We start from the raw sequence: 72,089 nt of genomic DNA, 5'->3' as shown, positions 1-72,089 counted from the left end.
ATTATTGCCTGTCAGTGTAAAACTGACAGGCAACCTGTTAGGTCATGCCTCCGGCATGGCCTAACAGGCAGATGCTGAAGGCAGACCTGGGGGTCTTTGTTAGACCCCCGGCTGTCATGGAAACCCGACGGCGACCCGCGATTTGTTTGCGGGGGCGCCGATCGGGTGACAGAGGGAGCTCCCCCCTATGTCAAACACATTAAATGCCGCTGTCACTATTGACAGCGGCATTTAATGGGTTAAACTGCCGGAATCGGCGCGCGCTTCGATTACGGCAGTTGCAGCAGGAGCCAGGCTGTGTATAACAGCCGTGCTCCTGCCGCTGATCGCGTGGGTACAGTCTCAGTACCCGCACGATTACAGGACGGATATATCCGTCCTCCTGCGCGAACTAGCAGCTGCTGAGGACGGATATATCCGTCCTTCGGCGTTAAGGAGTTAACCTTCTAATTGGGCCTAGCATGTGTGATGTCTGCTAAGCCGTTGTATCTAAGCATATTATATGTGATACTGTCTCCTGAGCCGCTGTCTCCTATCAAGTAGCAGAGCTATCAGGTGTCATAGTGTAATGAAACGGGGTAGGGAGACGGACAGGTGAGCCCTAATCTACCCGAAACTCAGTCCCTGCAAACTTGCACGGCCCGCCCTAAGTGACGGCGTACAACTGGGCGACGGTCCCTACGCTCAATAAGTGCAAGACAGACAAACACAAGACAAGGGCACACAGAAGAAAAAGGGGGAGGTAGGGGCAGTACAGTGAGGACAGTATACAAGGCATATAGGACATACAGTGAGGACGTATACTGGGAATATAGTACATATAGTGAGGACAATATACAGGGAATAAAGGACATACAGTGAGGACAGTATACAGGGAATAAAGGACATACAGTGAGGACAATATACAGGGAATAAAGGACATACAGTGAGGACAGTATACAAGGCATATAGGACATACAGTGAGGACGTATACTGGGAATATAGTACATATAGTGAGGACAATATACAGGGAATAAAGGACATACAGTGAGGACAGTATTGTGTTTTATTTTGTTTCAGCTAATTGCCAGGGGAAAAAACAGTAATTAGAAACTCCTTTATCGGAGATGAAGACGGCCTGCAGGGGACTAGATCACGAGAAGTCACAGTTTACTGTGTTTCCAACGAATATCAGTCTAGAAAAGTCTATAAGGCTCCATCACATCACGTTTTTAGCCTCCACTTGATGTATATGCCAGGAACAACTAAACCGTGGCATCTGTCAAGCATAGACTACAATGGCGTACGTTAAATGTTATATGTCATTAACTCTCATGACCCATTTCAAGACATATATACGTTAAACGGATGCCATAATAGCCTATAGGTGAGGGATGCCACTGTTAGGGGGAGTTCACACAGTTTTTTGGTAAGTTTTTTTACGCGGAAACCACGCCGCAAAAAGCGTCAAAAAACGGCCCAAAATGCCTCCCATTGATTTTAATGGGAGGCGGAGGCGTTTTTTTTTCCAGCGAGCAGAAAAACTGGCTCACGGGAAAAAGGAGGGACATGCTCTATCTTTGGGCATTTAAATCGGCGTGCATGCAGAGGAAAATCTGCCTTAAAATTCCAAACGGAATTTTGAGGCAGATTTTTCTCCTGCAAAAAACTAAGTGTGAACCCAGCCTTAGGCATCTGTCACAGGCATCCGTCACCCATCGACAGATCAATGTAACATATACATGTCATGAAAAGCTATTGTAAATCCTATGGCGTATACATGAAACGGAGGCCTGTGACATATGCTATATAGTGGTATACGTCACCCATAGTCTCCCATGCTTAAAAACATATACCACACATTGTACATTTCTTGAGGGATCCCATTGTATGGAATAGCGTATACCAGCCTGACTTTGGCCAAAAAGACACTAATTTTTTTTTTACATCTGTCGGGCTAGTGGAGACCTAGGAACACTTTACTATGTAGGTTGGGAAAGCTCAACTAAACGTAGGGCTAATATTGATCATATCAAGTCAAAATCTATCAAATACAATATATATATAAAAGGGGTAAAAGTGATCTTTGGAAAAAACAACAACAAAATGAATATATTTTGAATTATGTTATAGAGCCCCTGTCACTAAAATAATCCTTTTCTATGTCTTTGGAGAAATCACTGTAGAATCATATGATAAATATCTCCTGTACTATGTGACTGTGATTTATTTCCAGTAACTTACACCACAGCTGTCCTGAATTTTATCTATGTATCTTAACAAAATGGCTCATAATGAACATTTATAAGGGGGTTCCACCCATGTTCAGACCTCTTTTTAAGCAGCTGATTAGATGATCATGTCATCTGATATACCATGCTGAATCCGATTGGTCAAAGCCCTCACTGAAGCTCCAGCGTTTAGACTCATTCAGACACAAGCCAATACTTCAGACTCATTCGCCTCTAAATGAAAGTTACTGAACAAGAGACTAAAAGAAGTAAAAGATATAATTTACTTGAATGTCCAGAAAAGGATATATCATAAGCTAATACTGATTACACCCAAAAAATTGATGGCAGCTACACTTTAAAATGAGGCACGATAGAAGTGTTGTGCACAGCTGATAGCGTACGGGATATTCATCTGAAATGTCGGTTCCCGTTTGGGTAAAGGAACAAAGAGCTGTAATTAATATTGAGTTTGTGCTTGGCACCCTTGGGTAGGTGTGGGCGGCTGAGGGTAATGGTGGTTGAGACCAGTTGAACTGAAGAAGTACGTTTAACAGAGGTGAATGAAAAGGTTTACAACTTTTTTTTTTTTTTTTTCCTTTGACTACATTTGAATAATAAAGAATATGCTTGATATCTACTTGGCAACTTTTGGAAATGACTTTTAGTGAGATTTTGTACTTTGGTGGGCAATGTTACAACAGTTCAGCTGCCAGAAAGACATTTGTGATATCACAGCATCTTACCCAACTAAAACATTTTTGGTGATGTCACAGCAGCTTAGATGACAGAAACACATGTGTTACGTTATAGATGCTTACCTGGCAGGAAGATATTTGTGATGTCACAGTAGCTTACCTAACTGAAACCCACTTGTGATGTCATAGCAGCTTATGTAATTCAAAGTTGTATCTGATGTCACTACAACTTGCCTGACAGGAAGATATTTGTGAAGTGACAGGAGCTTACCTGACTGAAACTCACTTGTGAAGTTATAGCAGCTACCTAACAAAAAAACATTGCTGAAGTCACAATAGTTTATGTGACTGAAACCCTCTTGTGATGTCACAGCAGCTTCCCTGATGGAAACACTGACAAATGACACCGTCATAGCAGCTATTTGCACACGCCACTAAGGGACGATCACTACATAAAGATGTACAATTACACCCCTTGAGTTAAACACTAGCTATATAAATAAATATGTAGTGAGCTCCCCCTAGTGGCTGCTGTATACACCCAGAGATATACTGTATATCACAAGTCAGAAAACAGAGCTCCCCAGATATATTATGAAATTTATTGGCACAGAATTTTGGATCCAAAAACATAATAAAGGATGTTACCTTTAATAAAGGTGTAGTACACTTGCTGGAGCTCTCAGTTGGACGTGGGACCCATTCTGAGTTTTGCTTTAGGGCCTTAGGATTTTTGCACATGATCCTGGTCACAAGTGTATAACAACCAAGGTAGAAGGCTAGGGGCAGACATATTATTGGTATTGGGCCCATATACTGTTCAGCTGTCTGTGTCTGCCGCTGTATCAGACATAGCAGCTTTTATAGAATCCAGCATCTAAGGGGTCATCTCCATATTATTAAAGGGGAGGAATAGTTGGGATTCACTGTGCCTGATGGAGGGGTGCCAGAATTATTTTTTTGCGCACCTACAGGGACTGAAAACCATACAAACCATAACTCTCAATTTCCTGGACACACTTGCTGCTGGTGATGATCATCTTTGCAGTGAGGCCCATTCTGTTTTTCTCCTGCGCCCCATGGCTCCTTGTTACACCCCTGCTTAGGGAGCCACATTTTATACAGTTAGGTCCAGAATTATTTGGACAGTGACACAGTCTTCATGATTTGGGCTCTATTTGAAATGAAACAACTGAGATGCAATTGAAGTGTAGACTTTCAGGTTTAATTCCAGGGGTTCAACAAAAATAACCTGTGAAACGTTTAGGAATTGTAACCATTTTTCTACACAACCTCCTCATTTCAAGGGCTCAAAAGTAATTGGACAAATTAACATTACCATAAATAAAATGTGTTTTTTTTTTAATACTTTGTAGCGAATCCTTTGAAGGCAATGACTGCCTGAAGTTTGGAACCCATGGACATCACCACACGCTGGGTTTCCTCCTTTGTGATGCTTTGCCCGGCCTTTACTGCAGTGTCTTCAGTTGTTGCTTGTTTGTGGGTCTTTCTGCCTTAAGTTTTGTCTTAAGCAAGTGAAATGCAGCTCGATCGGGTTGAGATCTGGTGATTGACTTGGCCATTGCAGAATATTCCACTTCTTTGCCTTAAAGAACTCCTGGGTTTCTTTCGCAATATGTTTTGGGTCATTGTCCATCTGTACTGTGAAGCGACGTCCTTGCTGCATTTGGTTGAATCTGAGCAGAAAGTAAATCCCTGAATACTTCAGAATTCATCCGGCTGCTTTAGTCTTCAGTCACATCATCAATAAACACTAGTGACCCAGTGCCTTTGGCAGCCATGCATGCCCATGCCATTACACTGTCTCCACCATGTTTTACAGAGGATGTTTTGTGCTTTGGATCATAAGCCGTTCCAAGCCTTCTCCATACTTTCTTCCTCCCATCATTCTGGTACAGGTTGATCTTAGTTTCATGCTGTTCCAGAACTGGGCGGCTTCTTTACATGTTGTTTGGCAAAGTCTAATCTGGCCTTTCTATTTTTGAGGCTGATTAATGGTTTGCACCTTGTAGTGAACCCTCTGTATTTGCTCTCATGAAGTCTTCTCTTTATGGTAGACTTAGATACTGTTACTCCTACTTCCAGGAGAGTGTTCTTCACTTGGGTAGATATTGTTAAATTGTTTTTCTTCACCATGGAAAGAATTCTGTGATCATCCACCACTGTTTTCATTTGTGGACGTCCAGGCCTTTTGGAGTTCACGAGATCACCAGTGCGCTCTTTCTTTTCAAGAATGTATCAAACAGTTTATTTGGCCACTCCTAACATTTGTGCTATCTCTCTGATGGATTTCTTCATTTTTTTCAGCCTAACGATGGTCTGTTTCACTTATATTGAGAGCTCCTTTGACCTCATGTTGTGGGTTCACAGCAACAGCTTCCAAATGCAAATGCCACATCTGGAATCAACACCAGACCTTTTACATGCTTAATTGATGATGGATTAACGAGGGGAATAGCCCATGCAGCCCATTAAATAGCCATTGAGATAATTGTTCAATAACCTTTGGTCCCTTGAAAAAGAGGCAGCTACATATTAAAGAGCTATAATTCCTAAGACATTCCTCAAATTAGGATGTGAATACCCTCAAATTAAAGATGAGAGTCTGCACTTTAAGCCCATGTTGATTATATAATTGTATATTCAATATGTTTTAAAAAAAAACGCTAAAATGCCAAAACTTGTGTCACTGTCCAAATAATTCGGGACCTAACTGTAACGTTAGACTTGTTAATGAATTGGAGCTCCCGTAAAGCTTGGTTCTTTATCCGAGTGCAGTATTCTGTAAATCCAATATTAGTGGGATCTGACAGATCCCAGATTATCAGACATTCTGTACGATTAGATGAAAAATAAACAAGTTTATAAAATGTCCTTGTAGAAGTAGAAATCCGGGAGTCTCATCATAGCTTCTCCCTCCTAAGTCTTCTGCTTCTTGTTTTCTCAGATTCCAGATTATCTTACAATTTGGGGTCGGTTAATCAGAATTTTGCGGAATATTGAATTCCAGATTAAAAGAACTTTACTCTTTTTTTGTATTACACACATAAACCAACACTCAATCACCGGTATAAAAAAAGACAGAGACGACAAGAATAAGTAGTAAACAGCGGAACCATTTATTATAACAAATATCCACAAAAGCAGCAGAAACAGATTCAAAGATTTTACAAATATTTTATAAAGGTCCAAACATGTAGAGAGTTTGTTATATTTCATACATTACAGGGGTTCTCTGGCCCTACTACAGCATTGTTATATGGGGGCACTCATACAGGGACCCTTATTAGTCAGCGGGACCCCAGAGCAGCTACAAAAGACGTCTCTATAGATAGATTATAGTAACTCACATCAGTCCCTGTCCCCAGAGGGGCTCACAATCTAATTTCCTCATCGCACTCACACAGGGCCGGCCTTAGGGTAGATGGCGCCCCGTGCGAAAGTATCTTTCGGCGCCCCACGCCATTATAAAAAATGCCCCATAAAAAAGCATAATTCCTCCCCACAGTATAATGCCCTATATAGTGCCCCCACACAGTGTAATGCCCCTTTAGTGCCCCACACACAGTATAATAATATTTAATAATGTAATATATTATAACGCCTTCAAGGACACAGTATTTTGTCCTCTAATTGTGCCCACACAGTGTTATGACCCCTAAGTGCCACACACATTATATTGCCCCCTGTAGTGCCCCTACACAGTATGATGTCCTCCAGAGTATAATGCCCCCACAGCCCCCCTAGTAGAAAGTGCCCCCTGTAGATTGTGCCGTACAGCCTCCCTGTAGACAGTGCCATAATCCCCCACCTCCTCCTTGTAGACAGTGCCATACAGCCCCCATCTGCCCCTTGTAGTGCCATACAGCCCATCTGCCCCTTGTAGTGTCATACAGCCCCACCTCCCTCTTGTACACAGTGCCCCCCACCGCCCCCTTGTAGACAATGTCATACAGCACCCACCTCCCCATTGTAGAAAGTGACATACAGCCCCCCCACCTCCACCTTGTAGAAAATGCCATACTGCCCCCCACCTCCACCTGACAGGATCCTTGCATAGGCCGGCTTGATCCAGAGATGTCATCACGCCGACTGCGCAGGGATCCTGTCCCCGCGCCTCATAGGCTGCAGGAGCCGCTGTAGCCTGCTACAGAGTTTCCCAACCTTTTCGGACTTGAGCCACCCCTGGAAAAAAATAATTCCTCAGGGCCCCCCTACCAAAAATTGTTTCGAGAAAGACAGAAAATAGCTAAAAAAAGCACTACATTCTTAGGGTATGTTCACACTGCGTTTTTTGTAAGGCAGAAAAAAATCTGCTTTTGAATTGACAGCGTTATTTGATGTTTTTTTTTTTTGCGTTTTTTTAAGCCGTTGAAGCGAATGCAAAAGACACAGCAAAAAAATCTCCAAACGAGCGCCACAGCTATTTTCTTCCTACTATTAATTTCAATTGGAGGACAGAGGTGGAAACCACTTGAAGACCATCAGCCCCCCACTCACAGTAAAATAACCATCAGTCCCCCCACTCACAGTAAGGCTGGGTTCACACACACTATTTACGGACGTAATTCGGGCGTTTTAGCCCCGAATTACGTCCAAAAATGCGGCTCAAAAGAGTCGGCACACATCTGCCCATTCATTTGAATGGGTCTTACGATATTCTGTGCCGACGGTCATTTTTTTTACGCGCCGCTGTCAAAAGACGGCGTGTAAAAGAGACGCCAAAGAAAAGCCTGTCACTTCTTGAGACGTAATTGGAGCCGTTTTCCCTTGACTCCATGGAAAAACAGCTCCAATTACGTCCGTAATGGACGCAGCGAAAAGCGCCTGCACATGCCATTACGGCTGAAATTCCGGAGCCGTTTTCTCCTGAAAACAGCTCTGTAATTTCAGCCGTAACGGAGGCTGCCGTGTGAACATACCCTAAAATGACCATCAGCCCGTCCACTCACAGTAAAATGACCATTAGCCCCCCACTCACAGTAAAACTACCATCAGCCCCCCACTCACAGTAAAACGACCATCAGCCCCCACTCACAGTAAAATGACCATCAGCCCGTCCACTCACAGTAAAACTACCATCAGCCCCCCACTCACAGTAAAATTACCATCAGCCCCCCACTCACAGTAAAATTACCATCAGCCCCCCACTCACAGATGCCCCCTGTAGATAGTACCACACAGCCCCCTGTAGATAGTGTCAGACAGCCCCCTTGTAGGTCGTGCCACACAGCCCCCTTGTAGGTCGTGCCACACAGCCCCCTTGCTGCACAGCCCCCTTGTAGGTCGTGCCACACAGCCCCCTTGTAGGTCATGCCACACAGCCCCCTTGCTGCACAGCCCCCTTGTAGGTCGTGCCACACAGCCCTCTTGTAGGTCGTGCCACACAACCCCCTTGTAGGTCGTGCCACACAGCCCCCTTGCTGCACAGCCCCCTTGTAGGTCGTGCCACACAGCCCTCTTGTAGGTCGTGCCACACAGCCCCCTTGTAGGTCGTACCACACAGTCCCCTGTAGATAGTGTCACACAGCCCCCTGTAGGTAGTGCCACAAGGCCCCCTTGTAGGTCGTGCCACACAGCCCTCTTGTAGGTCGTGCCACACAGCCCCCTGTAGGTCGTGCCACACAGCCCCCTGTAGGTCATGCCACACAGCACCCTATAGGTCGTGCAACACAGCCCCTTTGTAGGTAGTAGGGATGTCACGATACCTGAATTTGGACTTCGATACCGATACTTCGTGTAGTATTGCAATTTCGATACCAAAACGATACTTTGCCAACAGTAATAAAAAAAAGTTCTTCCATTTTCTGATGTGAGGCACGTGGTGTGATGCTGAATTTAACCTCCATGTGCCTCAAATTAATAGTAATTAACCCCATCATGTTTCTCAGTCATAATGGGTTAATGTGTGAGGTACATGAGGGGGTTAATTACTATTAATTTGAGGCACATGAAGGTTAAATTCATCGCACCTCGCGCCTCACATTAATAAGTGAAAGAAGTTTTTTTTGGTTTTTTTTACAGCGTACACATCATAAATGACGCAAAAAATTGTTGTGCAGGTTATTACGGCCGCGCCAATACCGAATGTGTGTATATTTTATGTATTGAGACATATTTTAAGGTTTATTGTAAAAAAAATGGCTTATGTGTATTTTTGAAAATTTAACATTACTTTATGTTTTTGCTTTATTTTGAAACTTTAATATACTGGCATATATCAGATATATGCCAGTACATTAGCCTGTGTATGTATAGTACACAGGCAGTTGTTAGGACATACCTAAGTATGCCCTAACAACAGGAAATATGGTAAGACGGCCCTGGGGTCCTTCAATGGACCCTGAGCTGTCTGCCCATATATGGTATGGCCCTCAATCCCCCCTCGTCACTTTACCCTGTATGCTGCAGTCAGCTTTGATCGCAGCATTCAGGAGAATAGCGGCGGAGATGAGTCATTGCCCCGCTCTTGACAGAAGTGCGTGCGCGGTCAGCATGAGGTAATGCGGCCGGCGCTGCACTAATGAGACAGACACCGAAGACAGAACACTGGGGTGTTTTGCAGTATGTCCGCCATGTTCTGTTTTCAGTGCCGCCGCTCATTAGTGCAGCGCTGGCCGCATCGCATCATCCTCGCGGCGCGCTCTTGTCAGGACTCAGGAGCGAGGCAATGGCTGTATTACACAGCCGCAGCCCCGCTCTCATTCATCATGTATTACTATACTTACCGGTGTGGCTCGAACCATTTGGGGATGCACAGTATCGAAGTTTCGATGCATTGTGCATCCCTAGTAAGTGCCAAAAATCCCCCCTTGCCGCACAGCCCCCTTGTAGGTAGTGCCACACAGATCCCTTGTAGTGCCACACACACCCTTGTAGGTAGTGCCACACAGCCCAAGTGTAGGTAGCACTCCCTTCCTGTAGATAGCGCCACTGTAGCTCCCTGTGGCTGGGGATTCCGCTCTTTGACGGAGTGCTTGATGTCTCTCTACATATTTGAACAGTGACATCGGGCAACTAACTCCTGAAGCGGAATCCCTGTCCTCAGCATTGCCGACGCTGTGACCGGGGATTCCACTCCAGGAGAAGCCCCTGACGTCTGTCCATTTAGTCGGGGGGTGCTATCTACAGGGGTTCTGCAAAAAAATCTCCTCCTCCTCCTCACATCCACTTCGCGCTATGAGGATGAGGAGAGAAAGCACGTCCGTGGCAGTTGTCCAGTTGCGGCACCCCTGGAGGGTTCTCATGGGAACCTCATGTTGGGAACCACCAACCTAGTAGATCGCAGAGCAGGGAGATACCTCCCTGCTCTGCTATAGTGTTGAATAGTATCTGCGTCCTTAGCAGGGCCGTATTTACAGCTCACGCTGCCCTAGGCACTAAGCCTGACTATACCCCCATTACAGGCCTATTTAGTTTAGCCAATTATCATCATGATTCGCCAGTTTCTGACCAATTATAATGGTATTTGGTCAGTGTTAACAAAGGAGAAGATCAATGAAAAAAAGGTAATACACCCGGCCGTAGTCATAGCGATGCGTATTCTGTTCTGAGCGTAGCCCGGCCTCCAGGGATGACGATGCATCCCATGTGACAGCTGCAGCCAATCAAAGGCCAATCAAAGGCTGCAGCGGTCACATGGACGACAGCGTCATCGCAGGAGGCGGGGCTACGCTCAGAGAGAGAGAGGGACTACGGCCGGGAGTATTAGCTTTTTTTTAAATTTATTTCTGCAGTCTTTCCGCCCCAAAAAACTGCACCAAAATTTGGTGCTGTTTTTCAGGTGAAATTCCCTGCGGTTCTCAGGACGTATACACTGTGTAGTTTTACGTATCCGCCCTGTGTGTTCCTACCCTTATAATCAAGTTGCTCTCCCCACAAATATTATCTCTAAGGGCTTATTCAGACGAATGGGATATACGTCCGTGCAACGCGCGTGATTTTCACACGCGTCGCACGGACCTATATTAGTGTATGGGGCCGTGCAGACATGTGTGTGATTTTCACGCAGCGTTGGTCCTCTGCGTAAAAGTCACGACATGTCCGTTCTTTGAGCGTTTTTCGCGCATCACGCACCCATTGAAGTCAATGGGTGCGTGAAAACCACGCATGCCACTCGGAAGCATTTCCATGCGAACAGCGTGATTCGCGCAACAGCTGTGAAAAGGATGAATGAAAACAGAAAAGCACCACGTGCTACAAACATCCAAATGGAGTGTCATAATGATGGCGGCTGCGCGAAAATCACGCAGCTGCGCATCATACGGGCTGACACACGCAGCTGTCAAATGCATTTTGCGCAGGCAAAACGCAGCGTTTTTTGCGTGCGCAAAAGGCACACGCTCATGTGAATCCAGCCTAAGGGTAAGGCCACACAGAGCGGCCCTGACACGGTCGCAACGCAGCTAACAACCGCGCTGGCACCATGTAGGAGCGGCTGTCCAATACCTCGTTAAGGGGTATTCCGGTTACATTCGCATGCGCACTGCCGCTCCATTCATTCTCTATGGGAGCGCCGGAGACAGCCGAGTGCAGTGTTCTGCTTTTTCCGGCGCTCCCATAGAGAATGAATGGAGCGGCAGTGCACGTGCAAATGTAACCGGAATACCCCTTAACGAGGTATTGGACAGCCGCTCCTACATAGTGTCAGCGCGGTTGTTGGCCGCGTTGCGACAGTGCGAGGGCCGCTCCGTGTGGCCGGACCCTAAAGAATCCTTTCTCCCCATACATAACACTAAGTTCCCCTCCCCCATGATTCATAATAAGCTCCTACACCACTAAATAAACTATACAGAAGTCCCCCTCCTCACAAAATACATTTATAAAGAATCCCCCCCACTCCTATAGCATTTAGAGCAATGTCCCCTCCCCCACAAAATCGATCTGTAAAAAATACACACAAAGTACCTCTAACCTAGTCTCCCCTCCCCCACAAAATCGATCTTTTAAAAAAAAAAACCATCCTGTTACACATCACATAAAGCCCCCTCTCTCCCCCTCCCTCACACTGCACATAAATAGACATAGATTAAGCTAAAGCTGCTGCACTTACCTGACTCTGGAGCTCCGTGGAGGAGACTTCTCTGTGGCAGCAGCACAGCAGGAAGGAGCTGCGGGAGGTGCTGAGTGTGTGTGAGTACAGGCTGTGCCGATTGGTGGAGCAGACAGAAGCACCTGCTGCTGCTGCTCCTCCAATCAGCGCTCACTTCACGCAGCAGTGCAGAGGGAGGAACATTTCTCCTCTCTTCTGCTCGTACCCACTGGCGCCCCCCTTACAGCATGGCGGCCGGCGCCCTGTGCGACCGCACGTGTCGCACATAGCTAAGGCCGGCCATGTGTGTGTGTGTGTGTGTATATATATATACATATATATATGTATAATGCAAGCCTGTAGCAATGTCGGGCGCACACATGGGGAGACCAGGGCGGTAGTAGTGCGGTGGATCAATTTTTTTATATACTTTTTGTATGAATTCATCACGTATTTTGAACTTTCAGCTTGCTGTCAGTGAATGAGAACCTTCAATATATACTTCCAGATGTTGGAAACATGAGGATACTTGCATGAGGATATGTGTCCTGCACACAGGAACTACTGAGGGTTAACACCAGGAAGTAAGGAGGTGATCAGTGACTGATTGCTCCCCGCTGCCCAGTCTTATGCATGCCCAGTGTAGGGCATGTTAGGAATGGTATTTCTATGCCACCTGAACTGTAGTTAACTTTTTTCAAGTGGGGGTTTCCAGAACAGTTGCACCAGGAGAGAGGGGGTCCCATAACATAGATGAAACTGGGCTCCCCATTATGGTGTTTGAATTTGCCACCCAGGACAAAAAGGCCTGATGTTTTTTCCCCTTCCACCCACTTTCCATGACCCTCGGGACAACTCTACCCCCTCATTTGCTAATAATGGAGTTCCTCTGTAGAGGGGAGTCCTGCAGAGGTTCATGCAATCCCAATAGCAAAAGGGATCGGGCCAACTAAGGCTGGTCCCCCTTTCTTCAAAAGCTTCTGTAGGCTGCCTCTATGGTACGTACACCGTACAGGTGAACCAAATGGTCCAGCACTCATGCAGTGACCCAAAGTCTGAGCCCAGTGCAGGAGCAAGACCAGAATTTAAAGGGCCCGAGAATAAAGTAAGGAATGGCCCCCCGCTTTGTTGACCGTAAACTGTACTGTTATACTGCAAACATCAGGATAACTACTTTTATTTCACCAGCAATCAAGGGGTGGAGTAGCGGCATATCAGATCTTATTCACTAAGGAGAACCCATATATTGCACTCGGTGGTAGCAAGACACCTCTCTATTTTTTGCCCCTACACAATGGAACAATATTCTTGCACCTCAGTGGGCCCCTGAGCCTGCGGAGCCCCATAGCAGCCTCTATGGCCTTTACGGCTACAGTTAGGCCCATGGCCCCTACCTGAAGTTGTCAGTGCATTGCTTTCTGCTGCACTAGCTTTTAATGCTAAGCTAATTGATCTGCTCATTAAAGGGGTTCTCCAAGGTTATCAAAATGACTTTCCTTTTTTTGGCCAAAAACAGCGTCACTCTTGTCCATTTTTTTTTGTCTGGTATTGCAGGTCATTAAAGTGAATGGAGCTAACATGCAATACCAGGCACAGCCTATGGACAAGAGTGGCGCTGTTTCTTTGATTTATTTTTTCTTACTCAATAAGCCTCAGGAACTGCTCATAATTTGTCAAAAGGCTTCTACTAACAAGGCATTTACAGCAATTAATCCACACAGCATCCATTATTGTCAGAAGGAAATTTGATGAATCATTATAAAACATAAAGGTCATTTGTTGACAGAAACTTTTTTCATGATGAATTAGATTATGTGGAACAGAAGTACAGGAGAGAGGAGTTTCAGGCCGGTGTGCGGCTCTGAACTCGCAGCGGGGATCCTGGTAGGAAAACATAGGAAGGTAGATGTGATAATTGCACAATGCTTTCAATGTGACCTTTCACTGAATACCGTAATTAACAACTGCACCCTACCTATGTGATTTCTTGTTCTCCTTTATTCTACTGTTCTTTTTTTCTCACTTTTATAACAAATGTCTGGCAGATAATATTGTATGTTGTACTGAAATGTACGAGATTAACCCTTTTTATTGCAGCATGGTAAGTATATAACTACCCATATACGTTTTAGCTAAAGATTATATCCCTTGCGTTGGGCAATCATCAAGACCTACGACAGAACGATATTTGACCCGGCCAGTATTTTGCTGGTTTTAATACATTACAGGTGGTGGCCACTTGCCCAAAATCTATAAGGCCATCTGGGCCCAGCTTGGCTTGGAGGCAGATGATTGTCCAAAATACAAGATATATGGAAAGTGTGTTCCCCGATTTGTATACAGTTTATGGCCGTAGACAAGGTAATCATGCTGGGAGCTATCGGGAGGAGTTCTGCGCAAGAGCATTGTACAGCAGCCAATGAAATCAGTTGGTGTCTATTCATTTCAGTGGACGTCTAGGGTATACGTACCATAGAGTCATCCCATGCCGCAGCTATGGTGCCCCTGGAGGGAACGGGCCCATTTTAGGTTGGTCTTGTCTCCATTTTTATTGGTGTTGAGAAAGGAATATGGCAATGTTGGCCAACCAGAATGTTGAAAGTGTTAAAAAAAAGTAATGAAGATGGGACGGTGTATCGAATCCTTCTATGGTTACGAGTGTGGTGGTGTCAAGCAGCATCTGAAAGGGGCCTCATTTTTATATTTGCTATGGGGCTCACCATTCTTTTGTATTTCACTCCAGTAGAGGTTCTACAGAATTGAAGGCTTTGGCTGATAAAAGGGGGTTCCTAAGCAAAGGGTTGCCTTCTTTTACATAACCACACCCCATCAGGCCATGTAGTAAGGATTTGTCTGGATCGGACAACCCCTTTACACCCCTTACACACGACCGAGTTCGGGCCATGAAAAACGGTCCGAGTGTCGGCCGCATGTCCCGGGAAATGGGAAAGTGTCTCTCGCTCAGGGGACTTGTCCTGTATTACCAGACAACCTGTTGATTTGACTGGACACTGTGTAATGCTTAATTTCTCCTGTGGTGGCGCTTCAGGAAAATGGAACACTTACGGCTTATTCACACAAACGTTGCATACGTCTGTGTGACATCCGTTAAAACAACGGCCATCACACGGACGCATGTATTTCAATGGGGCCGTTCACACGGCCGTTGTTTTAATGGACTGTGTGAAGGGTCCATTGTAAAATAGGACATGTCCTATTTTCTTCTGTTGTCACAGATCCCTTGATAGACTCAAGTCTATGAGGGATCCGTGAAAACGGGTCCCACACGGGTGCAACTCTGACGTGAAAAACTGCAGTTTTTTACGTCTGAGTTCGCACTCGGTCGCGTGAATCTAGCCTTTATGCCAGCTTTTTCCACAGCTGATCACTGGGGATCCCAGCAAAGGGACACTTTGTGATCTGCTCATTATCAAGGGATCTTTCTAACAAGTAGAGATTGTCCAAAGTGGACAATCCCTTTAAGGCCAGGATCACACTCACAGTATTGATGCAGGTCTTGGCTCAGTTTTTTATAGCCAAACACAGGGCTGGTCACAAAAGTAAGGAGATGCATCAGTATTTTCTTTATGCCTTTCCTTCCTTTTGGTCCACTAATAGCGTTGACTGAGCCAAAATCCGCACCACAAACTGTATGTGTGATGATGGCATAAAGGACGGGCAAAACTGATATACTCTGTTAAATCTAGCCTAAGGGGGCAGTGCCTGACACAGGGATTCAGAAAATCCATGTGTTATGCTCCACCCCCTCAAGACTTTCACTAGGCATGACACAGTTAACTAAGTTTTGCCCAGAGTGTTCCTTTAATGCCCTTAGTTTTGGAGTGAGATGTTCACCCAGCACATATGGATGTGATGTTTGGTTATCCATATACTTTTTGCATGTTGAGTATATATCTTTCATTCTGATAATCCATATACATTTTAAAAATATAGTATTTATATGACTTTACATACGTTTTCAAGAAAATACACATATTGTCTGGTGGTGAAAAATGGCTGCTTTCATTAGCATCATGGATGCTGCCACCGTACCTGGAAAATATTGTTGAATATCAAGTCACTTCCCTGCTGGGCAGCATAAGTTGATCCGATCTCATATGACTTCAAACAGGTGTCTCTTTCATAAGCAATTCTGAGCTTGGCTTTTGCCTCGAAGGACCCAATTCTGGCTTTTCATCTTCACCGTGACTGGAGCAACATTGTGTAGTAATCTTTATTCTTCATAGAGATCAGACTGATATATAATTATTAATGTTCTTATTGTGCTAATAATTTTGTTTTATGGTATTACTAACTATACTAATGAATTCCTAAAAAATTGTGGCAAAGACATGAAGAATAAAACCATGTTAAATGTCATTATCTATATATATATAAAAAAATATCTTGAAATCCTGCAGTTCTCCCTCTGGCCACTGGGCCTCACAAAAGACAGACACTTCCTGTTCTGTAGATCTCACTTCTCAGCAGTCATCTTATTATCATCACAGGCAGGAATACAATGATAGGTAACACCTTTATATAGACCACACAGGATCCACCATTCATAATAGACTGATCATTCCTGTTCTGTATAGATCACTTCTCAGCAGTCATCTCACTATCATCACAGGCAGGATTACACTGACAGGTAACACCTATATATAGATAACACAGCATCCACCATTGACAATAAGTGATGGACACAGCTCCCCTCCTCCTCCCTGCATAATGACCTCTGCACAAGTCACAGATCATGTCTAGATAACTTTCCCTTAGAAGTCAATGGGTCCCCTCCTGTTCACAGGTTCCTATGGTCCATCTGGCTGCTGTAAAGCAAATCTCTAAATGCTGTCAACAGAAGTTCAGGCAAGATGGCTGCCCCCATAATCTTGTAAAGAAAGTAGAATAAAAAAATAAAAGAATGGAATTTTAAAAAAGTAGAATCGACAAGAAGAAAAAAATATTATGTTTTACCTTCTGGTTTAAAAAAAAATATATAGGTGATATATTCCCTTTAAAATGCAATTCTCTTGTATATTACCTAGCGTGGATCCACACTGGTGCTTCATTTTATTATTTCATATAGTATAAACTGCCCATCTAAATAAAATATCCCGCTTTATCACCTTCAGACTACATAAAAGCTTGTTTGTAAGCCTAAAAATAGATAAAAAGCCTGAAGAAGGTCTAACCCCATGAGAATGACCACATACAGCTGCGTCTGCGGGGACTGGTCACATAAGGAATCTGACTGCAACCATTACAAGACCTCAGTGTATTTACTTCCCATGGGCACAGACTACCAGACTAGAGAGAGATGTAGAGAAAGAGATGTAGTTGAGCTTCTATCAGATGTAGCAGAGGTGAGTTTTGCCATTCGGTGAAACAAATGGTGATATCACAATATCTATAAAATGACATGCACAATATTTATAAAAGACGTGCGTTATTTCTCCTGTTGTTATTGGACTTGTATGAAAATACATAAACGGGGCATGGCTAAACCACTTTATAGTACGATATGATCCCGCACATGTTCGACAGCTATGAGGTTGAGTAAATGTGTCTAGTATGTACGAGTTGTGCTAAATGTACCATTATTCTAAGGCTCTGTTCACATTTGAGTCCTACAATTGGCGTATACAACGGGATAAGCGCCTGGCTTAGATGCCGAACGTAACCATAGGGCTCCATTCACCCAACAGGTACCAAAAGATTGTCCGTTTAGCCTGGAGTATATCGGAGTACTTTTTAAAAAAAAAAAAATCTGTATAAAAAAAGCAGAGGCATCCCCTAAAAAACTTATATTGCCTGATATATATTTAACATGGGGGCTATGGGCGACCTATGACGCTGTATGCCTTCTAGCAGAGGTATATGTCAGACGCTACTGACGGAAGGCTCACGCGTAATGTGAACAGAGCTTTATCACTATGAAAAACACATACTACCCCAAATGACAAAATCAGCTCTACTACATAATTAAATATAGAAAGAGGATATAAAGTCAGTACACACTTTGCGTAAATACTGCGAATTTTCCGCAACGGAATTCGGTGCGGAAAATCCACAGTGTAAAACAGTAGCAGCAAAGTGGATGAGATAGAACAAATCTCCACACCCTGCGTAAATACTAAGCGCAAAAACAGCTCAGAAATTGACATGCGGTGAGGAATTTTATTCGGCAGCATGTCAATTATATTTGCGTAAATGCTGCTTATTTTTACAGGTTTTCCTTATTGAATTCAATGGGGATGTAAATCCCACAGCAAATAGCAGTTGTTGCGTTTTTGCAGCAGATTCACAGCGATTCTGTCGCAAAAAACTCAACTCAGAAAAAAAAGTCTCATACTTACCCAGAAGTCTGTGTTCCTTCCACCAGGACGTCATCGCAGGAAGCCGGGCAGTTTTCCGCAGCGGACATTCCAGGCGAAAAAATGCACCACAGTTTGGTGCGGTTATTCGCCCGGAATTCCCTGCGGTGCACAAGGTGGATACGTTGCGTGCTTTTACGCCGCGTATCCACCCCCTGTGAACTCAGCCATAATGTGTACTATGTCTACTGATAAATCTAGCCATGGATGTGGGGGAAGGTTTGCCCCAATGCCAAAATGTCCCAAATTATCTTTTAAAGGCTGTGTACACCTTTGACATCGTTGTTTTTTTTTTTGTTTTTTTTTAAATAAAATTGTGTATCAGTGTGTTTGGTGCAACTTCCCAAATACATTTTATTAAAAAATATTTCTACTTTTTGAGATGCAGCTGCTTTGTATCCTGTATACAAAGCAGCTGTATCTAGCGCTGTTCACTGAATCAGTCAATTCCGCGGGATCCACCTGTGATCTATCACATCGAGTTATGAACTTACTTTATTTGGTAGTGCTGCCCCCATGTGATCGGTAACAGCTCGATCCTGCGTCCCACTGAGCTGACGGCTACAGGATTCAGTTCTAGATACAGATGTTCTGTATACAGGATACAAAGCAGCTGTAGCTCAAAAAGTTAAAATCATTTTTAATAAAATGTATTTAGAAAGTTGCACCAAACACACTAATACACATTTTTATTTAAAAAAAAAACAAAACACCCCTGTCAAAGGTGTCCATAGCCTTTAACCCTATGGTGTCATGCTGAGATGTCAGCTCTTCGATAAAAGCACTGAGCAGCATAGTTGTAGTGTGACCTTAACTACGAAGGTCACTGTATTCTTAGTAAACTTCTAATGGGCAGAACATGAAATGAAATCTATTCATGTATAATCCTGATGTATGGCTTCTTAAAGGTTATGGGGTTTTTTGCCGTAAAATCATCTGGATTAATATAAATGACATACATAACCTCAAACAAAAACATTGGAATTTAAAGGAGATGATATGGTCACTACTTAAGGCCATGTTCACACGGTATATTTTCAGGCGGATTTCTGAGTGTAGAGCGATTGTATTACGCTTCGATATACACTTGAAAAACGCCTGCAAACCGCTTCCCATTGATTTAATTTAGAAATACGCTGTGTAGTTCATAAGAGGCATATTTTTTTTGCTGCTAAATTAAAAAAAAACTCGTAAAAATACAGTCTTTAAAAAAGAAAGCGACATGCCACTTCTTGAAGCGTTTTACAGGCTGATTTTTCCTATTTCCCATAGACACTTAAAAAAAACGCTTAGAAAAAACGCCTAAAAATATGCTTCAAAAACACATAGGCCGGGTTTGCTGCAAATTTTACATGCATTTTTTAAGCCAAAACCAAAATTGGATCAAGAAGAGCAGACCAATAAGGCCTTCTTTTACATATCTCTTCTGTTTAGGTTCAGTTCCTAGTTTTGGCTTAAAAAATACATGCAAAATCTGCAGCAAATCTGCGCTATGAGAACAAAGCCTGAGAGTGATGCCCACCTGCTATTTAGTCCTTCGGTGTTGTTGTTTTTTTAATCTCAGATCTTTTAAGACGCTGGTAGGTTCAGTGTCTGTAGCTTAGATGCATTGTCTAATGGAGTTTGAGGTATTCTGAAATTTAGGTCAAACTGCTGCTTTGTCTCTTCGCCATGCTTCACACTGCAGCACAAGCTAAGCAGTAAGTCAGTGCATGGAAAGAAAGGGCAGAATTATATTATAAACTAATAAAGTAAGGCTTCGTTCACATCTGCATCAGGACTTCATTCGTGGGTTCTGTCTGACCTTTCTGTTAGAGGAACATAGGTTTCCGTTTGCATCACCATTGTGCAAATTGTTTCCGTTTGCCCCCGTTGTGTAAGGGTCCCGTCGTTTTGAGAGAATGACAGGCGCAGTCGACTACAGTATTGATTCCATCAAAATTACGGAACCCTTAGGCCCCATGCACCCGAACGTGCTTTTGCGGCTGCAATTCCTCCGAAAATCCACGGGAGAATTGCGGCCCCATTCATTCCTCCACGGTCCGTGCATGGCCCGGGAGCCTGGACCGCAGAAAGAACGGGCAAGTCTCATTACGGCCGTGTTCTGCGGTCCAGGATCATTGAAACCTATGGTTTCCGTTTGTTTCAGTTTGGATTCCGTTTATGGGTTCCCCTAACGGAAAGGTCCAACGGAACCCTGACGCAGATGTGAACAAAGCCTAAAACATCATCAAAAATAATCAGCTAAAAGCCTCATTCAGGGGAGATCCTGAAGATCTACAGTACTTCCAAGAGCGAAAGATAGAGAGGTAATAGGCTGCGAGCCAAACTGGTGGGGTACAGGGCATAGAAAAAACAAGGGGATCTTTACAGGTCTGTGCTATGTGTGTGGCGGGATGGAGAACCAGGTTCCTTCATCCATCCACTCCTTTGTCTCTCCTTTGTGAACTTATGAACATGCTGTCCGATTGTCCTTCCCTTCGATTCCTACATTCTTTCTCTCCACAGTCCCCATCGAATTTGCATTGGCCCCGTTTATGGTCACACTTACAGTTAATGAATAAAGGAGATAATCTTTGAGACTAGGGTGTGAAGAAGGGGACAAAATTAGAGCCCAATGGGCATTCCCCTTTAAGTGATAAGTGCTGCAAACACTCCCCTCTCCGCCGCTTTGTGGTCACTAACTAAAAATGGAAGACTGCATTGTGCTACATACTACACACTCTCCCTGCTGTATGAGATCGATTTCCTCCTACAATAAGTCAGCCATTTCTCCTCCCCCCTTCCACCACTCTAGGCTGTAATGTCTCCACAGTCCTCCTTTTCTTCCTGCTGCTGAGATGGTTCTTTTCAGTTACTGCAGCCTGCTGTGTGACATATGAGACAGGAAGCAGCTGTCCAGCAAATGAGACCACAAAGAGGCGGAGCTTATGCAAATTTGACTATAAAAGCGTTTATTCTGTGCACTTTAGGGGTGTTTATGGGCTAAGGAGGCAAAATCGGTCATTAAGATGTATTACAAAGTGGTATATTTTTATATTTTAGAGCTATTAGCTTTAACTTGTCTAAAGGTGAAGTTGCACTTTAAGTCATTTCAAGTATCTGCTGCCTTCGTATTACACGGTTTAGGCAGATGTAAAACATGGTAGAAAACGAAGAAATAAATTCGCTCCAAAATATCCTCTTGTAAATTACTGAAGCTGATCTATTGAATTTAATTGCCTTGATAAACTGTGACTTGTGCAAAACAGGAATACAGAGCAGGATACCGAGCAGAAAACGACATTCAGCTCATCATTGCTGCCAGCAAGAAGGCAAATCACAGGAGGAATTTGTGGTTATTGGAAAAGTATTTTTATGTAAAAGGCATCGAGTGGATATATCATGCAAAGTACACCTCTCAGGGGCTTAGAAGCCAACACTGTCCATCTTCACACATTAAATCCCACAAAACATTTTGTTTATGACATTAAATCATCCCGATGCTTTTTCTCCGAGACTTGAAACTATTAAAATATTCATCACGTAGGTTGCTGAGATACTTACACCGAGTCTTTAAAAGGATAACTCCTTTCAAAGCAGCTTTTGAATGCAAGCATCTATTTGTATAGAAGCCTGAACAGAATTTATTAGAAAATACAAAAGAGAAGAAAATAGGAAAATATTCACCTGAAAGGATTAATGTGGAGAGGGCGACATTTTTTACCCTTTCTTCTTAGATGTCTTTTGCCAAAGCTGAAAACAACTATTGTGATTGAAAATCATCCATAGGCACAGTAAACCGGCCCTACGCCCTATAGGCATGACATGCTAGACATGATAAAGAAGGCACCGATCTCTTCAGGAGAGTATGTATCATAGAGGCAACCCATTGGAATACTATAGAACCTATTGCAACGCCACGCTCCCCTTAAAGCTGCCGAACGTGGCGTCCTCTCCCGACCCCGTGCTTTTATCGGCGATCACGTGCGCACCTCCACCACCAAAGCCTTTGTCATCTCCAATTACCAACCGCCCTCTGTATTTTAAGGGAATCTCCCTGATTGGACATGACCAATAAGGTTCTTTATGTTCCTGTACTGCGCAAAGATGTTTGCTAAGTTCCGTAACTCTTGGCTTCTACCCAGCTTGCTACCTGACCACATCTATCTGTCTTTCTGCCTACTCTGACCTTCTGCCTGTCTACCTTTGTGCCTTGGTAATGTGTTTTGGAGTCACCTGCCCATCCACATGCCAGTTGTTGCTAGCGGAGACTATTCTGGTGGATGCGACCTGGGGATACCCTGTGGGAAAGTCCATAGCTCCTTGTGTGGGTTCAGGGGGATGAACTTATAATCCCTTAGATTCCACTACCCGGTTCAGCCCCATGCCAAATCCGTTAGCGACCCAGTGGGTCAACATCAACTTCAGTAGGCCTCGTGTCACCCATGTATAATGGGACCCAGCTACGGTTGGTACCACCCTTTTATCTTCATGGAGACTGTGAACATCTTTAAGGGCCCGGACACATTAGCAAATAAAGAATGGGAATATCAGACTAAGGCGTCAAGAGCATCTTCCCTCCTTCAAGGGCTGAAAAGGAGAAATGAACAAGAGTTGTGTTCTCCTGCCAGCAGAATGGCATGTTGCAACCATATGAGCCAGCCCCATGAACCCAGCACCATTTTAAATTTTGTTGTGGCGGCCTCTCTCCCCTATATACTTGCCTATAAAATACTAAGCAGTTAAAACCATTCAAAGTACAGAACATATGGATCCCTGTCCATTGTTTTCAATGGTCAAAAATATGGACCTGTAGTTTTGCAAAGCAATTAGTTGGGTACTAACATGCATGGGGGCAAGGTGGTCCTTAGTTGATCTACTGACAACCTTTCACATGATAATTGATAATAATTCCAATTTCTCTTGGATTCTATGATGATTTTTTTTGATGCTCGTGAATCTTTATAAAGCGGACTGGATATTTTGTAAGAAAAACATAGGGTTTTTTTCCACTCAGGGTGGATTTCAATTTATTCGTATAAAACATTGTGTGTAGAATACATGCCCCTTCTCAGTGTTCGACTGCCATAGATGAGCCTCCTTATTAAATCTAGTTAAATGGGAAAAGACAATGAAAGATGAGAAAGCAAGGCGGAGGATAGGGAAGGGACTATGCATTTTTATAAAGCATGGACGACTCTATGACGAACTCCATATCTGCTACTTTCTGGACCCATCTATAAAAGCAAGAGGACAACAGGAGCATAACTGGTTCACTTTGAAATAAAAACACAGCATACAAATCTCCTACATAGACATAGTTATATGATACAATTCTGGATGCCTGTAGCCACCACTAGGTGGTGCTAAGAATCTTATTGCATACTGTGTTATTATTGAGTTCAATGTATAATTTGTATGCATTAACTCCCCCTAGTGGTTACTGCAGGCAGCCAAAATGTTATTATTTAACTCTATATCTATGCAGTGGATTTGGAGCTCTGTATCAGAAAAACAATGCTACAACTGCTATATAGATATAAGAATAAATTACTCAACATTAATTTTTGGACTTATAAAGATTTAAAAAAAATAAAATCTGTGTCTGATATACAAACATGTTCTGAATACATGAAAGGAGCATTTTTTTCTAAGTGCAGGATCATAATGTATTGATCTTTAGAATGACACGGCCTACATTTCTAAGTATTGACTCTCTTGGTTAAGTTAACATTAATCTAAGCATGCCGATATCAGCAGTTATAGTATTAAGTCCTCCATAGATGCTGTGCACTCCGCGTTGATTTATGAGTGTACTTTATAAATATTGCTGTACTGGGCGGCAGGTACACAAACATAATCCAAGCAGAATCAATAGCCTGCATTTTAATAAAAGCTGCTGTCGTTTTTAGCACACTTTAATAAAAAAGCAGCAGTGACAGCAATGTCATTATGAGCTTTATCTAAAACGGCTTTCGTTGCGTTACGATCGTTAACTTCATGGTAAAGTATTAATCAAGTCAAGACACTAAGTCAAATATTTGAATGTTTGCGCACATGGCTGGAGCCGCAAGGGTTAGCTGATCGGAGACACAACATCTATGTTACAGATCTCATCCATAGAAAAAAATATTCTTCAAACAAATGCTGTCAAGTCTTCCTTAGGGAAGAGTCTTGACTGGGGTTTATGTTGGACCTTCTCCAACTTTGCTATTATGAGCGTCCATGACTCTTGATGATGAAGGATCAACCGGTTAACTGTTTACCCACACGATATCCTTACTGTCAACCACTGGACATAGGAAGAATGTATTCAAGCACAGACCTCCCAACTAATGTTCATTACCAATCTTTCCAGAGCAAGACGGCTTTTAGAGATAAATGATTGGGAGAAGTTGGGACTAGTCGAGATGATTTTCATAAGATTGGTCATGAGGAGAACCCATAAGAAAAACCTTCATTCTGGTGTTACTACCCGACCCCAGCACCAATACCACCCAAGTAGAGCAGACTGACCCTTGGTCTGGCTTACCATTGCCTTGCTTGCTAACACTAGGGTGGAGATGAGGATGCATTAAACCAGAAGACTCGATCTTTGAAGCAGTATACTGCACATAAATTAGGGTAGCATCTTTTAGAGCTACAGTTCTTTAGTCTTAGTTCGCAATAGTTGAGATGTCCAGGTTCATATTACCCGTAAATGGCGCCAACATAAACTGGGACCTCTATATGGTATGTAAGGGGGATGAACACAGAAAGCTCAGGGCCTTGTGCAAGAACACTAAATGAGCCCCTTTCTCTCCAATAGCTCATGATAGAACACCACCCTTATGGCTGTGCGGCCGCGCACCTTTCACAGTCACCACACTCACGAGTTTTTAAAGTCCGCACACAGTCATGGGCGGCAGGGGGATGCAGTGGCATCGCTAACACCAGAGGGGGCCCTGGTGCTAGCGACAGCCAGATTCATTTGTATCTGCGTCCTCAGGATGCAGATATAAATGAATACTATAGGCTGCAGGCCACGCTATGTCTGCAGCCTAAAAGGCGCTGGAAAGACTCCCTGCGCAGGCCGGCGTGATGATGTCACTGCATCACGCTGGTCTGCGCATGCGTCCCACCCGTAAGACAGTGCAGAGCTCCGTCCGTCGCGGGAACGGGGCAATGTAAGTACAATATTATTTTTTTGAGGGGGCTATGTGGTACTATGTACAGGGGGGGATTGCTGTGTAGCACACTATATACACAGAGGGGTTGCATATACACGGGGTGAGCTGTGTGGCACTATTTACACAAGGGGGAGCTGTGTGACACTATATACACTAGGGGAAGCTGTGTGACACTATATACATGGGGGTGCTGTGTGGCACTATATTCACGGGGGGAGCTGTGTGGCACTATATACACGGGGGGAGCTGTGTGGCACTATATACAAGAGAGGGGGGCTGTGTGGCAGTATATACAAGGGGGGCTGTGTGACAGTATATACAAGGGGGGCTGAGTGGCAGTATATACAAGGGGGGCTGAGTGGCAGTATATACAAGGGGGGGCTGTGTGGCAGTATATACAAGGTGGAGCGCTGTGTGGCAGTATATACAACGGAGGAGCGCTGTGTGGCAGTATATACAAGGGGTAGCGCTGTGTGGCACTATATACAAGGGGGGCTGTGTGGCACTTTATACAAGGGGGGCTGTGTTGCACTATTTACAAGAGGGGAGGGCTGTGTGGCACTATATACAAGGGATGGGTGCTGCTTGATTCTATTTACAGAGGGTTTGTGTGGCGCTATCTACAGGGAGTCTGTGTGGCACTATCTACAGTGGTCTGTGTGGTGCTCTCTACAGGGGGGCTGTGTAGCAGTATTTACAGGGGGCTCTGTGATGCTATCTATAGGGGGCTGTGTGGGATGCTATCTACAGGGGGTTTGTGTGTGGCGCTATCTACAGGAGGATGTGTGTGATGCTGTCTACAGGGGGGCTGTGTGTGGCGCTCTCTACAGGGGGCTGTGTGTGGCGCTCTCTACAGGGGGCTGTGTGTGTCGCTCTCTACAGGGGGCTGTGTGTGGCGCTATCTACAGGGGGCTGTGTGTGGCGCTCTCTACAGGGGGCTGTGTGTGTCGCTCTCTACAGGGGGCTGTGTGTGTCGCTATCTACAGGAGGATGTGTGTGATGCTGTCTACAGGAGGTCTGTGTGGCGCTCTCTACAGGGGGCTGTGTGTGGCGCTATCTACAGGGGGCTGTGTGTGTCGCTCTCTACAGGGGGCTGTGTGTGTTGCTGTCTACAGGGGGCTGTGTGTGTCGCTCTCTACAGGGGGCTGTGTGTGTCGCTCTCTACAGGGGGCTGTGTGTGTCGCTCTCTACAGGGGGCTGTGTGTGTCGCTCTCTACAGGGGTCTGTGTGTGGCTCTCTACAGGGGTCTGTGTGTGGCACTCTCTACAGGGGGCTGTGTGTGTCGCTCTCTACAGGGGGCTGTGTGTGTCGCTCTCTTCAGGAGGCTGTGTGTGGCTCTCTACAGGGGTCTGTGTGTGGCGCTATCTACAGGAGGATGTGTGTGTGATTCTGTCTACAGGGGGTCTGTGTGGTGCTCTCTACAGGGGGGCTGTGTGTGGCGCTATCTACAGGGGTCTGTGTGGCAGGATCTACAGGGGGTCTGTGTGGCGATATCTATAGGGACAGTGGTGTAAGAGGGATCCTTTCATTGATGCCTATAATTGGTGTTTATAACGGTCTATTTTACTGCTGGACATGTAATATTATAGTATTTAAAAAAGTAATTAAAACTAATTTAAATTATGTTTTCTTATTCTCTTATTTAGTCGCTATATTAGCGTTTACTGGGGTTATTACTTTTGGTTATCAGATCACCCACGATTGATGGAGACTTGCCCTGCTCCCTAACTGCCCCACTCAGGAGCTGCCAAGACTTAGAGGGAGCATTTCTCACAACAATACGTTAGTAATTGTAGGCCATTAAATTATTCACGAAGCTACAGCTACATATATCTGCAATCTTATAGATGGATTGGAATGGAAGTGGTTTTTATGGTATCAATTGGTCTCCCTACCTACTGGGCCACTGTTACAGAACCGTAGCTAGACCTCATTCAGCTGGGGCAAAGGTTCAATATTCTGCCCTAATTCTGTATTTAACTACCCTGGCTATGGCCATGTGGACTGATGAAACCCCATTGCCACCCAGAGCCCCAGTAGCACCCCCACTAGCTACGCTCCAGCCCTGTTGCACATATGGTCTGTCCTCCCCAGGGTATAAATATAGTTGGGTCTACGGCCATTACGTCACCTTTGCATGATGGACAACTAAAGAACCTGAAGAATCTTATTTTTGTCACTAGGCCGTCTACACAGAGGAGTTCTTATTTAGATTTCTTTACTTATATTCATCACTTTTTTATGTATCTAGTTACAGTATTTATGTGGAGAATATATATGCTTTTAGTTCAGGATTTATGTATTTTTATAAATGGTTCTTAGATCACGAACAATGATCTTGGTTTGGTCTTTAAGTAACTGCAAACTGGAAATATTCCACAGAGTACTGGACGACGGCTCAATGTCATCTCAGTCCCTGGTGGAAATTCGGATGAAAATGTGATTTTCAAATGAAGATCCTACGTCTATTATCGGGATCAGTAGTAGAAAATGACATGGTATTATTGTCAAGGTAAAGAATGGATTTGTGGCACTGACATTAATGTAAGTTTTCCAAGACACACGACCTTTCCTCAGAACAAGGTAAGAAGGTAAATAGTAAGGGAAAGCGAACGTTTCTTGCCTAATGTTTTCTACTAAAATAACACAAAGCGATTACATTCCCGATCCACGTGATTCTCAATATCTGTAACATAAGTCGCCCCTTGTGAAAGAGCAAAATTGTCAATAAAATATCACTAATTGTTGTCTAATTCCATCATTTACACTTAACATTTTTGTCACTCTCTCATGCAATCAAGTTTATTGTTCTATTCATTAAAGGGTTTTTCCAGAAAACCCATTTTCATATATCCTATTAGGTAATTCTGAGTTAAGAGAAGGGGTCCCGAGTTTAGGATTCTCATCGGAATGGAGAGTGGTTACAAAGAGTGTCACGCTCTGGAGGACCTGTCCTGTCCTGCATTACACAGACAGCCCATTGATATGAATGGACACTGTGTAATGCTTCATTTCTCCTGTGGTAGCGCTGCAGGGAAATTGAACACTTCTGCTAGGTTTCCCCACAGAGTACAACTGATCGCTGAGGGTCCCAGCAGGGGGACACTTTGTAATTTGTTTTTTGCCAAGGGACCCTTCTAACGAATGTAAACATAATCCTTCAATGAATGTTACAATGTCGCTATTTGGTGATCAGTTCATATAAAGAAGCTTTGACTGAAGCTCATCTTAAAGGGGATTTCTGTGATATGGACAAAACTCCGGGAACTTGTTAACAATAGAAAAATTAAAAATGTTGTAAATTAAAATTCTTCTATCTCTCGTCTCCTGTAACATCATGTGACCGTGTCATCCAATGGCTGCTATAACTATGGAAAAATCCCTGTTGCTTACACCTATTGGACATACAGTATGGATGAAAGATTATGCACTGCAAGTTGAAAAAGGTTGATGCTTACATAGCCATGGCAACGCATCCCTCTAACGTTCTGCAGGACGGCCTCCTGGGATGACGTTTCATCCCACGTGACCGCTACAGCCGGTGATTGGCTGCAGTGGTCACATGGGATGAAACGTCAATGCTGGAGGCCGGACTGGACGAAGAAACACAGAATTCTCGGTAAGTATAAGTTTTTTTTTTTCTGAGTTGCGCTTTTTGCAGCGGAATCGCATCTTTTCCGCCGCAAAAAAATTCAGGGTTTGCTATTTTTTGCGGGTTTCACCCCCCGATTTAATTCAATGGGGAAAACCCGCAAAAAATAAGCAGCGATTACGCAAATACAATCGACATGCTGTGGAATAAAAAAAAAACGCACCGCAGGTCAATTTCTGAGCGTTTTTTCCACTCCGCATTTACGCAGCGTGTGGATGATATTTGTTCTATCTCATCCACTTTACTGCTACTGTATTATGCTGCGGATTTTCCGCAATAAACTCCTTTGCGGAAAATCCGCAGTATTTACGCAACGTGTGAACTGACCCTATATTCTCCTTCTATATATAATTATGTAGTAGAGCTGATTTTGTTATTTGGGGTAGCATGTCTTTTGCATAGTGATAAAGCTCTGTTCCCATTACCCATTGTGGAAAATCTGCCGTATTTAAGCTACGTGTGAACTTACCCTAAAGATTTGTTAAATGATCCCTTGTCAGGTTTGCAATAAACCTTGACTCTAGTAGTAACATTGCAGTAATGAAGCCAGACCACATCAAAATGTTTTCATAACCGATGTTTTCTTAACATTTTGTCCGCCTTCCTCATTATTCAGATGTACGTTTTATAGGTCAGCCTCTCGTGCCCTTTAAGTCATCAAATGACAAATTTGGAATGACACAACTTAATGCCACATTAAACTTGAGTGTGTATTGTTTACCAAAGTGCCCATCTGTGCAAGCTCGGAGAGATTGATGCCAAAATCAATCTGATCAAAATTAATTAGTCGTTCACCAGCTTTTGCATTGTAAACATGGGATGCATCAAATGGAATGCGCTCAGCTAAAAATCAAACTCATCACAGATGTCACTGCTGTATCTGGAAAGGGTTAACAGATATGTTTTTAAAAAAATATTAACATGTTGAATGTTTTTATTAAAAAAAAATATAGGCAACCCTTTTACATTGCATGAGCTTTGACAGGTATAGCTGGTAAAATGCAATTGTCTAATTTTATGTCATTTATCTTAATTTGGGAAAATGACATTTAAAGTGTCAGCGTTACATACGGAAAAAAAAGAGATAATTAAATCAGCAAAAAAATGACTAATGTTTTGCATTTCATCAGGACAGATTAAGTGGCCAAAGAAGATATCATTGGCACACTGGAGAATATCTACTTAGGTGCCATGAAAAAAATGTTACATTATTTACCAAAGAAGATGGAACTGTCTGATATTATAGGAATGTTACAGCACTGGGGACCTGAGTTTGAATCCGCTCAGGACAACATCTGTATGAAGTTTGTATGTTCGTCCTGTAGTTGAATGTTGGACTTGCCCACCAGAGTACCAGAGGATCCATTTATGGACACATTAATGGGACCCAACGGTCTATCAGAAGACAACCTTATTTGGAGGAGACTTTGGAACCAATATCTTACTACTAGGCTCAATTTCTTATGGGTTTATTCCATGCGTGACGTTTCGGTTCCTAATCTGGAACCTTTCTCAAGGTTTGAGAAAGTTTCCAGATTGGGAACCGAAACGTTGCACATGGAATAAACCCTCTAGATTGATTTTTATTTTTTGCAGTGCTGCCTCTTTTTTGAACATATTGATTCTGGCCAGACTCCTGTGGCGTGCATTCTAAAGTTTGTTACTTTTACATATATTCTCCCACTGTGCTGCTCTGGATTTTTCGATAGATAGATAGATAGATAGATAGATAGATAGATAGATAGATAGATAGATAGATAGATAGATAGATAGATAGATAGATAGATAGATAGATAGATAGATAGATAGATAGATAGATAGCACTCCTCCCATTCTGCCCTGGGTGATTTTAATTAGTTTAATGCTGGTTCCTACCATCCCCAAGAATATGTAGGCTTAGTCCCAGTTCTGGGTGTATGTGCAGAGTAGGTTCCCACCTCCATAGAGGGTCGCCTTGTCGTGGCAGGTGGGCTCACACAATTTGATCAAAATGTGCACTAAGAACCTCCTTATTGTAAGTAGATTCAGCAGTAATGCATATTTATTTATATTTAATGACTTGGGTGGTATTAGTGTTCGCAGTGTGCTGTCACCATTTTCTTGTGTGATAGATAGAGAGATAGAGAGATAGATGATAGATAGATAGATAGATAGATAGATAGATAGATAGATAGATAGATAGATAGATAGATAGATAGATAGATAGATAGATAGATAGATAGATAGATAGATAGATATGAGATAGATAGATATGAGATAGATAGATAGATAGATAGATATGAGATAGATAGATATGAGATAGATAGATATGAGATAGATAGATATGAGATAGATAGATAGATAGATAGATAGATAGATAGATAGATAGATAGATAGATAGATAGATAGATAGATAGATAGATAGATAGATAAAAATAGAAGAAGAGGGGGGAGGAATCCTCCAGCTCACCTGACACTACGGGAGTGTGTCTCAGCAGCGCCCGGAATCCCGTGTCGGCACACGTTGAAGTACGGAAGAAGAGGAAAGAGTTGTTCCAGCGCTGTGTAAAGTAGTTCAAATGGAAGCAGGTTTCCAAGTTTAATAGTATTCAATTAAAATAGTCCAGAAGAATAGTCCTGATGTGAGGGTAAGCGGGCGGTAATGTCCTCAAAAGCCTACGCGTTTCGGATGCTGCTGCATCCTTAGTCTTGGCAGTGGTGTCTGTTTTTGAATAGCGCGCGTTGTCTCGTTTTTATCCTGGTCTGTATGATACAGCTGATTGCTGAGTGCGTTCCACTGTTGTTATCCCTTTGGAACGCAAGCCGGAAGTAGGAATGGTTGCTGCCTATTCTGTTTTTTGTATTTTCACTTGCGTACTCTCAAACTAATAGCTGCGTTAGTATCATGATTGAGAATGTAGGGTTATGTAGGTTCAACCTAACATAAGTGTATTGTGTATTTCAGATGGTATTTTGTTGTATGGAGTGGAGACTATATCGACGGAAGATGCTGTCATTTTGCCTATTCACTATTGTCCAGATGGCTATCTTATAGACGATGGTGCATATAAAATTGGTGAGTATTATTTGTTTTCTAGAAATCAAACAATTACTTAGACATAATTGATGTGCATAGTCATATAAGTGTCAAAGTATTTTACTTTAATTTTTAAGATGATGTATTTTATACTGTCAGTAGATAGTACGCTGTAATTTGTTGTTATATGTTGGCAGTATTGAGTGTAACATTAGACAGTGTTGTTAAAGAGGTATAGTCAATGTTCTCTTATGGATTAACGAAGGACAGAGACGGGCGCTTACTTTTGATAATGAGGATGTGACCAGGGAAGGAAGTGAGGGTAGGACAACTGGAACAAAAAATTAATTAAAAACCTAATTAGTGATTGTGACTAACGAAAAAGTGGTTTAAAAGATATGAACAGTAATGTACATGGCAAAAAGCACATGTTATGCATGTACAGGCTGTAAATATGCGGGGAAGGGAGTCCTGGAGTACCATGGTATTGGATGATCTCCAATAAATGGATTATTTTTATGAAATTTTTATTATTATTTTTCTTCTTGGTCTTGGTAACCACGATGGGAGGCTCAGAGGTCTGTTATTAATACTGAAACATTAGATCTTTTCTGAGGTTTAGGCCATCTGGATATCTAGTTTTTAATCTGTAAATCCAAAATGCCTCCCTAAGGTGGGTTTTATGTTTGAGGTCGCCTCCCCTTTTTGGGGGGTAGATTTTTTCAATAGCGTAGCAACGTAAATTTTTTGTGTTACGGTTGTGTTGTACAATAAAATGTTTTGATACATTGGAGATGTTAGTGATATTAATATTTCTCACGTAACTAAGGTGTTCAAGAATTCTTGTTTTCAGTTTTCTGTTTGTACAACCCACGTATTTTAGTTGACATTCAATACATTCTATGACGTAAATTACGGATTCGCTGTTACAATTGATATAATTCTGGATGCTGTATGTATCTGTTTGTGTAGAGTTGCTAAATGTTTTAGTTGGATGGGCAAAGGAGCAAGTCTTGCATGGATGTTGCCCACATCTATAGAAGCCTTTTGTTTCTAGCCATGTTGTTTTAACATTTTCGTTTGGTGTGAACAGTGACGGAGACAACACGCTGCCCAAGGAGGGTGCCTTTCTTGCCACGATACGACAACCTTCGGCCAAGATGGAACGTAGACCGTCATCTTCTTGGAGGATAGGTAAGTTGTTGGTGACTAATTTTTTGATTTGCATAAACTGGTTACTCTGTTGTAAGATTAAAGTAGGTTGGTTGTCTTTAGATTGAATTTTAGGACTTGTTTTGGTATGTTTGTTATTATATGCGAGTAAATCAGTTCTAGGTATTTTGGTCATGATTTCACTTGCTCTATTGAGTGACCATGTGGGATAACCTCTTGCTCTAGGTCTAGTTTTGATTTCCTTTTGTTCAACTTCAAACTGACTGTGGGAGGTGCAATTCCTTTTGGCACGATGCAACTCACCCACTGGTATGGCCTTTATGGTCTGTATTGAATGATTGCTTCTTGCATGAAGGATATTATTTGAGGAGGTAGGTTTTCGGTGAGTCTGGGTAGAGATTATTTGCCCTTCTTTTCCGTTTAATTCAAGATCTAAAAATATGATATTGGTGTTATCAAATTTGTAAGTAAATTTAAGATTGCAGTGATTTTGATTGAGGGTTTCTACAAAAGCCGGGATAGTGTCAGTGTCTCCTTTCCAGATTAGTAAAATATCGTCAATATACCTCCCATACCATTCAATGCAGTGGCCATATGTATTATCGGTAGAAAAGATGTAGGACTGTTCCCACCAGGACATGACTAAATTGGCTATCGATGGAGAAAACTTGGCTCCCATGGATACGCCCTTGAGTTGGAGGTAATATTTTGTGTCAAATTGAAAGTAATTATTAGTCATTAGAAACATGAGTACTTCCAGAATGAATACTTGGAAGTTTTTATCATACAAACTGTGTTTGGTTAAATGGTAGTCAAGAGCGGCATAAGCAATGTGATGCGGAATAGAAGTGTATAAAGACACGACGTCACACGTGAGCCAAGTGTAATTTTTCTCCCATTTTTTGTGGCATAGTGAATTAAGGACATTTTTAGTATCCTTTAAAAATCCAGGGGCTGTTTGTGCTAATGGTTGCAGTAATGTATCTAACCATTCCGACAATCGTTCCAAAATTGAACCTATACCTGAGACAATGGGTCTCATTGGTGGTGGAAAGATTAGCTTGTGGGTTTTTGGAAGCGCATGAAAAATTGGCGTAATAGGTTGATCAACAAGAATAAATTCGGCTTGTTTTTTATTTATGAAACCTCCTCGTTGGCCATCTTTTAAGAGTTTGTTCATGCGATTTTTTATGTTGTCTACTGGGTTGTTCTCCAGTATTTTATAGGTTGTTTTGTCACTTAGCAGGTTGGTAATGGATTGTTTATAATCGTTCTTATTCATTACAGTAACACTGCCTCCTTTATCCGCCATTTTTATCACTATGTCTTTGTTGTCATGTAAAGACTTAACCGCTTGTTTGTGTTGGATCGTCATATTTGTTGTTGGGTATTGGGATTTGAGGCTGTCCGCCAGGTTTTGTAATTCTTTTTCCATTACCGTTTGGAAACGGTCCATCGAGTCAGTTCTAGAGTTCGTTGGGTAGAACTTGGGGTTGGAAGTACGAAAATTTGGGGCTGTGGTCATCGTTTGATTAGAGTTTTCCGTACGCATGTGATCCAGAGCTGCTAAGGTGGTAAGTTCTTGAAAGGAGAATTGTTCGAGACTAGGTGGCGGATGAGCTGGAAGGACGCACTCTTCAACAGATGTGGTAGGGGGAGATGAAGTTGGAACATCATCCAGAGGGAGGGTCTCCTGCCCAAGGAAATGTTTTTTCACAGTCAAATTACGAATAAATTTATTAATGTCCAGTAGCGTATTAAATAGGTTGAAATTGTTTTTTGGAGCAAAATTGAGACCCAAGGATAAAACTTCAGTTTGTGCCGTGGTTAGAGTGAAGGAAGATAAGTTGGTGACGTTCAATTCTAGTACTGTTGGAATTTCCGGGGGCGCAGACAACGGTTGAAATCTTGATTTATTCGATTTGTGCTTCCTGCCCCCCCTCCTACCTCGTTTTTTGACTGATAACTTTGGTTTTGTGTTCTATGGGTAGAGTGTGGGCGAGTCCTTGAATTATCATCTTCTGACAGGCCGTCAGCGGAGTCTGGTTCTGTGGAGCTGAAACTCACTCTGTTCGGTAAATCCCTGTATTGGTTGCGGTATTGGTTCCGTTTTTTGAGAATGGGTCTAGGTCTTGTGTAGTTTCTTGTTCTCTGACTCCAATTGTAAATTTCGTTATGCGTATAATCTCTCATATCTCGTTGGAACTTGCTTTTTTTCGTTTCAGCAATGGATTGATCTAATTTATCAATAGCAGTCGTTGTACGGATTTGAAGAAAAGAAAAGGAAGGTGAGTCAGAATAAACATCAATTGATTTTCTAATATCAGTGATATTGATGTCTAATTCGGATAGTTTAATCTCCTCTTGTTTAGTAATTAGTTTCATCAAATTCATGGAACATGTGGAGAGGGTCTGGTTCCATTCCTTTAGAAATTCTTCCGTGTAGATGAAAGTTGGAGTTTTCCTGAGGCGTAAACCTCTAGGTATCATATCTTTTGCGATGTAATTCTTTAAGGTTGTAAGGTCCCACCAAATTTTGGCCTGTTGTGCGAGGTGCTTTTCTAGAGTATGAAATAAATCTTCGAGTTCTAGATTGTTTCCGATGTGATTATCTTGATTGCCAAAGACTTTTTCAGCTAGTTCAGAGCGAGACATTTGAACCCCAGGGGGCATGTTGGCAGATTGATGCGTCATGTTAAGGCCAAGAAATGTTCTCCAGGACACTGATGCAAAATGTGGTGAATTTAAAAACAATGCAATTCACAATACAAAACCAAAACCAAAGTCTTCGTTTCAGTGGTATATTTGATTTTTGTTTAGTTGTCTAGACCCTTGTTATGTTAGAAAATCTATACAAAGTCACGCTTACGATGCACACATCTGTTGTGGACCCTCCGGTGTTCTGTATTAGAACATGACAAATTAGGGAGCTCGTAGGAAAAGGCCGATGGTATCACAAAAATAGAAGAAGAGGGGGGAGGAATCCTCCAGCTCACCTGACACTACGGGAGTGTGTCTCAGCAGCGCCCGGAATCCCGTGTCGGCACACGTTGAAGTACGGAAGAAGAGGAAAGAGTTGTTCCAGCGCTGTGTAAAGTAGTTAAAATGGAAGCAGGTTTCCAAGTTTAATAGTATTCAATTAAAATAGTCCAGAAGAATAGTCCTGATGTGAGGGTAAGCGGGCGGTAATGTCCTCAAAAGCCTACGCATTTCGGATGCTGCTGCATCCTTAGTCTTGGCAGTGGTGTCTGTTTTTGAATAGCGCGCGTTGTCTCGTTTTTATCCTGGTCTGTATGATACAGCTGATTGCTGAGTGCGTTCCACTGTTGTTATCCCTTTGGAACGCAAGCCGGAAGTAGGAATGGTTGCTGCCCATTCTGTTTTTTGTATTTTCACTTGCGTACTCTCAAACTAATAGCTGCGTTAGTATCATGATTGAGAATGTAGGGTTATGTAGGTTCAACCTAACATAAGTGTATTGTGTATTTCAGATGGTATTTTGTTGTATGGAGTGGAGACTATATCGACGGAAGATGCTGTCATTTTGCCTATTCACTATTGTCCAGATGGCTATCTTATAGACGATGGTGCATATAAAATTGGTGAGTATTATTTGTTTTCTAGAAATCAAACAATTACTTAGACATAATTGATGTGCATAGTCATATAAGTGTCAAAGTATTTTACTTTAATTTTTAAGATGATGTATTTTATACTGTCAGTAGATAGTACGCTGTAATTTGTTGTTATATGTTGGCAGTATTGAGTGTAACATTAGACAGTGTTGTTAAAGAGGTATAGTCAATGTTCTCTTATGGATTAACGAAGGACAGAGACGGGCGCTTACTTTTGATAATGAGGATGTGACCAGGGAAGGAAGTGAGGGTAGGACAACTGGAACAAAAAATTAATTAAAAACCTAATTAGTGATTGTGACTAACGAAAAAGTGGTTTAAAAGATATGAACAGTAATGTACATGGCAAAAAGCACATGTTATGCATGTACAGGCTGTAAATATGCGGGGAAGGGAGTCCTGGAGTACCATGGTATTGGATGATCTCCAATAAATGGATTATTTTTATGAAATTTTTATTATTATTTTTCTTCTTGGTCTTGGTAACCACGATGGGAGGCTCAGAGGTCTGTTATTAATACTGAAACATTAGATCTTTTCTGAGGTTTAGGCCATCTGGATATCTAGTTTTTAATCTGTAAATCCAAAATGCCTCCCTAAGGTGGGTTTTATGTTTGAGGTCGCCTCCCCTTTTTGGGGGGTAGATTTTTTCAATAGCGTAGCAACGTAAATTTTTTGTGTTACGGTTGTGTTGTACAATAAAATGTTTTGATACATTGGAGATGTTAGTGATATTAATATTTCTCACGTAACTAAGGTGTTCAAGAATTCTTGTTTTCAGTTTTCTGTTTGTACAACCCACGTATTTTAGTTGACATTCAATACATTCTATGACGTAAATTACGGATTCGCTGTTACAATTGATATAATTCTGGATGCTGTATGTATCTGTTTGTGTAGAGTTGCTAAATGTTTTAGTTGGATGGGCAAAGGAGCAAGTCTTGCATGGATGTTGCCCACATCTATAGAAGCCTTTTGTTTCTAGCCATGTTGTTTTAACATTTTCGTTTGGTGTGAACAGTGACGGAGACAACACGCTGCCCAAGGAGGGTGCCTTTCTTGCCACGATACGACAACCTTCGGCCAAGATGGAACGTAGACCGTCATCTTCTTGGAGGATAGGTAAGTTGTTGGTGACTAATTTTTTGATTTGCATAAACTGGTTACTCTGTTGTAAGATTAAAGTAGGTTGGTTGTCTTTAGATTGAATTTTAGGACTTGTTTTGGTATGTTTGTTATTATATGCGAGTAAATCAGTTCTAGGTATTTTGGTCATGATTTCACTTGCTCTATTGAGTGACCATGTGGGATAACCTCTTGCTCTAAGTCTAGTTTTGATTTCCTTTTGTTCAACTTCAAACTGACTGTGGGAGGTGCAATTCCTTTTGGCACGATGCAACTCACCCACTGGTATGGCCTTTATGGTCTGTATTGAATGATTGCTTCTTGCATGAAGGATATTATTTGAGGAGGTAGGTTTTCGGTGAGTCTGGGTAGAGATTATTTGCCCTTCTTTTCCGTTTAATTCAAGATCTAAAAATATGATATTGGTGTTATCAAATTTGTAAGTAAATTTAAGATTGCAGTGATTTTGATTGAGGGTTTCTACAAAAGCCGGGATAGTGTCAGTGTCTCCTTTCCAGATTAGTAAAATATCGTCAATATACCTCCCATACCATTCAATGCAGTGGCCATATGTATTATCGGTAGAAAAGATGTAGGACTGTTCCCACCAGGACATGACTAAATTGGCTATCGATGGAGAAAACTTGGCTCCCATGGATACGCCCTTGAGTTGGAGGTAATATTTTGTGTCAAATTGAAAGTAATTATTAGTCATTAGAAACATGAGTACTTCCAGAATGAATACTTGGAAGTTTTTATCATACAAACTGTGTTTGGTTAAATGGTAGTCAAGAGCGGCATAAGCAATGTGATGCGGAATAGAAGTGTATAAAGACACGACGTCACACGTGAGCCAAGTGTAATTTTTCTCCCATTTTTTGTGGCATAGTGAATTAAGGACATTTTTAGTATCCTTTAAAAATCCAGGGGCTGTTTGTGCTAATGGTTGCAGTAATGTATCTAACCATTCCGACAATCGTTCCAAAATTGAACCTATACCTGAGACAATGGGTCTCATTGGTGGTGGAAAGATTAGCTTGTGGGTTTTTGGAAGCGCATGAAAAATTGGCGTAATAGGTTGATCAACAAGAATAAATTCGGCTTGTTTTTTATTTATGAAACCTCCTCGTTGGCCATCTTTTAAGAGTTTGTTCATGCGATTTTTTATGTTGTCTACTGGGTTGTTCTCAAGTATTTTATAGGTTGTTTTGTCACTTAGCAGGTTGGTAATGGATTGTTTATAATCGTTCTTATTCATTACAGTAACACTGCCTCCTTTATCCGCCATTTTTATCACTATGTCTTTGTTGTCATGTAAAGACTTAACCGCTTGTTTGTGTTGGATCGTCATATTTGTTGTTGGGTATTGGGATTTGAGGCTGTCCGCCAGGTTTTGTAATTCTTTTTCCATTACCGTTTGGAAACGGTCCATCGAGTCAGTTCTAGAGTTCGTTGGGTAGAACTTGGGGTTGGAAGTACGAAAATTTGGGGCTGTGGTCATCGTTTGATTAGAGTTTTCCGTACGCAGGTGATCCAGAGCTGCTAAGGTGGTAAGTTCTTGAAAGGAGAATTGTTCGAGACTAGGTGGCGGATGAGCTGGAAGGACGCACTCTTCAACAGATGTGGTAGGGGGAGATGAAGTTGGAACATCATCCAGAGGGAGGGTCTCCTGCCCAAGGAAATGTTTTTTCACAGTCAAATTACGAATAAATTTATTAATGTCCAGTAGCGTATTAAATAGGTTGAAATTGTTTTTTGGAGCAAAATTGAGACCCAAGGATAAAACTTCAGTTTGTGCCGTGGTTAGAGTGAAGGAAGATAAGTTGGTGACGTTCAATTCTAGTACTGTTGGAATTTCCGGGGGCGCAGACAACGGTTGAAATCTTGATTTATTCGATTTGTGCTTCCTGCCCCCCCTCCTACCTCGTTTTTTGACTGATAACTTTGGTTTTGTGTTCTATGGGTAGAGTGTGGGCGAGTCCTTGAATTATCATCTTCTGACAGGCCGTCAGCGGAGTCTGGTTCTGTGGAGCTGAAACTCACTCTGTTCGGTAAATCCCTGTATTGGTTGCGGTATTGGTTCCGTTTTTTGAGAATGGGTCTAGGTCTTGTGTAGTTTCTTGTTCTCTGACTCCAATTGTAAATTTCGTTATACGTATAATCTCTCATATCTCGTTGGAACTTGCTTTTTTTCGTTTCAGCAATGGATTGATCTAATTTATCAATAGCAGTCGTTGTACGGATTTGAAGAAAAGAAAAGGAAGGTGAGTCAGAATAAACATCAATTGATTTTCTAATATCAGTGATATTGATGTCTAATTCGGATAGTTTAATCTCCTCTTGTTTAGTAATTAGTTTCATCAAATTCATGGAACATGTGGAGAGGGTCTGGTTCCATTCCTTTAGAAATTCTTCCGTGTAGATGAAAGTTGGAGTTTTCCTGAGGCGTAAACCTCTAGGTATCATATCTTTTGCGATGTAATTCTTTAAGGTTATTCAGATGTACGTTTTATAGGTCAGCCTCTCGTGCCCTTTAAGTCATCAAATGACAAATTTGGAATGACACAACTTAATGCCACATTAAACTTGAGTGTGTATTGTTTACCAAAGTGCCCATCTGTGCAAGCTCGGAGAGATTGATGCCAAAATCAATCTGATCAAAATTAATTAGTCGTTCACCAGCTTTTGCATTGTAAACATGGGATGCATCAAATGGAATGCGCTCAGCTAAAAATCAAACTCATCACAGATGTCACTGCTGTATCTGGAAAGGGTTAACAGATATGTTTTTAAAAAAATATTAACATGTTGAATTTTTTTATTAAAAAAAAATATAGGCAACCCTTTTACATTGCATGAGCTTTGACAGGTATAGCTGGTAAAATGCAATTGTCTAATTTTATGTCATTTATCTTAATTTGGGAAAATGACATTTAAAGTGTCAGCGTTACATACGGAAAAAAAAGAGATAATTAAATCAGCAAAAAAATGACTAATGTTTTGCATTTCATCAGGACAGATTAAGTGGCCAAAGAAGATATCATTGGCACACTGGAGAATATCTACTTAGGTGCCATGAAAAAAATGTTACATTATTTACCAAAGAAGATGGAACTGTCTGATATTATAGGAATGTTACAGCACTGGGGACTTGAGTTTGAATCCGCTCAGGACAACATCTGTATGAAGTTTGTATGTTCGTCCTGTAGTTGAATGTTGGACTTGCCCACCAGAGTACCAGAGGATCCATTTATGGACACATTAATGGGACCCAACGGTCTATCAGAAGACAACCTTATTTGGAGGAGACTTTGGAACCAATATCTTACTACTAGGCTCAATTTCTTATGGGTTTATTCCATGCGTGACGTTTCGGTTCCTAATCTGGAACCTTTCTCAAGGTTTGAGAAAGTTTCCAGATTGGGAACCGAAACGTTGCACATGGAATAAACCCTCTAGATTGATTTTTATTTTTTGCAGTGCTGCCTCTTTTTTGAACATATTGATTCTGGCCAGACTCCTGTGGCGTGCATTCTAAAGTTTGTTACTTTTACATATATTCTCCCACTGTGCTGCTCTGGATTTTTCGATAGATAGATAGATAGATAGATAGATAGATAGATAGATAGATAGATAGATAGATAGATAGATAGATAGATAGATAGATAGATAGATAGCACTCCTCCCATTCTGCCCTGGGTGATTTTAATTAGTTTAATGCTGGTTCCTACCATCCCCAAGAATATGTAGGCTTAGTCCCAGTTCTGGGTGTATGTGCAGAGTAGGTTCCCACCTCCATAGAGGGTCGCCTTGTCGTGGCAGGTGGGCTCACACAATTTGATCAAAATGTGCACTAAGAACCTCCTTATTGTAAGTAGATTCAGCAGTAATGCATATTTATTTATATTTAATGACTTGGGTGGTATTAGTGTTCGCAGTGTGCTGTCACCATTTTCTTGTGTGATAGATAGAGAGATAGAGAGATAGATGATAGATAGATAGATAGATAGATAGATAGATAGATAGATAGATAGATAGATAGATAGATAGATAGATAGATAGATAGATAGATAGATAGATAGATAGATAGATATGAGATAGATAGATATGAGATAGATAGATAGATAGATAGATAGATAGATAGATAGATATGAGATAGATAGATATGAGATAGATAGATATGAGATAGAGAGATATGGGATAGATAGATATGAGATAGATAGATAGATAGATAGATAGATAGATAGATAGATAGATAGATAGATAGATAGATAGATAGATAGATAGATAGATAGATAGATAGATAGATAGATATGAGATAGATAGATAGATAGATAGATAGATAGATAGATAGATAGATAGATATGAGATAGATAGATATGAGATAGATAGATATGAGATAGATAGATATGGGATAGATAGATATGAGATAGATAGATAGATAGATAGATAGATAGATAGATAGATAGATAGATAGATAGATAGATAGATAGATAGATAGATAGATAGATAGATAGATAGATAGATAGATAGATAGATAGATAGATAGATAGATAGATAAATAGATAGATAGATAGATCTATATTAAAATTTGAAAACAAAGAAGTTAGGCCTCGTTTACATCTGCGTTAGAGGCACTGTTAGGGTCAGTTCACACGTTCAGGATTTGATTTGGATAAATTCTGCAGATTAATCCGCATTTAGAAACCCGCAAGTGCAATATATGGTGCGGATTTCGTTGCAGATTTTAACATGTAATTGATTTCTATGATGAAAATCTGCAGTTGATTTGCAATGTACACGGCAGGGAATGGGCATGTTGCGGATTTAAAATTACTTTCCGCATCTATAAATCCGTAATGTAAAAATATGCTGCATGTGGTTTTGGATTGTAAAAACCCAACCAACTTGCATTACATACATCGTTAGTACGGTTGAAAAAAGACACGTCCATCTGCTCTGCATATTCCACAACACAAATCCGCATGAAATCCTCAACGTATGAACTGGCCCCTAGGGGCCCCTGTCGCAGATCCGGCCGAATAGATGGAAACAATTGCACAGGGAAAAGAAGGGAAGGAAAGGAAGGAAGGAAATAATAATAATCTTTTTAACGCCAATATATTCCGCAGCACTTTACAATTCAGAGGGTTCATGCACAGACAATATCAGACATTAGAAAGTGACAAAACTAATTTACAATTCAAGCAAGAGAAACGAGAACCCTGATCAAGAGCTTACAATCTATGAGGAAATAAGGGAGACACAAAATGTAAAAAAGCGCTTGTTCAGTACAATGGTCCAGCCATCTTTTATACACATGGAGTAGTACACATAAAGCTGCATGAGCCGGTCACCAGCCAGTATCCGTGTATGACAGGCATGAAGTGTATTAGGGTGCAAGGAGTGTGGGGGGTACTGCTGAATGAGGGGGTCAAGTCCTCATGACTAATGTAAAGGGGGCCAGGGAAAGCAGTAAGATTAGGGAATGCGATAAACCTGTCTAAAAAGATGTGTTTTTAGGGCATGTTTAAAACGGTGGATGTTGGGAATTAATCTGATTGTTTGGGGTAGCGCATGCCAGAGGACGGGTGCAGCACGAGAGAAGTCTTAGAGACGGTAGTGGGAGATTCGGATTATGGTGGTTATCAATCTAAGGTCGTTTTGCAGAATGTAGAGCCTGAGTAGGGTGGTAGACGGAGAAGAGGGAGGAGATGTAGGGAGGTGCAGCACTGTGGAGAGCTTTGTGGGTGAGAGTAATAAGTTTGAATTTAATTCTGAAGGGAATGGGCAACCAGTGCAGTGACTGGCACAGATTAGAGGCGTTGGTGTATTGGTTGGTCAGAAAGATGAGGCTGGCTGCTGCATTAAGACTAGATTGGAGAGGGGAGAGTTTGGTGAGGGTCAGACCGATTAGTTATGAGTTACAGGAGTCAGGACCAGAGTGAATCAGAGCGACAATGAGAGTTTTGGCTGTTTCCACAGTAAGAGAAGGGCGGATTTTGGAGATGTTTTTAAGGTGAAGTGACAGTAGCGTGCAAGGGATTGAATGTGCGAAGTAAAGGAAAGATCTGAATAAAAAATAACCCTGATACAGCGGGCGTGCTGCTTAGGAGTGATGGTAGTGCCACACACTGAGATGGAGACATCAGGATTAGGGAGGTTAGTAGATGGTGGGAACACAAGGAGCTCAGTTTTAGAAAGATTCAGTTTCAGATAGAGAGAGGACATGATGTTAGAGACAGTGGACAGACAATCACTGGTTTTCTGTATTAGAGCCGGGGTGATGTCATGGGAAGAGGCATATAATTGGGTGTCATTAGCGTAGAGATGGTACTGGAAGCCAAATCTGCTGATGTTTTGTCCAATAGGGGCTGTGTAGAGAGAAAAGAGGAGCGGACCTAGGACTGATCCCTGAGGAACCCCGATAGCAAGGGGAAGAGGAGAAGAAGTAGTACCAGCAAATGACACACTGAACGAGCGGTCAGAGAGATAGGAAGAAAACCAAGAGGGCGCCGTGTCTTTAAGGACAATAAAGTGGAGCATGATTGGTAGGAGTTGGTGGTCTACAGTGTCAAAGGCTGCAGAGAGATCCAGAAGAATCAGAGTATTTGCTGTTAGATTTAGCTCCAAGGGATCGTTTGAGACTTTAGTAAGGGCAGATTCTGTGGAGTGCAGAGTGCGGAAACCAGATTGTAAGGGGTCAAGAATTAAGCTAGCAGGAGGATAACGGGTAAGGCGAGAGTAGACCAAGCGTTCCAGGAGTTTGGAGATGAAGGGCAGATTAGAGACTGGTCGGTAGTTGGCAGCGCTGGATGGGTCAAGGGTTGGTTTTTTCAGTAATGGGTTTATAATGGCATGTTTAAAAGAGGAGGGAAAGATACCAGAGGAAAGAGAGAGGTTAAATATTGTAGTCAGGTGACTAGTGAGAGCCGGGGAGAGGGACTGGAGGAGGTGTGAGGGGAGAGGGACTGGAGGAGGTGTGAGGGGATAGGATCACTAGGGCAGGTAGTAGGACGAGAAGAAGAGAGGAGCCTAGAGACTTCTTCTGTTATTGGGTCAAATGCTGAAAGTCAAGAAGAGGGAGTGCGGGAGGGAAGGGGATCGATGTTACTAGGGGACTGGGAGATAATATCATGCCAGATGTTGTCAATTTTAACTTTAAAATAAGGGGCCAGGTCTTCAGCACTGAGATCTGTGATTGGCGTCTGCACTTTAGAACCAAGGAGGGAGTGAAAAGTATCAAAGGCGTTTTGGATTGTTAGATAGTGTGGAGATGAGAGAAGTGAAATAGACTTGTTTGGCGCGGTGAGGGGCAGAGTTGTAAGTTCTCAGCATAAATTTGTAATAAGGGAAGTCTGCTGACAAATACGATTTTCTCCACAGATGTTCGGCACATCTCAAGCACCGCTGAAGAAAGCGGGATTGAGGCGTGTGCCAGGGTTTTGGACATCTTTGACAGGTGCTTCGGAGTGTAGGGGGGGGGGGGCTGCTTCACATAAAGTAATTTTGAGAGTGTTGTTGTAATGTTTGGCAGCCAGATTGGGACAGGAGAGGGAAGAGATAGGAGACAATGAGGACTGTAGACTGTCTATGAGTTGCTGAGTGTTAATGACATGTAGATTTCTGTATGTCTGATGAGTAGACATGTTCTTAGGGGACAGAGAATTTGTGATTGTGAGGCCTCGTTTACACGAGTGTGATATACGTCCGTGCGACGCGGGTGCTTTTCACGCGTGTCGTACGGACCTATGTAAGTCTATGGGGGCATGCAGACAGTCCGTGAGTTTTGCTCAGCGTGAGTCCGCTGAAAAAAACTCACGACATGTCCTATATTTGTGCGCTGTTCGCGCATCACGCACCCATTGAAATCAATGGGTGCGTGAAAACCACGCATGCCGCATGGAAGCACTTCCGTGCGAACAGCGTGATTCGCGCAACAGCTGTCAAACTCTGAATGTAAACAGAAAAGCACCACGTGCTTTTCTGTTTACAAACATCCAAACGGAGTATCATAATGATGGCGGCTGCGAGAAAATCACGCAGCCACGCATCATACACTGCTGACACACGGAGCTGTTATGTACCTTTTGCGTAGGTTCCCACCTCATAGAGGTCGCCTTGTCATGGCAGGTGGGCTCACACAATTTGATCAAAATGTGCGCTAAGAACCTCACTATTTGTAAGTAGATTTAGCAGTAATGCATATTTATTTATATTTAGCGGCTTAGGTGGCATTAGTGTTCGCAGTGTGCTGTCGCCATTTTCTTGTGGGTTGTATCTATCTATTTATTTATGTATTTATTTATTTATTTACCGTAGTCGGCTGTTGCTTCTGTCAAAACAATGGAACCCTTGCACAATGGAAACCATTTGCACCGGATCCGTCATCATTGATATCAATGGTGATTCAAACGGAAACATATGGCTTCCGTTTATTTCAGTTAGGGTTCTGTTCTGATGAAACGACTGAACGCAGCCGCGCATCACACGCTGATGACACACGGAGCTGTTAATTGCCTTTTGCGCACGCAAAACGCCGCGTTTTTTGCGTGCGCAAAACGCACACGCTCATGTAAACCAGGCCTGAAGGAGAGAAGGTTGTGATCAGAGAGCAGGAGAGGAGAGTTATTAAAGTCAGAAACTGAGCAAAGACGGAAGAAGACCAGGTCAAGAGAATGCCTGTCCTCATGTGTAGGAGAGTTTGTAAGTTGTGACAGACCTAAGGAAGGACACTAATGGTTCACTCTGCTCTATTTTCACACCTTGCACTTCAGGTCCACTGTCGTCCCCCCGTCCCCCCGTCCCCCCGCCTAAATACTGTAATTGTCCTTAGCTGTCAGACGTCCAGATCTCCACCCAAGACCAGAGCTGTATCATAGGGCGATCTCCTGGTATCCTGCTAATTTGTCACTGGGAATATATTTTTTTCCCCAGTGTCCACGAACCAGAGATTCCAAACCATCAGGTTCTAGATTATGGGATTACTGTATTGTGTAGATACAAATAATTTTAAAATAAAATTGGACCAGCAATATATAGCAACCAATCAGATCCTAGCTCTCATTTTTCAGAGGCCATTTTTTAAATGAAAGCTGCAACCCAATTGCTTCACTATTCCTATGCATCATTTAAAAAAATAAAATTAAAATTAATCTACACCAGGGGTCAGCAACTTTCGGCCCTCCAGCTGTTGTGAAACTACAACTACCACCATGCCCTGACAGTCAAAGGCTCTAATATTCCAGCCAATGGCTGTTAGGGCATGCTGGAAATTGTAGTTTCAGAACAGCTGGAGTGCCAAAAGTTGCTGACCCCTGGTATAGACAATGGGGAAGAATTATCCAAATTGGTGCAAAAGAAAAGTGGACTAGTTACCCATGGCAACCAATCAGATTCCACCTCTCATTTTGCAAAGTCCCTTTGAAAAATGAAAAGACCAACCTGATTGGTTGTCATGGGCAACTACTCCACTTTTCCTTTGATAAATCTGATCACAGGCCAACTAGCTGTGGGAGAAGGAAACGTAACAATTCTCTAACCTTTCATTGTAAATTGTAACCAGGATAAACCAAAAGTCACAAAGTCTGGCCGGGTGCTGAGTCAGTGGAATTAGAGCAATAATCCAATATTATTGTAAGTGCTGCTGATGACGTATAAAGCTTTAGAACACAAGTTTTTGGTTCCCAGGGAGAACCATTCCACTTTATAGTCTCTTTGAGATAAAGTCGAGGACTCTGTTTCCCAATACAATCAATAGGATGCAGCAAATATCACAATATCACATTATATATTTTCCCAGCCTTTTGGCGTCATTAGGCCCAGGCACCAGGGGCGCTACAACAAGTCTTCTGCCTAGTATCCTGGTAATTGTATCCCTGTCCCAGTTCCCCAACTTGGGTGATCAGAACTCTATGGGTCTTCAGAAATTAAATTCAGCCATTTTTTTGTTATATTTGTTTGTATAAATGCTGGGTGACAACTAATAAGACCAACCGTATAGCTCCAACAATGGTGGTCACCTAGCTTATCATAGTCAAGGGTTGGCTATATTCCCAGGAACAGCGGCACTCTCGTGTTATTTCTAAAAAAAATATATATAGTCCGCTTTTCTTTTAATCTTAGACAATCCCTTAAAATTGAATGTATCACGTATAATTTTTCTTCCAAATTAAAACCAGAGAGTGATGATAATTTTTTTTTAGATTTTTTTTTTCTATTTTCTGTAAGGAGCAGGCATCTTGAGAATGTCGTGAGCATGCTCTGTGATATTTTCAGAGGTTATTGTTTAGGGAGGAGTGGAGCTGTGTCCATCATATGGTGATAATGAAATGATTGCTGAAATCTAATCTCTACAGAACAGGAAGGGTCAGCCTATTGTGAAGCTCAGTGGCCAGAGTAAAAACTGCATGTTTTTCGAGGATATTTTTTTTAATTTATTTTTTTGCAAATTCTTTATTTTCATATTGAGGATTATTTTTTAACATAGATAATGGCGTCAAAAATTAAAAATAAAAATCATCAAGAATTCTCTAAAAATATGTTTAACATAAAAACTTGATTTAAGCTCTAGGTCATTTTCTGATGACGCATTCCCTTTACGACTTTTTGCATACAATTATTTTCTTTAATCCCTTCCCGCCATTTCACGTACAGTTACGTGATGGGAGATGGCCTTTTCCCGCATCTCCACGTAACTGTACGTGATGGAGATGAAGCTGGCTCAGGAGCTGAGCCAGCGACATCACCGCCGGGTGACAGCTGTATGTTACAGCTGGCACCCTGAGGTATCGGCCAGGACCGGAGCTAGCCTCCGATCCGACCGATTAACCCCTCACATGCTGCGTTCAATAGAGATCGCAGCATGTGAGGAGTTTATAGCCACCGGCGCCCCAGCAACGTGATCGCTGGGTTGCCGGTGGCTGCAAATGCGATCGGAGGGGTAATACTTACCTCCCGGTCCACCAGTAACGGAATCCTCCTATGCCCCGTCGTCGGCGGGGCCCAGGAGGCTTCCGGTACCATCGGCAAGATGGCGCCGGCTCAGCTTCCGGCTCAGAAGCTGAGCCGGCGTCATCAGCAGTGGGTGTCCGCTGTATGTTACAGCGGACACCCCGATCTAACGCCAGAAACCGGAGCTAGCTCCGATTCCTGGCATTAACCCCTTCAATGCAGCGATTCAATTCAATCGCTGCATCAAAGTGGTTTGTATGCAATCGTCAGCCTTGCCATGCGATGGCAAGGCTGGCGACTGCTACTATGGCAACAGGATGCCTAACAATGGCTTCCTATCTGCCATTACGTTAGCTGATTAGGCCCCGCCCGGAGGCGGAGCCTGATCGGCTTGCTGTCAGTGAACAACTGACAGTTCTAATACATTGCACTACATAGGTAGTGCAATGTATTAGAACATCAAAAAAACAGTTGGACCTTCAAGTCCCCTAGTGGGACTAAAGAAAAGTGTAAAAAAAAGTGTAAAAAAAGTAAAAATAAAAGTTGTAAAAAATACAATAAAAGTTTCAAATAATAACACAAAACACAATCGCCCTTTTTCCCTTATCAAGTCTTTTATTATTGAAAAAAATAATAAAGCCATACATATTTGGTATCGCTGCGACCGTAACGACCTTAACTATAAAAATATTATGTTATTTATTCCGCACAGTGAACGCCGTAATAAAAATAACTAAAAAATACTGACTTAATTGCTATTTTTTGGTCACTTTGTCTTCCAAAAATTGAAATAAAAAGTGATCAAAAAGTCGCATGTATCCAAAAATGGTACCTATAAAAACTATAACTCGTCTCGCTAAAAACAAGCCCTCATACAGCTCCGTCGACGAAAAATTTAAAACCGTTATGGCTCTCACAACTTGGCGACAGAAAAAATCCATTCTCTTTACAAAAGTTATTTTATTGTGCAAAAAGTTGTAAAACTTAAAAAGGGCTATAAATTAGGTATTACCGGAATCGGACTGACCTGCAGAATAAAGGTAACATGTAATTTATAACGCGTGGTGAACGCTGTATAAAAAGAACTAAAAAAATATGCCAGAATTGCTGTTTTTTGGTCACCTTGCCTCCCAAAAAAAAAAAGGATAACAAGTGATCAAAAAGTCGCATGTACCCCAAAATGGTACCAATAAAAGCTACAGCTCGTCACACAAAAAAAAACAGCCCTCATACCACTACGTCTATGAAAAAATAAAATTAGTCAAGGCACCGATAAGCCAGGAAATAAAAATATGCAGTTGTGCCCGAGGGGAACGTTTCTTCTGTTTCAAGTGGCGAATTATCAAGGCCCCTAAAATTAGGGAACCAGGAAGGGGAGGGTCCAAACATATCTGCTGGAAGCGAGGGCGCCCGTATTATGCCAGGACAACACTTTCCTGCAAAATTCCCCAAACTGCAAAGGTGCGGAGTGTGGACCAAAAGGGGGATAAGTAAAGACCATTTATTAGTGCGACACCGGCCTGTGCAGAAAGGATTGTGTCACAGCATAACACACATCTATGGATTATTTTATTGTTTTTTTTTACCCCACTATACCACCTGACTATGCCCCTTATATACTCCGCCCGCCTTACATGTACCCCCACATTATAAACGGAAACACCAGTAAGACTCAAAACAAAAACTACTACAAGCAAAATCCACGCTCCAAAAGCCAAATGGCGCTACCTCCATTCTGAACCCTACAGCGTGCCCAAACAGCAGTTTACTTCCACATATATGGCATCGCCATACCCGGGAGAACCCTTTTAACAATTTTTGGGGTGTGTGTCTCCAGTGGCACAAGCTGGGCGCCACATATTGGCATATCTATTGAAAAACCATTTTCACTCTGCAACATCGCGTGCACACCAATTTCTGCCAATCACCTGTGGGGTTAATATGCTCACTACACCCCTAGGTGAATACCTTGAGGGGTGTAGTTTCCAAAATGGGGTCACTTCTGGGGGGGATCCACTGTTTTGGTCCCACAGGGACTTTGCAAATGCGACATAGCGCCCAGAAACCAATCCAGCAAAATCTGTACTCCAAAAGCCAAATGGCGCTCCTTCCCTTCTGAGCCCTACTCTGTGCCTAATCAGCAGTTTATTACCACATATGTGGTATTGCCGTACACAGGAGAAGTTGCTTTACAAGTGTTGGGGTGCTTTTTTTCATTTATTTGTTGAGAATATGAAACATTTTCAGCTAAAACTACGTCTTATTGAAGAAAAAGGATTTTTTTTATTTTCACTGCCCAATTCTAATAAAATCTATGAAACACCTGTGGGGTCAAAATGCTCACTACACCCCTAGATGAATTCCTCAAGGGGTGTAGTTTCGTGAATCGAGTCACTTTTGGGGAGTTTCCACTGTACTGGTACCTTAGGAGCTTTGCAAATGTGACATGCTGTCAAGAAACCAATCCAGCAAAATCTGTGCTCCAAAAGCCAAACGGCACTCCTTCTATTCTGATCCTTGCCGTATGCCCAAACAGCAGTTTATGACCATAAATGGGGTATTGCCGTACTCCAGAGAAGTTGCTTTACAAATGTTGGGGTTCTTTTATTCCTTTATTTGTTGAGAAAATAAAAAATGTTGAGCTAAAGCTACGTCTTATTGGAAAAAAAGGATTTTTTTTATCTTCACTGCCCAATTCTAATAAAATCTATGAAACCCCTGTGGGTTCAAAATGCTCACTACACCCCTAGATGGATTCTTCAAGGAGTGTAGTTTCCTAAATGGAGTAACTTTTTTGGTGTGTTCACTGTTTTGGTCCCTTAGGGGCTTTGCAAATGCGACGGGGGTCTCCGCAAACCATTCCTGCTAAATTTGAGCTCCAAAAGCCAAATGGCGCTCTTTCCCTTCTAAGCTCCGCCGTGTGTCCAAACAGCCGTTTATGACCACATGCAGGGTATTGTTTTACTCGGGAGAAATTGCTTTACAAAAGTAGTGGTGCATTTTCTCCTTTTAGTCCTTGTGGAAATTAGAAAAAATAAGCTAAACCTACATTTTCTTTGAAAGAATGTAGATTTTCATTTTCACGGTCTACTTCCAATAATTTCTGCAAAAAACCTGCGGGGTCAAAATGCTCACTATACCCCTAGATAATTTCCTCAAGGGGTATAGTTTCCAAAATGGGGTTACTTTTGGGGGATTTCCACTGTTTTGGTGCCGCAAGAGCCTTTCAAACCCGACATGGAGCCTAAAATATTTTCTAATAAAAAGGAGGCCCCAAAATCCTCTAGTGTTCCTTTGCTTCTGAGGCCGGTGCTTCAGTCCATTACCGCACTAGGGCCACATGTGGGGTATTTCTAAAAACTGCAGAATCTGGGCAATAGATATTGCGTTGCGTTTCTCTGGTAAAACTTTCTGTGTTACAAAAAAAATAGATGAAAAATGAATTTCTGCAAAAAAAAAAAGAAATTTGAACATTTCACATCTACTTTGCCTTAATTCCTGTGAAACATCTAAAGGGTTAAGAAATTTCTAAATGCTGTTTTGAATACTTTGAGGGGTGAAGTTTTTAAAATGGGGTGAGTTATCGAGGGTTTCTAATATATAAGGCCCTAAAATCCACTTCACAACTGAACTGGCCCCTGTAAAAATAGCCTTTTGAAATCTTCTTGAAAATGTGAGAAATTGCTGCTAAAGTTCTAAGCCTTGTGATGTCATAGAAAAATAAAAGGATGTTCAAAAAACGATGCCAATCTAAAGTAGACATATGGGGGATGTTAATTAGCAACAATTTTGTGTGGTATTACTATCTGTCTTACAAGCAGATACATATAAATTTAGAAAAATGCTAATTTTTGCAATTTTTCGCTAAATTTTGGTGTTTTTCACAATTAAATACTTAATGTATCGAGCAAATTTTGCCAGTAACATAAAGTCCAATGTGTCACGAGAAAACAATCTCAGAATCGCTTGGATAGGTAAAAGCATTCCGGAGTTATTACCACATAAAGTGAAACATGTCAGATTTGAAAAAATTGGCTGTGTCCTGAAGGCCAAAACAGGCTGTGTCTTGAAGGGGTTAAGGTGTCTACTTCAAAGACCTGCTGAAACAAATGTCACAATAATGTGATTCTTTTATCATGAAAAAAACGTTTAATATCCATCTGACCTTCTACCTTTAGGTCATTGTTCTGCCTTCCCGCTTGTCTCTTTGCAGGTAATTCCTTCTAAGAATTCTGCCTGACAATTAATTACTCACTTGATCTACACATTGAAAATCCCTTTCTAAGCCGGGCTGATACATGGGAGAGCAGAGTCTATCACTAATCCCTATCAATCTATTCTACACGATATAGACTTGTCTACAGTCACTGGTATTCCCTCCTAAACATATATATAACTTTACCAGAAAAGATTAGATTTATCACAGGCTTTAACCTGGTCATTAGAATAGCTCATATGCATAGGTCATAGGCATGGTAGACATGGGCATTATACAGCTTTTAATAGAGTCTAAAAAAAGGTGATCGATAGATAGATAGATATGTGATTCATATGTGTGGGGGTAGTGACTGCCTCCATTTTTTGATCTTGCCCTCCTCCCATTCTGCCCTGGGTGATTTTAATTCGTTTAATGCTGGTTCCTACCATCCCCAGATATATGTAGGTTTAGTCCCAGTTCTGGGTGTATGTGCAGCGTAGGTACCCACCTTATAGAGGTCGCCTTATCGTGGCAGGTGGGCTCACACAATTTGATAAAAATGTGCGCTAAGAACCTCCCTATTTGTAAGTAGATTCAGCAGTAATGCATATTTATTTATATTTAGTGGTTTAGGTGACATTAGTGTTCGCAGTGTGCTGTCACCATTTTCTTGTGTGCTGTAGATAGATAGATACATACATACAGGGCCAGCGTTAGCGGTGTGCAACCTGTGCGAGTGCACAGGGCGCGTCAGCCTCCCCACATGTATGGGGCACCACTGGGCTGGCTGTTTGAGCTCTGTTCTCTGCTCCTCGTTACGCACACGGAGGAAGCAGAGAGACTGCAAGTACAGATGAAGAAGCTCCGCCCATAGCTCGTCCTTCAAGAAACCTGTGCAGCAAGGAGAGATGGTAAGTGCCAATTTGTGTCTATATGTCTCTGTGTGTATATGTTCCAGTATGTGTGTGTGTATAGATATCAGAGTGTGGTGTTAGATAGGACTGCAGGTAACATCTAATATAACTGCGCTAATGATTCCGTCCAAAACAACGGTACCCTGTCGCAACGGTGACAGACGGAAGCCATTAGCTAGGTTTCCGTCACCATTGAGTTCAATGGTGAGGGAAACGGAAGTTGAGGTTTCCGTTTGCCTTTCCGCTGACGGGTTAAGCCGACGGACTCCTCTGACGGAATTCCTCAGTGGAAGGGCAATGGTGATGTGATCAGGCCCTGACATCTACTGCATTATCTATACTCAGAGAGTTATCACTGTGTTATCTGTGGTGTTACATAGGACTGCAGGTAACATCTACTACATTATCTATACTCAGAGAGTTATCACTGTGTTATCTGTGGTGTTACATAGGACTGCAGGTAACATCTACTACATTATCTGTACTCAGAGAGTTATCACTGTGTTATCTGTGGTGTTACATAGGACTGCAGGTAACACTACTACATTATCTGTACTGTGTATAAGTGTGCCTGTGTGGGTATACATGGGTCTTTGTGCGTGTGCGTGCATGCGTCTATATATTTACCTATGTGTATGTGTATATATATATTTGCCTGTATGTCTAAATATGTCTTTATGTATGTATAGTATACATATGAACCACTGCGGGCGTGTCTATATATGTGTCTAACTTTTAATTTTTGGAGGGGAGCAATAAAGAGTTACACACTGGGTGCCATCCAACCTGAGGCCGGCTCTGGATAGAAAGACATTAGGTAGATATATATAGATTAACCTCGGGAGCCTGTTCTAATACTTTTAAAAACATCTGTTCCAGTAATGATTGGGCATAAACTTATTGTGCAGAATGTATTAAATCTAGCGTTTCAAACGTCTAAATAATTTAAGTAGGTGGCAAATGTGACAAATATAATATAAGGGGCTCATACCTCTTAATATATTTGCCGCATTTTTGGCTGTCTGTGCTGCAGAAATGCAAACCTACGCCTGCTATGAGCAGGCAAAAATTTGCGCCATAATTTATGTGAGCATCTGGCGCCAATTAAGATAAACCCGCCCTCTTTGGCTAAACTCTGCCCCTTTACAAAAATAGTGCAAGTATGGCGTTCACCACAAGTTGCGATTTTTTTTCTTTTCTTGTAGACTCCACTTTGTACATGTCCAGCTTTACTTATTTGATCAATGGTTTGATGCTGTTTGTGATGTTTCATTCTAACACTAGGAATATGTATGGATATTTTAATTTGCAAACTACCTATCCGCCAGAACAAACAAAACTCTCTCTCTATAATGCACACTGTTCTTCCTTCTAGAGGAGAGCTATTTTGCATACCTTTTTCCCAGGGAACATTGCCCTTCTGACTCCCTACGAGCAGGCTCTCCACAATGAGACTCAGGACCTCACTTTTAATTTACTGTACCATTTTTGGAAATTAGAAAATCCTTTTTATAGATTTCCACTGTTGTGAATTTTCTTGTAAAATCCAAGAATCTACCTCCTTACTTGTATTGGGGTGTGAATGTAGCAGAAATCCGCAATTTCCATTTACACATTTTTTAAAGTGAGGTCAAGAGTGTGAACATGCATTATAGATTTTCTCTAAATTAATTCTGTATGTCGAGCAATATCCAAAAGAAAGATTAAAAAAAATCTGGAAAGGAAAACTATGTTTTTATTTATGACTTTGAGACAAGATATAGTGAGAGACTCATTTCATGACATATAAAATCATGAAAGAAAACACCGGGTGGACATTGAATTCGCAAAGTACTTGAGAACCAACCAACAATTCGGGGATAACCACCGGACTGTCATCACACAGATGTTCATATTCATTCAAGGCTAAAGCTAACAATATCTAACTCTTATATTCAATACCGGACTAGGGTTCCTTGGGCCCACCGAAGGAAATGATTTTGAGGGTCCACCCTTCGTCTATGCAGAACATGTACATGTCCACTTTTAATTGTAGCTTAGTCTGTGTTGTTACCATTGCACACACAGGACAGATCATTAATAAGATCTAATAGGTTATATGTGATCATCCCATAAGAAATAACTCTATAGGCAATTCATTGGCAAGTTATTGGCTCCTAAGTCACCTCCAAATGGGGTTTTCTTCGGCTGGACCTTTAGGGCCCATTACTGTGTCCATGAATAGATCCTCTGGTGGTTCCTCCAGTCCGATACTAGAACTTTGGGGCCCTATGGTAAGAGGCTGAGCCCCAGGTGGATCCTCTGGTGCTCTCGTGGGCCAGTCCGCTCCTGCTTATATTATTACCTCAAGTTTCTTATATTTATACTTACAGCTTGAATTATATTTAATGAAAAAACTAATAATAATTTGTCCGTCAAGTAATAATAAAAAAATGACCTAAAATGAAAAATTTCCTGAAGTGGCCTCCATTAAGAAGACTTTAAACATTATGTTCTTTCCCGTCTGAGTTATCGTGACCTCCTCAACAGCTAACAGATTGGTGACAACCACTAAAGAGTGTCAGCACAAGGCCCATAGAGGTTGTCACCAAGTTTCCACAGACCCTGAATGACATATTAATCTATACTCATGCAGAAAATTTACCTTTAGGGTCCATCTTGACCACTGGAAATGTAAGGGTCCTTTAAAGGGGTTGTCATCTTTGGGCATTATCTTTTTATGAGAAGGCTTCCCAAAAATAAACTGATCACAGGAAGGCTGCTGGAATGCCAGGTGATCCACTAAAATCTGGGGTCCTCTAGCTAGAGAGATACTTTTTGAAGTCAATCTATGCTCTGATTTATTGATGGAGGTCTTATATAAGGGATCCCCTTCTAACTCAGAATGCCTTAATAGGGGATTTAAAAATGTTTTGTTTTTTTTCTAAGACCCTCGACTGAAAACAAATCAGTTCTTCTGGAAAGAATCATCTTGCACAGGTTCTCGACACCCAGGAACAAAAGGAACGGGAGCAACCAGGGCTGCGATCGCGCTCTCTCTGAGGGCCATAGAACTGCCTTTATGGTATATACGCCATTGTCTATGTCTGGTTTTATGCTATGTATATAAACCAGGTGTTTTTCAGAACTTGACAGATGTTTCCGAAAGAATATGTTCACAGTAGGCTTAAGTTATCGATTGATTTCAATCTCTTTCGGGATTTAGAAGAGGGTATGAAAGGGGCTATAATATAGCTGAAGAACCACCGGTCCCTACAACCACTTTAAACCTTTTACTACATCGTCTCCATACAGTAGGTATTTTTGGTCTGTTGATGGAGCTTCATAAGAACATCCCCGTATTTGCTCACAAAACACACTTTCGCTATTGTCAACACACATTAATGCACCGCACTCTCCAGACACCATGCTCTTCACTTGGCAAGGACCTTGTTTACTTTACATTTTATATTACCTAGCTAAGGAGACAAAGAGACACATCCAGGAAAATTGATGAAGACAGAACGAGTCACGCAGTGTAAAATTCATTATTCTATCAAGTCCTGGCACTCCTAAAGCAGACTGATCAATGCTGGGAACATGAAGATCCTTTAAACTGACTGATGTCTATGACAACCCCCCAATCAAATATTATATCTTATCATATTTTCATAGACGGTCAAAGCGAGAAAAACGACACAGCAAAACATACATTCGTATTTTCAATTTTAATATTACCAAGGCTCAACCACCACGGCCATTACTCATTGAAATAAACAGAACGTAGATAATGTTAACATGAAGCCTTTTTAGAGTGTTAATGTGTTTAGTTTATATATTGCTTATCAATATACATTTTTATCTGTGATATACCCAGAACATTTGCGGTACAGGATGAATGTATCACTGTGCTAGGCTGTTTCCGTATCTCCTATTCACTTCTTTGGAAGTTACGTACACAGTATAGCAGAGCGAGCTATGCTGTTTTCGTAATCGCGGCCACATCTCTACAGAGTTTCCTCCTCTCTATTTAGTTTTTTTAATGTGACTATCCATATCAAATAGAAACCTGCCACAAGGGCACAAACAATAGGCTGACAATTCCTGTTTAATAAAGCTTCACTGTGTAGACTGGTATAGAATCAATAGAGTCATCTCATTATTATTAGAGGTTGGGGAACAAATGACAGCTATATTGTACTGCTGGATACCTTGATAATGCAGGATAGCAATATAACACGTAGACACAGATAAGGTGGAGGAGCTGTACTCCATTTTTCCCAAGAGGCAGTCTATGGACACTTTTCTGTCCATTAACTCCTATTAAATACAGACAATGAAGGAAGCCCCAATGAAAGTCTTTAAAGACAATTCTCTTCTACAAACGTATATATAAAATAAAATAAATCATGGTACAGTACAACTCAGTTATGACAACGCACATTGATAAATGACAAATTCAGCTCTACTACATTAGTGTGACATTGTAGTGGATTGCCCATAGTCAATGAAAGCAGTGTTACCATGTGACAGTGGCTTACCCGGGGGGTGGCGGGTCATGTGCTGTGAGTGCCAGGGGGTGCCGGCGCACCATTCTAACTTGACCAGGGTATTTAGATAAAAGGATAAAACAGGTACAAAAAAAAACTTACTTACAACTCTGCACGTGATGTTATAATCGTGATACCCAGAAACAATGGGCAGTCATTTCTGTTACGGTTACCGTCTACATCTCCTCCGTCCCTGAAGACCAACCGCTAGGAGTTATATCGTGTAAAGCTAGAAAACGCTTTTAATCTTTGTATTCTGCTTTGTAGTCTTTTGTTTTATCTCAGCTTCATATAAAGGAAAGTAAAAAAAAAAAAGAAATTATCATACAAATAAAAGCTTTAATACCCAATTCTCATGCTAACTATAATATTTCAGGCATTTTTTCTCCACCACTCCAGAAAACCAGCAAAAAATGCGGATGACATATAATAGCATATTGACTTTTACAGATCCTTCCCTGGAGAGATTATAGATGGTATTGTATATATTGTTTAAATCTGAATCCAACCCTAATTCTTGAAATCAAATGGTTCTGTGTAACCTCAGAGTGGAGATTTGGTATGAGGAGGTATACCGTTGTTTTATTTCCCGCAGGTAATAAGGTACACGACCCTATTTCGCTGTCAACATCAGAAAAAATTACCGTAAAATTGACTGTATAAATGGATGTGGGTCTCGGCCTCTTTCCTTTCCCGTATGATAAAATGTATTGCGGTCTTCACAAGATGTATTGCTTTTATACTCTCTGGATTTCTGTTTCTTGAGATGATTTCCAGTTTTGAATAAGACGTGTTTCCTGATTTTCAATGTTCACCCAAAAATTTAGAAGTGACATTGTTTGTGGAGATGAGCAGGGATTAGCATTTAGCATGCACTTCCTGTAAATATACTGTCAATTTTTATTCTGCGTGCAGCTGGCAAGAGAAGAGACTGGCGCATTATAACGAGTTTCCTGCGGCTGGTGAAATCATCCTCTAGTTTTAAAATTCATAGCTTCCTAAATTGTAGCATTAAGGGGAATCAGAAGGAAATAATAGGAAGGAGAGAGAGGGGGAAAAAACAATAAATGCATAAATGATCTGAGCTTTGCGAGATCTGCGATCATTTTCAGCTCGTCCATCTCCTGATCGGTTTAATGTGACTGATATAGGAATGATCTTTACGAAAAATAGACATTTATAACTCAAAAGATGACCAATTGCATCCCGCCACATGAAGATGGATAGATATACAGAGTGATAGATAGATAGATAGATAGATAGACCTATAGATATTTAATAACTACTAGTAGATAGACAGATTTTAACAACATAAATAGATAGCTATTTGATGACTCAATAGTTATTCAAGATAGAGCTGGGCAATTAATCGAAAAAATAATCGAAATTGAAGTTCAGCGCAATTAATCAATGTCACCTTGCAAATTTTGGTTTTATGAATTATTTATTCCCGGTTTAAACTGTATCTGCATCTTCAGGATGCAGATACAGTTGAATCTAATGGTAGAGCAGGGAGCCGCAAGCTCTACCATTCACTATGTATCGCCGGACACGAGGCAGTGACATCATCGCGCCTGTCTGCACCGTGCTGCACAGACAGGAGGAGCAGAGGGATCTCCACTTGTCGTTGGAACGGGTTAGGTGAGTATGTATATTATTATTTTTATCAAGCACTATTGGGGGCAGCTATGATGGCATTATACAGCGTGGGGGCAGCTATGGGCGACTTTATACTGTGTGGGGTGCAGCTATAAGGGCATTATACTGTGTGGAAGTCAGTTATGGGGGCATTACACTATGTAGAGGCAGCTATGGGGGCATTATACTGTGTGGAGGGTAGTTATGGGGGCATTATACTGTGTGGAGGGTAGTTATGGGGGCATTATACTGTGTGGAGGGTAGTTATGGGGGCATTATACTGTGTGGAGGGTAGTTATGGGGGCATTATACTGTGTGGAGGGTAGTTATGGGGGCATTATACTGTGTGGAGGGTAGTTATGGGGGCATTATACTGTGTGGAGGGTAGTTATGGGGGCATTATACTGTGTGGAGGGTAGTTATGGGGGCATTATACTGTGTGGAGGGTAGTTATGGGGGCATTATACTGTGTGGAGGGTAGTTATGGGGGCATTATACTGTGTGGAGGGTAGTTATGGGGGCATTATACTGTGTGGGGTGCAGTTTTGGGGGCATTATACAGTGTGGAGGGCAGTAATGGTGGGCATTATACTGTGTGGAGGACAGTTATGGGGGGCATTGTACTGTGTGGAGGGTAACTATAGGGGCAGCTATGGGGCGTTATACTGTGTGGGCAGCACTATGGGTGCAATATACAGTGTGGGGCAGTGTCAGGGGGTATATTATATACAGTTGTATACAGCAGGCTTAGGGAATAAATATAAATTCAATGGCGTAGCATGCAAATAGGGGGGGCGTGACATGCAAAAAGGGGTGTGGCCTAAAGAATCGTTCAATAGTCGTAATCAAGGTCACATGTTCAATTAATCGTGATTTTGATTTAGGTCATAATTGCCCAGCCCTAATTCAAGGCTATGTACGCCTTTGAAATACTTTTTGTTGTTTTTTAAAAAAAATTCTATCAGTTTGGCTCAACTTTCTAAATACTTTTTGTTAAAAATTATTTTTACTTTTTGAGATACAGCTGCTCTGAATCCAGTATATAGAGCAGCTGTATCAAGCGCTGAAACCTGTATCCGTCAGCTCAGCAGCACTGACTGGTTCGGTGACAGCGGGTCCTGCGTGTCTCTAATACGCAGGATTGAGATTAACTTAGTTGTGATGGATAACAGGTGGCTCCTGTGTGTCAGAGACACGCAGGACCCGCTGTCACTGAACCCGTCAGTCCTGTGGACCTGATGGATTCAGGTCTTAGCGCAGGATACAAAGCAGCTGTATCTCAAAAAGTACAAATAATAAGTATTTTCAAAGTTGCACCAATCACACTATTAAGAAACAAAAACGAAAAATATTTCAGGGGTGTACATAGCCTTTAAAGGGGTATTCACCTCTAAGACATTAATGGCATATGCACATGACATCAGGGGCGTAGCTAAAGGCTCATGGGCCCGGGTGCAAGAATTTAGCTTGGGCCCCCCTACCCCTCCCCAGCACCACCATCATCATCAGAAACCTGCGCGCTCCTATGCCCAGACGCCTTGCCTAACAGCCCCCATAGTATAATGCCCCCACACAGTTAATGCTCCCATAGCTGCCCCCACACAGTATAATGCCCCATAACGTATACTGCCCCCCCATAACAGCCCCATACCGTATAATGCTCCCCATATCAGCCCCCCATACAGTATAATGCCCCCCCTCACAATATCAGCCCCCCATACAGTATAATGCCCCCATATGTGCATAATTACTTACCTATCCCCGTTCCCACGTCGAGTTGAGGATCCTTCGCCTCCTCCGGTGTGTGCTATGAGTGACTCAGCGAGGCAGGCGTGATGATGTCGCTACATCCCGCCTGCCTGCGTCGAGCCGCTCAGGGCACAGGGAATGCTGGATCAAGGAGATGTCAGCTCCTTGCTTCAGCATTGATTGGAACCGGGACCTCGGTGAGTGACTCACGAACCCCCAGGGGGACGCGACCCACAGTGTAGGGATGTCACGATACCAAAATTTGGACTTCGATACCGATACTTCGTTTACTTTGCCAACAGTAATAAAATAAAAAAAAAGTTCTTCCATTTTCTGATGTGAGGCGCGAGGTGTGATGATGAATTTTGAATGTGCCTCACATTAATAGTAATTAACCCCATCATGTTTCTCAGTCATAATGGGTTAATATGTAAGTTACATGATGGGTTTAATTACTATTAATGTGAGGCACATGGAGGTTAAATTCATCATCGCACCTTGTGCCTCACAATTAGGCCCCATGCACACGACCGTAAATAACCTCCGTTTTCACTTTCATTGAGCGTGGACTCATTTCCGTAGCACTACGGATGGGTGTCCGTGCCGTAGAAATGTTCCGAAAATGATGGAACATGTCCGTCCTTTTTGCATTTTGCGGGCAGTTCTCCCATACTTTGTATGGGAGCACGGCCCAAAAATGCGGGTGGCAGTCGGCGGCCGGCCGTGCCCGCAATCACGGGCCGTGATTGCGGGCACGGTCGTGTGAATCGGGCCTAAGTGATAGAAAGCAATTTTTATTTTATTTTTTAACAGAGTACACATCATAAATGATGCAAAAAAAAAGTTGTGCAGGTTATTACGGCCGCGCCAATACCGATTATGTGTATGTTTTATGTATTGAGACTTATTTTAATGTTTATTATAAAAAAGGTGTATGTGTATTTTTTTTATTTAACATCACTTTGTTTTTACTTTATTTTTCAACTTCAATGTACTGGCCTATAGCTATATGCCAGTACATTAGCCTGTGTACTGATAGTACACAGGCAGTTGTTAGGACATACCTCAGTATGCCCTAACAACAGGAAATATGTTCAGACAGCCCTGGGGTCCTTCAATAGACCCTGGGCTGTCTGCCCATATATGGTAAGTCCCTTAATCGCGTCACAGGAATTCCCTGTGATGCGATCCAGGGGCATCACCCCTTCTCATTTTCCCCTGAATGCTGCAGTCAGCTTTGATCGCAGCATTCAGGAGAATAGCGGCGGAGATAAGCGGTTTCTCTGATCTCCGCCGTTATAGAGCAGGGCTGCGGCTGTGTAATACAACCATTGCCCCGCTCCTGATATAAGTGCGCGCGCGGTCAGCATGAGGAGATGCGGCCGGCGCTGCACTAATGAGCGGCGGTTCAGGCATTGAGGACAGAACATGGGTGTGTTTTGTAGCGCGCCCGCCATGTTCTGTCTTCAGTGCCGACGCTCATTAGTGCAGCGCCGGCCGCATCGCATCACCCTGACGGCGCGCACATGTCAGGACTCAGGAGCGGGGCAGTGACTGTATTACACAGCCGCAGCCCCGCTCTCATACACTCATGTGTACTATACTGTATTGTGTTGTATTGTGCAGTTTGCGGTGGAGGAGGGGGGGTTGTGATTTAACGCCCCCCCCCCTCTCCACCGCAAACAACACAATACATTACAAGGCATCACAACACATTACATTACAATACATAACGTTACAACACAATACATTACATTACACTGCAGCTTACCTGGAGTCCTCCGCACCGACTCTTCAGCTCTGTCTGGAAGCCGTGTCACGTGACAACACGGTCACATGGTACACTAAGTGTACCATGTGACCGTAACCAGGAAGTGCCGGCTTCACGGCACAGAATATTTAGTTAGAAAACATGCTGTATGGCAACGGGGGCCCGTGGGCCCCCCAGGCTTAGGGGCCCGGTCGCAACTGCGACCGCTGCGACCCCTATAGCTACGCCACTGCATGACATTCTATAAGTGTCTAATATATGCAGGTCCCAGCTGTGAAACTGCACCTATGTCCAGAATGGTGTTCCCTAGACCTTGTCCTGCCTAGTGAGGAGGCCACATCCAGGTGGAGAATAACTGGAGAGGTGCTTGCACATGTGCGTGTCTCTCTCCATTCTATTCTATGGGGGGTTATGGAAACGGCCACCTCTCTATTCATTCTCTGCCTGGATGCGGATGCCCATTTTCAATATATGTGCAGAACCCAGACAATAAGGCCATTTTCCATAGACATGACATAAATGTCTAAGATGGGACTAACTCGATAGATAGAAAGATAGATAGATATGAGATAGATATAGATAGATAGATAGATAGATAGATAGATAGATAGATAGATAGATAGATAGATAGATAGATAGATAGATAGATAGATAGATAGATAGATAGATAGATACAACTAAAGCCTGGATGGGTGAGTTGCATGGATGGAAAGGCTGAAGATCACTTTCCCAGATGTGCTCCTGTACTATTACACCGCTGCACCCACCCCACAAGACGAGACATCTGCACAAGGAAGTAGAATTGGGATGGAGAATATATTAGATCGATGCCCCTGGTAACAATTGCCATTTTGGCTGCATATAGAACCCCTTTCATTTAAGTGACAGGAAATATTGATGACGTTGTGATGGGTAAAGGTTCAGATCTTCAGCTACTGACGCACCATTGAATAGTTACACTAAGAAGATCTGTAAAGTCCTTACATACATAAAAGTGGAACTTTCCCTTTAAGATCTCTTTAGAAGTTATGCACTAATTATTTTTTTGCTGCAAAGGAGGAAACGATCATCAAAATGTTAAATAAGAGATTCATTGTTCTGGGGTTCAGCAAATAAGACGACTGATCCCCAAATTGTTTTTTTTTAGCTATTTTATTCATTTCTTGCCTGGCGCAGGCCTTGTTCTTCGTGTGATATTTGCAGAGCTCCTTTGGTTCGGCTTCTTTTGAAGAATGTTCTCATACGTGCTCATGGGTAACAAGTTTTGTGCAGAGTTTATAAAAGCGACCGTGCTAATTAAGTAAATTAGATATGCAATTAAATATTGTGCGCTGCCCCCGGATAACACCAGTCAGTGCGCAATTTATTTTGAAGGATTTGAACCAGATTTCTGCATTGATAACACTTACACCACGGATTGTCACAATGTTATTCAGCCATTTCTTAGTTATATCTGGTTCTGGGGAAGAAGAGCTACAACATATGACTGCTACGACTTTCTTAGATAATCCTCAGGACACAGATACAGTTGAATGCAATGCTGAAGCAGGGAACCGTCACCTCCCTGCTCCAGCATTCGTTGTGTGAAGCATCCGTGACCGATCGGCACAGTCAGGCACGATGCAGTGACGTCATTGTGCCTATCTGCGCTGAGACACTCATAGTACAGAGTGGAGGAGCAGAGGGATCTCCTCCACTCATCTATTTTTTTTAGGCACTATAGGGCATTAAACTGTATGGGGCAGCTGAGGGTGGCATACCGCAGGGGACAGCTAAGGCAGCATTATACTGTATGGGGGCATCTATGGTAAATTATACTGTATGGTGGCAGCTAAGCAGACATTATACTGTATACTGCACAGCGGAATAGAAAAGGTGAGGGGTCAATGGCGCTCTTCCGAGGTTATGCATGGAATGAGATGGGTTATGAAAATGAAATACTCCTCTTACTCCACCCACCTGAGCGTGTAAAATGAGATATATGGAGGACCAATATGGAACGTGATAAAAGTTTATTCTAAACAAGCATCAATACGATGCAAAGTACTGACAAAAGTAAAGTGTACACATGACAAAAAACATTCTTTTAGAAATATATGATTGTACATCCTTTTATAAAAACAAACTGGATGGAAACTTTGGATGATAATCCACTACAACAACAAAAACTCGGACATTAATTATATTCAAAAAGTTGGAAACATTGGGGCAGCTATAGGGGCGTTATGCTGTATGTGGCAGCTATGGGGCATTATACTGTATGGGGCAGCTATAGGGGCATTATACTGTATGGGGTAGCTATGGGGGTATTAAACTGCATGGGGCAGCTATGGGGGCATTATACTGTATGGGGCAGCTATAGGGGCGTTATGCTGTATGTGGCAGCTATGGGGCATTATACTGTATGGGGCAGCTATAGGGGCATTATACTGTATGGGGCAGCTATAGGGGCATTATAATGTATGGGGCAGCTATAGGGACATTATACTGTATGGGGCTGCTATGGGGGCATTATACTGTATGGGGCAGCTATGGGGGCATTATACTGTATGGGGCAGCTATAGGGGCATTATACTGTATGGGGCAGCTATGGGGGCATTATACTGTATGGGGCAGCTATGGCGGAATTATACTGTATGGGGCAGCTATAGGGGCATTATAATGTATGGGGGTACTATACTGTATGGTGGCAGCTATGGGGGCATTATACTGTATGGGGCAGCTATAGGGGCATTATACTGTATGGGGTAGCTATGGGGGTATTAAACTGCATGGGGAAGCTATGGGGGCATTATACTGTATGGGGCAGCTATAGGGGCATTATGCCGTATGGGGCAGCTATAGGGACGTTATGCTGTATGGGGCAGCTATGGGGGCGTTATACTGTATGGGGCACCTGTGTGTGTATGGGCAAGAAATCTGCATCGGTTGTCTCTCTTTGCGGTACTTGAAAGATGGGAGGTATGAGATAGATAGATAGATAGATAGATAGATAGATAGATAGATAGATAGATAGATAGATAGATAGATAGATCGATCGATCGATCGATAGATGATAGATAGATAGATAGATAGATAGATAGATAGATAGATAGATGATAGATAGATAGATAGATGATAGATAGATAGATAGATAGATAGATAGATAGATAGATAGATAGATAGATAGATAGATAGATAGATAGATAGATAGATAGATAGATAGATAGATATGAGATAGATAGATAGATAGATAGATAGATAGATAGATAGATAGATAGATAGATAGATAGATAGATAGATAGATAGATAGATAGATAGATAGATAGATGATAGATAGAGATAGATAGATAGATAGATAGATAGATAGATAGATAGATAGATAGATAGATAGATAGATAGATAGATAGATAGATAGATAGATAGATAGATAGATAGAATTACATATAAAATAGATAAAAGATATAGATAAAAATACATATAAAATAAAGAGACGATACAGATAGATATTAGATAAATACAATCCCTATAAATATATATATATAGATACTAGCCTATAAGTACTGTAATAACATATGAGTACACCATAGGTACCATGCAAAAAGATTTTTATTATATTTAATCACAAATAGTAAAAACAATGGCCAGCACGACCTAAAAATGACAAACAAGTTTAAAACAACATGGTGGTGGTGGGGGGACTACAACATACAGAGCAGCTTATCACACCAGTACAGTACAAAAAATAGCACAAAATAGCACAGAGTATCACATGAAATGCCAATACATATTGCACAAGAAGACAAGAAGTGTATACACTCAGTACATTACTGTTTGTCAGTGCTGTCTCAAAAAATAAGAGATGTCTAAAACATGGATATCACTAGGTTAAGATACCAACCACTGCGCTGCATAGTGAGTCCCAAATATCCCCAAACCACCATCACAGAACTCTGACGCGCGTTTCGCCGTCAGCTTTTTAGATAAATAGATGTCACATAATTAGTCATGATGGAGATAGATATTGTGAATCAAGTATCAGACCTCTTTTATCATACTAGCAATTTAAAGGCTATGTAAACCATTGAAAGGCAATTTTATTTTTTAAAAATTTCAAATGTGATTGGTGGAACTTTCTAAATAGTTTTTATTAAAAATTATTTTTATTTTTTGAGATACAGATAAGTTATGAACTTAGAGGTGATCGATTACAAGATCTGATCTGACACGCAGGATTCACTGTCACTGAACCCATCAGTCCCGCGGATAGTAAATACAGGGCAGCTGTATCTCAAAAAGTACAAATAATTTTGAATAAAAACGATTTATGAACTTGCACTAACCCCACTGACTGACCCTCTCATTAAAAAAAAATTGCCTTTCAAAGGTTTACATAGCCTTTAACTGAAACACCATCTGGGCTTCTTAAGTCCTTTCCCAAAGCTTCTCGTTGATTCCACCTCTGACGCAATGCTCACTCTGCCCCCCAACATTTTTACCTCTTTTATCCCATCTTCATTGTACAAGTCTGGATGAACATTACTTTTTGGATTCTTTTTTTTGTCAGACCTGTAGGCCCTAAAGAGCCATCCATGACAGATCTCATATCTTTAATTATTTTTAGAAAATATAATATACGGTACCTGGTTACAGCAAGAAGATGGGGACTGTCCATAACAGTCCAACATAAGCTCATCTGACTACCACGGTTTTGGGTCTGGTGGAAGCTGAAGGGTTAATATCGAGGTTGTATTCATATTTGTTTGGAAATAACAGCCTCGTTTGCACGCAATTTCTATCCAGATCATGTTATTTTAGGAAAATGTCCAATACAATGTCAACTGTTGTGAAAATGATGACAGGATTTCATTAAAATGTAACAAATTCTTCACAAGATACATAGTGTATGTGTAAATAATTTCACTACACTGGATTAATTTCACACCTATTGTAGAAAAAATAAATAAACCCAACACCATAGCCGAGAGCATTAGCCCCGCATAATCCGTCAGTAAATGGAAGAACGCTAAGCCTAAAATATGAGACACTTATCATAAAAAGCTTCTAGAAGCGCTCACAGATACAGGACATTTCGGGAGCATATGAGAAATAGATATACAGATGTAGCTGAGCTGAACTTGGTATTGGACTCTTTAGAGGCTCTGTGCACTATAATAACACTTTGATTTAGGCCGGATTCACACGAGCGTGTGCGTTTTGCGCGCGCAAAAAACACAGCATTTTGCGCGCGCAAAAGTTCTGCAAAAGATCCGTGTGTCATCAACATATGATGCGTGGCTGCGTGATTTTCGCGCAGCCGCCATCATTATGACACTGTTTTTATCTGTGTAAACAGAAAAGCACGTGGTGCTTTTTTGTTTTCATTCATAGTTTTGACTGCTGTAGCGCGCATCACGCGCGGCGCACGGAAGTGCTTTCGTGTGCCGTGCACGGTTTTCACGCACCCATTGACTTCAATGGGTGCGTGATGCGCGAAAAACGGGCAAATATAGGACATGTCGTGAGTTTTACGCAGCGGACATACGCTGCATGAAAATCACGGACAGTCTGAACGGCCCCATTGACTAACATAGGTCCGTGCGACGGACGTATTATACGTTTGTCTGAATAAGCCCTTAGGATATAGATAACACATTGGGATATCACCAGCAGAGCCAGAAAACAAGAAGGGCAAAGGGGGCTTAGGGTGTTATCCGACATGGGCACTACATGGCAGTCTTAGGGTATGGGAGTCTACGCTGATTTTTTCAGCTGGCGGGAAAAAGAAGCGTCCTGCTCGATCTTCAGGCGGATTCCGCCCAAACCTCCCATTAGAGTCAATGGAAAGAAGGAATAATTTTGCGGCAGATGTTGAGGCGGGACCCGCCATGCAAAACAGGGCCTTATTTGGGCATTGTATAACGTTGTAATTTGGCCACTGTATGGTGGGACTTTTTGGACACTATATAGTGGTATTATTTGACCATTGTAGAATAGTGCCATTTGGACACTACATGTCAGTCTTATTTGGGCATTGTATAGCGTTGCAATTTGGGCACTGTAAAGCTGTTGTTATGTGGGCACGGTATGGTGGTATTATTTGGACACTCTATATTGGTATTATTTGACATTGTATAATAATTTAATTTGGGGAATGCATGCTGTGTCATTTGGGTACATGCTTGGTGGTATTTGGTGGGCACTATTATTTGAGCATTGTATGGGGCCAAAATGACCAGGAGCCAAATGACAAACTCAGCTCTCCGACATCTGCATCACTCTGCTCAATGCGGGCAACATTTTAAATATATATATATATATATATATATATATATATATATATATATATATATATGCACACACACAAGTTTTTTATATGCCTATAAGAGAACATTGAAGAGGCCTCGGGCATAAAATCTGTTAAAATGTCAGGTCCGTATATCAGGGGAGCTCCTTTCTCCCTGTCATTTCACACCGAATAACCACATCTGTAAATTGAAAGCTGAAGGCATGCCTGGAAAGAAGTAAACCAGTCAGAGATGTTCGGTACACAACTTTCCCTTAATCAGAAAAGAGAAGAACTGAACTTTATTCTGAACAAAGAAACACACACAGAGAAGACACATGCCCCTCCCTAGAGATGTGGGACTTGCTTAAAGAGGCTCTGTAACCAGATTTTTCAACCCCTATCTGCTATTGCAGCAGATAGGTGCTGCAATGTAGATTACAGTAACGTTTTTATTTTTTTTAAAACGAGCATTTTTGGCCAAGTTATGACCATTTTTGTATTTATGCAAATGAGGCTTGCAAAAGTCCAACTGGGCGTGTTTACAGTAAAAGTACAACTGGGCGTGTATTGTGTGTGTACATCGGGGCGTTTTTACTTCTTTTACTAGCTGGGCGTTAGGAATGGGAGTGTATGATGCTGACGAATCAGCATCATCCACTTCTCTTCGTTACCACCCAGCTTCTGGCAGTGCAGACACACAGCGTGTCCTCGCGAGATCACGCTGTAACGTCACTCACTTCCTGCCCCAGGTCCTACATCGTGTCGGCCACATCGGCACCAGGGGCTACAGTTGATTCTGCAGCAGCATCAGCGTTTGCAGGTAAGTAGCTACATCGACTTACCTGCAAACGCCGATGCTGCTGCAGAATCAACTGTAGCCTCTGGTGCCGATGTGTCCTCGCTCGTCCGACACGATGCAGGACCTGGGGCAGGAAGTGAGTGACGTCACAGCGTGATCTCTCGAGCTGTGTCTGCACTGCCAGAAGCCGGGCGTTCTGAAGAGAAGTGGATGATACTTCTCGTCAGAACGGCCAGCTAGTAAAAGAAGTAAAAACACCCAGATGTAACACACATAATACACGCCCAGTTGGACTTTTACTTTAAGCACGCCCAGTTGGACTTTAGAAAGCCTCATTTGCATAAATACAAAAATGGTCATAACTTGGCCAAAAATGCTCGTTTTTTAAAAATAAAAACGTTACTCTTATCTACATTGCAGCACCGATCTGCTGCAATAGGAGATAGGGGTTGCAAAATCTGGTGACAGAGCCTCTTTAAGTCCCATTGGCTCCTCAGCTGTAAATTTTCCTGTACATTCTTCTGCACACTCCTCTTTGCATTCCAGGGGGCGGTGTCTTCCAGAGGCGTGTTATGCAGGCTCTTTGTGCTCCATGAATACAATCTCTTTGTGTAATATACTGAATATATATTCCGGAAAAGTTCGGTTCGCAGCGAATCCGAACTTCACCGGGTTCGGCCGAACCCGTTTTGACCGAACCCGGTCAAAAATATTATACAAATCGGCAGCCACTTATCTCTATCAATCACTGATAGAGAAAAGAGGCTGCTGATTAAAAAGAAAATAAAAAGCATTTCATACGAACCCGGTCGTTGTCTTGCGGACGAGTCCCTCTTCTTCCTCCAGTCCGAGCTTCTTTTCTGACGCGGCAGCCTGTGATTGGCTGCAGAGACCTCTGCAGCCTGTGATTGGCTGCAAGGGCCTCTGCAGCCCGTGATTGGCTGAAGCGCTCACATGGGCTGCATCGTCATCAAGGAATGTCGGGCCGGATGTCGCGAGGGACGCGTCACCAAGGCAACGGCCAGGAGACCGGACTGGAGGAAGCAGGGAGTTCCTGGTAAGTATGAACGTCTTTTTTTTTTTACAGGTACTCTATATTGTGATCGGTAGTCACTGTCCAGGGTGCTGAAACAGTTACTGCCGATCAGTTAACTCTTTCAGCACCCTAGAGAGTGACTATT

General features: G+C 42.1%; 1 long non-coding RNA gene across 1 annotated transcript; it reads left to right on the top strand.

Annotated features, from left to right (window-relative positions):
- The first annotated feature begins 32,104 nt into the window (after positions 1–32,104).
- On the top strand, positions 32,105–38,080 carry LOC142660551 (uncharacterized). The gene is made up of 5 exons (XR_012850522.1): positions 32,105–32,195; positions 33,250–33,350; positions 35,555–35,617; positions 36,821–36,931; positions 37,986–38,080. It is a non-coding gene; the product is annotated as an uncharacterized LOC142660551 (long non-coding RNA).
- The last annotated feature ends 34,009 nt before the right edge of the window (positions 38,081–72,089 follow it).

The sequence above is a fragment of the Rhinoderma darwinii genome, chromosome 9 (genome assembly GCF_050947455.1).
Source record: "Rhinoderma darwinii isolate aRhiDar2 chromosome 9, aRhiDar2.hap1, whole genome shotgun sequence".
Lineage (NCBI taxonomy): Eukaryota > Metazoa > Chordata > Amphibia > Anura > Rhinodermatidae > Rhinoderma > Rhinoderma darwinii.
The sequence above is the reverse complement of the archived record's forward strand: the minus strand, read 5'-3'. Positions and strand labels throughout refer to the sequence as shown.